The sequence below is a fragment of the Malus domestica genome, chromosome 09 (assembly GCF_042453785.1).
Source record: "Malus domestica chromosome 09, GDT2T_hap1".
Classification (NCBI taxonomy): Eukaryota; Viridiplantae; Streptophyta; class Magnoliopsida; order Rosales; family Rosaceae; genus Malus; species Malus domestica.
The window spans coordinates 34,927,110-34,985,428 of record NC_091669.1 but is presented as its reverse complement, the minus strand read 5'-3'; the positions used below and the strand labels follow the sequence as shown (position 1 = coordinate 34,985,428).

Sequence of the window (58,319 nt, the reverse complement as noted above, 5' to 3'; positions counted from 1 at the left end):
ACAGAAAACTTCCACGTCAGATTCCTAAGCGCAGCAGTAGGAGCGTGCTAATAACTTGTTGTGGCCTATATTTAACTGACAAAGAGAGGAGGGTCGGCAACACTGAGAAAATAGAGAGAGAGATGTGTTTGTAGGGTTGTGTAGAGGATGTGTTATTCCCCCTACAGTGTGCCTTTATTTATTGTAATAAGGGAGAGAAGAAATCCTTCTCCTCCAAGGAATACAAGTCCTAATAGGGTAGAATAACTAGAATTAAATATAATCTAGGATTTACACAATCACACTTAAATAAGAAGTTTATAACAAGTTTGAGTCTTTATTGATATTATTACATCTCTTTTATTATTATGTTATTTATGTGGAGATAGACTTCAATCTAAAACAGTTAGAGGCCAGGAACCGAAACTAAACTATCCCTATTATAATTCGTTGTTTTTTTCATATGAAGAGAATACAGCGTATTTCATTCATAAAATGGGCAAATAGAAGATCTAAACAAATGAAGAACATGATTGGGGAGGATACTCGCAGTTGAAAAACATACTTGAAGAAAAAAAAATAAACTAACAAACAAACCAAAGAACAAACTGACGACAAATTGCGAATACTATTTCATTAATCGAATAGAAAGAACTACAAAATATTGCTTTGAAGCCTACATACTAGAGGACTGTATCTTATCTTGTTTTCATATATATATTTAGTTACACGCCTTATATGCGTATAGCCAAACCCTAGAAAACCTAAAATATGAAATTCCAAAAATACCATAATATGAAATCAAATCAAATCTAAAATTAACTTACTAATTAAATAAACTAATAAGAAAATTGAAACTATAACATAATAATCTTAGATGTCGCAAGAAACTGAAAGAGACGAGTGATCCATAAAAGTGATGTTTCTAGTATTATAACATAATAATTCGTAGTTTTATACTTGAAATCTATGAATTAGATCGATTACGAGGCTAATTGATCCCACATTCGTTTCCTGATTTTTCGGATTCATAATTTCCCTTATTCCAAGTAAACTTGTCATTATCTACCAAATGAGTTCATCGCTCAAGTTGAATAATTTCCCTCACACCATTCTTAAGTTTAACACATCAAATCCATAAAACTATAATTGACACATCTCGACCGGAGTCGAGGCATGTTGGCTGTCACCCGAAGGTGATGTAACCAAAAAGGAAAGTAAAGCATACAAATATGGATAGATTTAAACTAAATTAACATTTATTATTAGGCTAAGTAGAGAGTGTGCAGAAGTGGGAAGAACCCATCAAACACAAATGTTCAGAGTATAGATGACATAAGTAGTTCAATCGAAACTAATTAAAGTGCTTAATACACAACCGGGAAAAGCTCCCAACATTTATTTAGGTATGTCAGAATCCACCGGAGTTTCCTTGTATGGCACTGAGACTCCAGCTATCTAAGACTTGGAGGGGCGAAACACAGAAGGGTGAGTGGGCAAAAACAAAGGTTTATAAATCACATTTATTTTCCGAACATACTAACCCCTCGCTGTAAAACATTTATAGTTTCCAGAAAATCATATTACATATAAATATGAAAATCAATGCAAATCAACAATAAATGCCAATCACAATATCTCAACAGTAGCATAATAAAATCAGATGCTCATTGATCTATGTTATCACACATGTCGGAGTCGCCTAATGCAACCTGTACGACTGGACTAATGCTCATCAATCTATGCTAGCACACAAGTCAGAGTTGCCTAATGCAACTTATACGACAGAACTAGGTGTAATCATAATATACGCTATAGTGCTACAATCACATGAAGACTAGTGCTATTCGTAGTCACATACGAGTTGGAGTTACCTATTGCAACTGTATGACAAGATGTCGGAGTTTCCTATTGCAACTTGTACGACATGACTGGCACCTACTTGGATCTAAGGCGAGCGTGCGGTGTGGATGTGAACATACATGTGAAACACTGGCCCTGGCCCTAGGCGAGCACTAACACCAGGGTGTAGCAATGATGAACAGACTACATAAATTTAAGCATGCCATAACGATTCAATAATTCTAGTCAACATAATAAACTTACCTGCGCATCCCGTAGGATTATTTTAGCATTTCACAATAGTACAACATTTCTTATAACGTTATTTAATCATGGCATGATATGCATAAATCAATTCAAAAGCATTTGTGGAAACTATAAAAAAAAAAAGTATATATATCTGAAAACAAATGCCCACTCACTTATACATGGTCGGATTGTAGCCTCCTTGCCTTACTTAACCTCGTACTTCCTCGGGATAATTTTCTCCTATATGTGAAATAACTAAAATAATTAATTAATTAATTAACACATACACAAAGAGGCTCGGAAAAACCCCCATAGTTTACTCAAACGGAAGGTTTAAACATACGAAAACATTCTACTGGACGACGCGGACTCGTACATGTCAACCACTCGCCGGCCGGTGGCCTCACACACCGTCATGCGCCGCCAACACATGGCCACACTTGTGGGCCACGTGCTGACAAAAGCTAACAAATTCCAGGGAACAGTGTTCTAAAAATCGGCCTAGGCAGCCGCCTAGGCGCTGGACGACGAAGCCCCGACTCGATTTAGGCCAAAGCGGTTACTTAAAGCGGGGAGGATGTAGGTGGTCGCTAGGCGGTCTAGGCGTCGCTAGGGGGCAGTCTAGGCGGCTGCAAATCATAAACTTGTTGCAACTCTCACAACAAATCTGAAACTTTCAATGTCATACGTAGCAGCAAAGCCTCGACGATCTTCTGCAGCTTGTCGTCTGTGAATAATTGAGAGATATAAGGTATTTGACATTTAATCTGAAGTGGCGTGAGCTACAAATCCATTGATTCAGTTTGAACCTCTGGAAAGGCTCTGGAAGAGCTCTGAAAGGGCTCAGGAAGAAGAAGAAACGAAAAGGTGTAATAGAAAGGGGTTTTCAATTTTCAAAGGGTCAAAAGGTGTGATGATCTGGGACTCCAAATTTGGGAATGTGAAAGAGGTGAAGTGGCACACGGCTTTGCATTATGAAACCACCCGCTACTTTTTGTCTTTTCAAAAGCTATCAAAAGTTTGAGATTTATACATATAATATATATATATATATATATGTAAATTTTATATGAATGATTTGGATAATGTTTTTTTTCTTAGACCATCAAATTATGTAGATAAAATAAATAATATATGTACATAAAACATTCACATATGTATGTTCTTCTATAAGAAATAACATATTATTCAATAATTATTTACATATGATATAGTAAGTTTAATTAATTCATACAATATATAAAAAAATTTACCTAAATCCGCCTAGACCCCGCCTAGCCGCCTAGGCCCTAGGCGCTATCCTACCACCTGACTAAAGCCTAGCATTTTTTAGAACCTTCCCAGGGAATATTCCGTTAAGTTTAACGACGTTACCTAACAACGTTAGAATATTTCGTTAACTTTAACGAAATATTCCCCTTCTTTTCCGGCCTCCTCCGCCGTCCGTCGCCATTTGTTCGTTGAAAACTGAGGAAATCTTGTCGGTTTCTGGAAAATTTTCAAAACACCATAACCTCTTCATTTGTCAACCATTTTTAACGAACTTTATATGGATTTGAAGCCCAGGAAGAGGAGAATAAGATTTTACCTTTTAAAAGTCCAAAATGTAACATCCCACATTGCCCAGGGGAGTGGATCCTGTAAGCCTTATATGTATATTCCCATCTCTACCTAGCACAAGGCCTTTTGGGAACTCACTGGCTTCGGGTTCCATCGAAACTTCAAAGTTAAGCGAGTTCGGGCGAGAACGGTCCTAGGATGGGTGACCCACTACGAAGTTCTCGTGTGAAGTCCCATAAACAAAACCGTGAGGGTGTGACCTGGGCTCAAAACGAACAATATCGTGCTACGGTGGAGTCGAGCCTGGGATGTGGTGAGGCCTAGGTCGGGATGTGACAATTTGGTATCAAAGCCAATCCCTAGCTGGTAGTATGCCGACGAGGATGTCGGGCCCCTAAGGGGGGTGGATTGTAACATCCCACATCGTCCAGGAGAGTGGATCATGTAAGCCTTATATGTATATTCCTATCTCTACCTAGCACGAGGCCTTTTGGGAGCTCACTGGCTTCGGGTTTCGTAGGAACTTCAAAGTTAAGCGAGTTCATGTGAGAGCAATCCCAGGATGGGTCACCCACTGGGAAGTTCTCGTGTGTGTTCCCAGAAACAAAACCGTGAGGGCGTGGTCGGGGCCCAAAACGGACTCCCAAAACCGTGTGAGCTCTGAGTTGGAGCTCTGAGTTGCTCCAAGTTGAAGGTTCAAATCTCGATCATTTCATGATCAGTTGGTACGAATGAGTTCGTGAGTTCGAGATGAGTGTGACAGTGGGGTTTTTGGGTTCGATCTACAAGTTTTGATGATGGTGTGTGTGTGTGTGCGCACGCTGCAGATATGAGAGAGTCAAGGAGAGAGAGAATGAGAAGGTGAGAGAGAGAGAGAAAAACAACTTTCTGATTGGGTAGAGATGAGAGAAAGAGTGATCTGATTAGTGGAAAAGAAAGAAAATCTGATTGGGTGAGGGAATTGAAGAAATGAACTGATTGGTGAAAGGAATGGATACATGGGTCAATATTAAAGAAGAAAAACAATAAGGTTTTCAGATTTTGTACAATAAATTGTACACAAAAATTTGTCTCCTTATCAAAAACAGTGTTTCCAACACTGATAAATTAACACACGTGTGTACAAATCTACTCGTTGTTAACGTACTTTAACTGTGTGTAACTTTGTCGTTACAAATCCGATTCGGGTCTAATTTATGCTCACATGATTGTAACAACGAGTGCTAATTAATTACGATAACGAGAAAAATAAATTAAAGTCGAATAACCACATCCACGTCACTTTGCCCACAAGGGCATAAATGTCAATTTACACACTTGGGGAGAAAATTACATAGAAATTTGGGGGCGGGTCGTCACAATCTACCCCCTTAAGAAAATTTCATCCCCGAAATTTCAACACTACTAAAGATCATAATTAAAGAACGGACGTAGATATAGATCTCACATACCCTCATTTGTCTCCCAGGTAACTTCCTCAACAGAGTGGTTCCTCCATAAGACTTTCACCATACGAACAGTCTTGTTCCTAAGAACTTTGTCTTTCCAGTCCAGAATCGTCACTAGAACCTCGTCATAGGCCAAATCTGGGTTAATCTCTAACGGCTGAGGAAGAATCACATGTGACAGATCAGATATGTATCTCCGTAACATAGACAAGTGGAACACATTATGCATTCTTGACAACTCTGGAGGTAGATTAAGTTGGTATGCAACTTCACCAACTCACTTGATAATCTGATAAGGTCCGATGTAACGAGGACTTAGCTTTCCTTTCTTCCCAAAATGTACAACGCCTATCCAAGGTGACAACTTTAAGAATACCCAATCTCCAACCTTATATACTTTGTCTGTCGAATGTCTGTCGGATAATCTTTTATTGATCATGTGCTATTTTTAGGTAAGCCTTTATCACTTGGATATTATGTGTCGTCTCATCCATAATTTCAGGGCCTACCAGAACTTTTTCGCCTACCTCGAACCAACACAACAGTGTACGACATGGTTTCCCATAAAACGCCTCAAATGGTGAGATACCAATGCTGGAGTGAAAGCTATTGTTGTAGGCGAATTCTATCAAAGGTAAGCGTTTGTGTCATGCACCTCCGAACTGCAGGACTGAATACCTTAACATGTCTTCCAACGTCTGGATAGCTCTCTCTGATTGCCTTTCGGTTTGAGGATGATAGGTGGTGCTGTAGAGTAATTTTGATCCTAGAACTTCTTGAAAAGCTACCCAGAATTTTGTAGTAAATCTGGGGTCCCATTCAGAAATAATATTACAGGAACACCATGATACTTGACAGTTTCAGAGACAAAAAGTTCGACTAACCAACTCAAATAGTAGTTTTCACAAATAGGTAGAAAATAAGCTAACTTTGTAAGCCGATCTACAATCACCCAAATACCGTCATAGCCATTACACGTACGAGGCAGTACACGAAATCCATTTTGATATCTTTCCATTTCCACTGAGGTATAGGAAGTGGTTGTAGCAACCCAAATGGTTTCTTTCTCTCTGCTTTGACTTGCTAATAGACCGAACAACGACTCACGTACTCTGCAATTTCTCTTTTCATTCCTAGCCAATAGTAGAAAGGTTGGATAATATGATACATTTTAGTACTCCTGGGATGCATCGCATAAGCTGAGATATACGCTTCATCGAGTATTTCTTTCTTTAGTTCTTCAACCTTTGGTACATATATTCGATCGCCTTGCATAAGCTTACCATCAGGTATTCGAATCCTGAGATCTCCCCTATTGCCGTTCAACACCACTTGTTTTAACTCCTGGGATTTTAAGTCATTCATCTGAGCCTCGAGAACATGAACCAATAAAACTGGTCTAATTTGAAAGTTGGCAAGTAGAGCTCCCTGGTAATTCACTCCCAAAGTGGTTCTAGTAGATTTTAGGTTGGTGAGAAGAGGAACACGACATGCATAAAGAGCATTGAGTCGACTGTGAAATTTCCTACTGAGAGCATCTGCTACAGGATTCGCACGACTAGGTGATATTCAATAATGCAATCATAATCGTTGATCAATTCCATCTATCTACGCTATTGGAGATTAAGTTATTTCTGAGTAAAGATATACTTAAGGCTTTTATGGTCAGTGAAGATTCGACATGTTTTCCCATAAAGATAGTGCAGCCAAATCTTCAAAGCGAAAACAATAGTTTCTAATTCAAGATCATGAGTAGGGTAATTCATCACATGGGGCTTTAATTGTCGTGAAGCATACGCAAGCACCTTTCTATGCTACATCAGCACACAGCCCGGACCATTCAGAGAGGCGTCACTATAGATTTCGAAATTCCTAATGTCATCGGGAAGTGCCAAAATAGATGCATGAGTGAGACGGTACTTCAATTGTTGAAAAATATGTTCGCAGTCATCACTTCATTCAAAATTAACTCATTTCTTGGTCAACCTTATCAGAGGCAAGGCTATGGTTGAGAAGTTTTTCACAAAGCGTCGATAATAGCCCGTAAGACCAAGAAAACTCTTAACTTCAATGACCGTCTGAGGTTGCTCCCAATTCTCCATTACTGCTACTTTTTTAGGATCCACGAGAACACCTTGAGTTGATATCACGTGTCCCAAGAAGGACACCTGATCAAGCCAGAATTGGCACTTACTGAATTTGGTGTACATTTGATTCTCCCTTAGCTTCTTCAAAACCTAACGTAAATGTCTAACATGGTCAGCCTTGTTCTTAGAATACACTAGAATGTCGTCGATGAAGACAATTACGGACCTGTCAAAGTATGGATGAAATACCCTATTCATCAGGTCTATAAAAGCTGCTAGAGCATTAGTTAACCTCGAATGGCATCACAACAAAGTCATAATGACCATATTGAGTTCGGAAGGCTGTTTTCAAAACATCATCACTTCTGATCTTCAACTGATAATAACCGGACCTTAGATTGATTTTCGAGAAAATGCAATCACCACAGAGCTGATAAAAAAAATCATTGATATGAGGCAACGGATAAAGGTTTTTAATCGTCACCCGATTCAACTGTCTATAATCGATACATAGCCTCAAAGTTCCGTCTTTCTTCCTCACAAACAAGATTGGAGCTCCCCAATGAGAAGTGCTCGGCTGAATAAATGCCTTATCAACAAGTTCTTGCAGCTGGGTTTTTAATTCCCTTAACTTCGCAAAAGCCATACGATAAGGAGTTAAAGAAATAGGGTCAGTACAGAGGGTGTCCAATCCTTATCGAGGCATCGAGAACTCGAGAACTCCAAATAAGGAGCCTAACTAACATAACAAGTTTCACCCTTAGGAATCGAGAACTCCAAATCATAACCGAGATGAGTGGGGTAAGGTTGAGACTTTTGAGCAAACATATGGGAAATGACCGAATGAGTAGCACCCAAATCAATTAAAATTCTAGCTAGATGGCCAAAAACATTCAACTTACCCATAATCAAGTCGGGGTTACCTTGAGCATCCTGCAATGTGATGTTGTTGAGGCGGCCCTGTGTTTGTTGTCTGCCTCTTCAACCCCTATTTACCTAGTTTCTACGTCCCTGATTACTTTGACCTTGGTTGGTTTGATTAGTTTTCCTGGTCGAGCCGCCACTGCTGGAAGCTACATCAACATTCTGGTATTGTCCTTTAGCATACCATTGTGCTAACCCCTTGGTACTGTGGATAGCTGCCCTGGTAATAGGGAACATTAGGCGGGTACTGATATGCTCATCCCTGGTGTTGGGGTATGTCACCCTGATAATGAAAAGCACCCTCATAACTTGTCTGTTGATAGGTACCAGGTCCTTGAATCTACTAGAGTGGAACTATAGGTGGTAAAGTAGGAGGTTGAGGTTTCTGATTCATAGGACATTTAGTAACTCTGTGTCCCATCTGACCGCAAGTATAACACCCACTATTTCCTCTTTTACATTCACCATAATGACGATTATTGCATTTGTGACAGAGCGGAGCACCAGAATTGCTAGGGTTCCTTTGTATCTAAAAATGTGAACGACCGGTGGAATTGCCGCCCCTTCGCAGCATATTGGAACTTGAACCACTGCTTGACGATCCATAACTATTACCACTTCTCTTAAAATTCTGAGTCTTTCGAGGGCCAAAAGATGACTACCCTTTATTATTATTCCTCTGAGTATCATCATCATCATCATCATCATCAGGAGCATTTTTGGAATCTTCAACACGAAGCAGAACCTCAAAGAATTCTTGGTGGGTAGAGCATGGAGTAGAAGTCGCCAAAGAACTCAGTCGCTTACGAGTCCCCTTTTTAAAATAATAGAACATCTCTTTGGGATTCCCAACGATCTTGGGACAATAACGGGATAAGTCAGTGAACTTTCGGTGGTACTCTGTGATTAACATTTTACCTTACTTCAGCTCTGTGAATTCTTCTATTTTTCGATCCTTGTACTCTAGAGGTGTAAAGCTAACCTCAAATAGACGCTTGAAAACATCTCAATTCATGGCATCTTGAGTAGACAACGGGCATGACTCTTGAGCCCACCATGATCCAACTCCAAGATGGAAGAACCAAGTCGCTGTCTTGACCCATCTCTCCTCTGGAAGATTCTTCTGTCCCTGCATAACTCGGAAAGTCTTCTCAACATGGTTGATCCAAACCTCGGATTTCTCGAGTCCCTCATTGCCAAAGAAATTATTTATCTGAAGATGGGTCATAGTATCTAGGGTAGTCATATGTGGAGAATGAAGTGTGGACTGAATGACGCTGGCGATTGCCTCATCGAGTTGCCCAAAATCAGGAAATTAGTCTCAGAAGGGATAGGTGGCACTCTACGAGATGGCATAATTGTGACATAAGAGATCATAAATTATTAGAACCTATAGCATATACGAAGGATGCAGAACTGCCAAACCTATGCTCTGATACCAAACTGACACACCCCGACCGGAGTCGAGGCATGCTGGCCGTCACCCGAAGGTGACGTAACCAAAAAAGAAAGTAAAGCATAAAAATATGGATAAATTTAAACTAAATGAACATTTATTTAGGCTAAGTAAAGAGTGCGCAAAAGTGGAAAGAACCTATAAAGCATAAAAGTTCAGAGCATAGATGACATAAGTAGTGCAGTCAAAACTAATTAAAGTGCTTAATACACAACCGGGAAAAGCTCCCTACATTTATTTAGGTATGTCAGAATCCACCGGAGTTTCCTCGTATGCCACAGAGAATTCAGTTATCTAAGACTTGGAGGGGCGAAAAATAGAAGGGTGAGTGGGCAAAAACAAAGGTTTATAATTCATACTAGATATAAGTACAAAAATCAATTCAAATCAACAATAAATCCATAAATATGCCAATCACAATATCTCGACAGTAGCATAATAAAATCATATACTCATCGATCTATGCTAGCATACAAGTCGGAGTCGCCTAATGCAACCTGTATGACTAACTGATGCTCATTAATCTATGCTAGCACACAAGTCGGAGTTGCCTAATGCAACATGTACGACAGGACTAGGTGTAATCATAATATACGTTATAGTGCTATAATCATGTGAAGACTGGCGCTATTCGCGGTCACATATAAGTCGGAGTTGCCTATTGCAATCTGTACGACAAAATGTATAAATATATATCTGAAAACAAATGCCCACTCACTAATAAGTGGTCGGATCGTAGCCTCCTTGCCTTGCTTGACCTCGTACTTCCTCAGGATAATTTTCTCCTATATGTAAAATAACTAAAATAATTAATTAATTAACAGATACACAAAGAGGCTAGGAAAACCCCCATAGTTTGCTCATACATAGGGTTTAAATATACGAAAACATTCTACTCGACAACGCAGACCCGTACATGTCAACCACTCGTCAACTGGTGGCCGGACTCGTTGCCAAGACATGGCCACACGTGTGGGCCACGCATTGATAGAAGCTAACAGACTCCAAGGAATATTCCGTCAGAATCTGATTGAATATTCCTTTAAGTTTAACGGAGTTAGAATATTATGTTAACTTTAACAAAATATTCCCCTTCTTCTTCGGTCTTCTTCTGCCATCCACCGCTGTCTAGTTCGTCGAAAACTAGGGAAAGCTTGCCAGTTTCTGGAACATTTTCAAAACGCCATAACTTCTTCATTTTTAACCATTTTTAACGAACTTTGTTTGGATTTGAAGCCCAGGAAGAGGATAATAAGATTTTACCTCTTAAAAGTCCAAAACGTGGACGGAAGTGGATCAAAATCCACTCGACACTCTCGACCTTACTTTCATTGTCTCAAACCTGAGGGTCTCCTCGTTGGCTCCATTTCAAAACTAGGCTAATGGCCTCGGGGAGTCACCTAGAAGCTTCCAAGACTCCCAAAATCGTGTGAATCGAACGGAATCTCGTCGGGGAAAAATCCACCTAAGTCGGAGCTCCGGGTTGCTCCAAGTTGGAGGTTCAAATCTCGATCATTTCATGATCGGTTGGTACGGATGAGTTCGTGTTCGAGATGAGTGTGATGGTGGTGTTTTTGGGTTTAATCTGCAAGTTTTGATGATGGTGTGTGTGTGTGTGTTGCAGAGGGGAGAGAGTCACGGGCGAGGGAGAGAGAAAAGGAGAAGATGACAGAGAGAGAGAGAGAGAGAGAGAGAGAGAGAGAGCTTTCTGATTGGGCAAAGAGGAAAGAGAGTGATCTGATTGGTGGAAAAGAAAGAAAATCTGATTGGGTGAAGGAATTAAGGAAATGAACTGATTGGTAAGAGGAATGGGTACACGGGTCAATTTCAAAGAAGAAAAATGATAAGGTTTTCAAATTTTGTACAGTAAGTCGTACACAAAAATCCATCTCCTTATCAAAAACAGTGTTTCCAACACTGATAAATTAACACACATGTGTACAACTCTACCCGTTGTTAACATACTTTAACTGTGCATATCTTTTTCGTTACAGATCCGATTCGGGTCTAATTCATGCTCACACAATCGTAACAATGAGTACTAATTAATTACAATAACGAGAAAAATAAATTAAAGCCGAATAACCACATCTACGTCCACGTCACTTTGCACACAAGGACATAAATGTCAATTTACATACTCAGGGAAAAAATTACATAGAAATTTAGAGACGGGTCGTCACAATAATCGAAAGCAAGAAAGTATGCTTAAACTTTGCACACACAAATTGCTAAGTATATACAAAGAAAATCCGGCAACTAACTAATTTATCCAAAAGGATAAGAAGATGTGACCCATATATCATTGCATATTGTTAACCAATGGGTGAGGATTAACACTAATTATAAGGTCGAGTTATTCAGCTATCTTGGCCTTTTTGGGTGATGGATGTGACTTAACTAAGTTGCGTATGTAATGACTATTGGTTTTTACCGGTGCAACTTCCTCGAGTTGCATTACTCAATGGTAAATAAGTAATAAAAGCTCTCTATCTGGGTAGGTTTTGCAGACCATATGCACTTTGAAGTTTGAAGTAGTACTGTGACTCAGTGAGTCATCGGTTGAGACTTGAGAGGAATGGTTCATTCGGATCTGTTAGTAGGATATATATTGACCATAACAAACAAAATTACCTGGCCTTGAGTGACGGATTTCCAAGTTCTAAGGAACTGAGCTCGAGTTAGTAAGTAATGAATCAAGAAATGTTATTTAGGAGAGATTAAATTGCACCATAAATGTGATTACAAATCCTTATGTTATTTAGAAGGAGTTATTCATAATTGTCTCTTTCATGCCATTTTAATACTCATATATTGTGCACTTCTAATCCTATTGTCTAATATTATGTGATCGTCTTTATTAGTTTGGCATCAGTTCCTTGAACTTGAAATTTTTTCATCCAAACATGGTCAAAGGGCTTGAAGCTAATTGACCATAAATAGATCTATTATTCATTTAATTGATAACATTACTTGACATTGGCCTATTAATAAAATTATTCATGTCATTGATTAACGTAAGACTTAACAGTTACACAAAAGTCGCAAAAAAATGATTTCTTTCGTGTTTAGGGCACATAGCCTGTTTCACTTTGAATGTTGTTTAATTTAGTACACCAAAGAAATGTTGTGATCAAAATAATAATATTGAAGGGGAAAAACAAAACATGGAAAATTTCCTTCGTGCTATCCACATTTATAGCACACCCCTAAATTTATTCACCTGCATCCTTCCCACCTATTATTTCAACTAACTAATTATTAACGACCCCCATTGCCTTCTCCTTTTCTCATAAATACTCATAAATATATTTTGAAGCTACACCGCTCGTGACGTTGTCTCTCACTTCCATACTCGTCCCTCTCCCAGTTATCTCTGTAAGTAATTCATCTCTCTCTCTCTCTCTCTCTCTCTCTCTCTCTCTCTCTCACACACACACACACACACACACACACAAAAGCATGCAAGTTTAGCCAGTCTTGTGCATGGCTAGCTATGTTTAGGCGTGCATTTCGCTTCATAACGATATATACATACATATATATATACGTGCATTTATAAATGGTTATGTTAAGTAATCTGTATTTAAAATGATGGGTTTGGGTGGTCAAATGCCAAGGGTTTTGTTTGTCTGCCAAATTTTGTTTTGTTTGTAGCGTCATGTTTGGTTGGATCGGATGCATATTAAATTCCGGTTGTCAGGATTATTAATTTGTCTCTCAACTCTCAATGTCAAGGGCTCTCATCATCGACTTCGTCGTGTTGCTTTACTATACCTAGGGCTGGAAAAAAATCCCAAAAATCCCAAACCAAACCGAAAAATTCCCGAAACCAAACCGAAAAAATCCCAAACCGAAATTCCCAAAAATTTCGGTACCCAATACCGAACCGATCCCGAAATTTCGGTACGGGAATCGGTCTCAAGTTTTTGGGATTTCGGTATTCCCAAACCGAACCGAAAAAAAAATATATATATTATTTAATTTTTAAATATATATTTAGATCGACAAAGTCCATAGAAAATGAAGGCTTCAATAGTTGCACATATTTCTGTATGAATGATTTAAATCGACAGAGTCTTGCAATTGTAGCATCTACATTTGAATCCAGATTGGCAGTCTTGCAATTGTAGCATCTACATTTAAATTGACATAGTCTTGCAATTGGCACATATTGCAACGGGCTTCTTAGCAGATTGCAGCCCAAAATTGTTAAAAGGTTCAATTTTAGCCCAAAAACATAATATTTTAGTCCAAAAGCCCAAAAGCCTAAAAGCCCAAAATCATTTTGGGATTCCCGATTTGTCCCGAAATCCCGAAACTATTTTGGGATTCCTGAAAATTGGGATTCCCGAAAATTTGGTTTGGGATCGGTATTGAAATTGAGATTCCCGAAATTTTTGGTTTGGGAATCGGGACAAGCGTTTCGGTATGGGATCCCATACCGAACCACCCCTAACTATACCCCTCTCCCTCTCCCTCTCCATTTGCATGTGATTTTTAATTTTAATTTTAATGAATTCATTTGTATTTAAAAAAAAAAAAAGATCTCTCTTTTTTTTTTTTTTTTATTTTTAACAATAGCATTAATGGTTAAATTGTTAATTGTTAATTGTTAAAAAGAAAGGGGATCGGTGAAGTTAGCTCAAAACCTGGGTTAAGTAGCTCAAAAGGCTTTCCTCAAATTCTTTCATTGCATTTATTTACTTTTACTTTTGTTTTAATTTTTTTTTGGTTGGTGAAGCTATAGCTAGTCATAATCTTTTGCTTCCCTATACATTCGCCTCACTCTGCTAAAAAAAACCTTAATCAAAGTCGCTCCTTAATTAGTTGTACCTTCTTTTTTTTTAAGAAAAATTAGTTGTACTTTTCGTCTCGTACTTTTCTGCCTTAACTAGTTAGTTGAAAGTAGTCATGCATATTATGTGCCTGAATCTCGGAGGGCTTGTCAAAAGGTGGCTGATTTTCCGTGGCTTTACGTTACGGCCGGATCATTTTCCCGGCCATCCGGGGATCTCGTGATCATGACCGTTAATCATATATCATGTGATTAATTTTCGTTAGGTACTATTTATATTTAATTTTAAATTTTAAATTTCAAATGATTTCTGATAAATTAACACACACGTGTACAACTCTACCCGTTGTTAACAAACTTTAACTGTGCATAACTTTTTCATTACAAATCCGATTCGGGTCTAATTCATGCTCACACGATCGTAACAATGAGTACTAATTAATTACAATAACAAGAAAAATTAATTAAAGCTGAATAACCACGTCCACATCCACATCACTTTGGCCACAATGACATAAATGTCAATTTACATACTCGGGGAAAAAATTACATATAAATTTAGAGACGGGTCGTCACAATAATCGAAAGCAAGAAAGTATGCTTAAACTTTGCAGACACATATTGCTAAGTATATACAAAGAAATCCGGCAACTAACTAATTTATCCAAAAGGATAAGAAGATGTGACCCATATATCATTGCATATTGTTAACCAATGGGTGAGGATTAACACTAATTATAAGGTCGAGTTATTCAGCTATCTTGGTCTTTTTGGGTGATGGATGTGACTTAACTAAGGTGCGTATGTAATGACTATTGGTTTTTACCGGTGCAACTTCCCCGAGTTGCATTACGTCAATGGTAAATAAGTAATAAAAGCTCTCTATCTGGGTAGGTTTTGCAGACCATCTGCACTTTGAGGTTTGAAGTAGTGCTGTGACTCAGTGAGTCATCGGTTGAGAGAAATGGTTCATTCGGATCTATTAGTAGGATATATATTGACCATAACAAACAAAATTACCAGGCCTTGAGTGACGGATTTCCAAGTTCTAAGGAACTGAGCTCGAGTTAGTAAGTAATGAATCAAGAAATGTTATTTAGGAGAGATTAAATTGCGCCATAAATGTGATTACAAATCCTTATGTTATTTAGAAGGAGTTATTCATAATTGTCTCTTTCATGCCATTTTAATACTCATATATTGTGCACTTCTAATCCTACTGTCTAATATTATGTGATCGTCTTTATTAGTTTGGCATCAGTTCCTTGAACTTGAAATTTTTTTCACCCGAACATGGTCAAAGGGCTTGAAGCTAATTGACCATAAATAGATCTATTATTCATTTAATTGATAACATTACTTGACATTGGCCTATTAAAAAAATTATGTTATGTCATTGATTAACGTAAGACTTAACAGATACACAAAAGTCCCAAAAAAATGATTTCTTTCGTGTTTAGGGCACATATCATGTTTCACTTTGAATGTTGTTTAATTTAGTACACCAAAGAAATGTTGTGATAAAAATAATAATATTGAAGGGGAAAAAAACAAAACATGGAAAATTTCCTTCGTGCTATCCACATTTATAGCACACCCCTAAATTTATTCACCTACATCCTTCCCACCTATTATTTCAACTAACTAATTATTAACGACCCCCATTGCCTTCTCCTTTTCTCATAAATACTCATAAATATATTTTGAAGCTACACCGCTCGTGAAGGTGTCTCTCACTTCCATACTCGTCCCTCTCCCAGTTCTCTCTGTAAGTAATTCATCTCTCTCTCTCTCTCTCTCTCTCTCACACACACAAAAGCATGCAAGTTTAGCCAGTCTTGTGCATGGCTAGCTATGTTTAGGCGTGCATTTCGCTTCATAACGATATATACATACATACATATATATATGTATTTATAAATGGTTATGTTAAGTAATCTGTATTTAAAATGATGGGTTTGGGTGGTCAAATGCCAAGGGTTTTGTTTGTCTGCCAAATTTTGTTTTGTTTGTAGCGTCATGTTTGGTTGGATCGGATGCATATTAAATTCCGGTTGTCAGGATTATTACTTTGTCTCTCAACTCTCAATGCTCTCATCATCTACTTTGTCGTGTTGCTTTACTAAACCCCTCTCCTGTCCATCTGCATGTGATTTTTAATTTTAATTTTAATGAATTCATTTGTATTTAAAAAAAAAGATCTCTCTTTTTTCATTTTATTTTTTTTTAATGATAGCATTAATGGTTAAATTGTTAATTGTTAATTGTTAATTATTAAAAAGAAAGGAGATCGGTGAAGTTAGCTCAAAACCTAGGTTAAGTAGCTCAAAAGGCTTTCCTCAAATTCTTTCATTGCATTTATTTACTTTTACTCATGGAACAAAATGCCGATAATATCGGCGAAATATCGTCGATATTATCGGTTTTTCAAGGGAACGATATTTTTTTTGGTATCCAACGGTTTTCGTCAAACTATCGCGATATTATCGATAATATCGCCGGAGGCTTCGTCGTCGCAACTGCAGCCGAGGTCCCGTCGTCGCAGCTGCCAAGGAGAGGAATGAGGGAGAAGGTTCGAGGGATTGGGGAAGGGGGAAACACACAAAACCTTTCCCGAGGGTTTCGATCTCAGCTCCGGAGCGGCGAGCGGCGTTGGGTGCCTTCTTCGTTCTTCCTGATGACGACGGGCTCCCAGTCCTGCGTGATGGGTCATCTTGACATGGCGATCGGCTGTGGGAGGGGTGTGCGGGGTGTCGGAGATTTCTGGGCTCTCGAGGCGGTCTAAAAGGGCTTTTGGAAGAGAGGCGAGGGGGTGCGTTGGGGGGGGGAGGATACGGGTGGAAGTGTCTGAAAAGATCTGGAAGAAGAAAAAGAAGGGCGAGGGGGAGGACACAGTGGAAGTGTCTGGAAGAAGAAAAAGAAGGGCGAGGGGGAGGACATAGTGGAAGTGTCTGAAAAGAATAAGAAAAGCAAGGGTTTTGGATTGGTGCGTTGGCACCATCTGAAAAGAAGAAGAAAAAGTGGTGGTGCGTTGGCACCATCTGAAAACAAGAAGGAAAAATGTTTGCCAAAAAAAAACAAAAGAAGAAGAAGCAATAATAATTAAAAAAAAAAGGGTTTTGGAATGATGTGCTGCACCATGTGAAAAGAAAAAATAAAAATAATTTTTTAATAGAAAATTGTACAACAAGATTGATTAAAAATTATATATAAATGATTATGGTGTGTTTAGATTTCTTTCATTAATTACTACATATTTTCTACACTCACAATGTTTGTCAGCTCGCTATATAATCAACTTGATAATGTTAAATCCATCATGCAATGCATTTCCTTCCAATTTTTTGTGATAAACTAATAGATAATTGACTAAATAAACATCCTGCAAAGTTTCAATAAAAATTTCCAAGTTTTTCTTACAATTTCCGTGGTTTCTATGTAATTTTTATCGATATCGATATTATCCCGATATTTCCATCGATATTTCCGTGTTTTTGGACTACCGATATTTCCGATATTACCGATATTTAATACCTTGCTTTTACTTTTGTTTTAATTTTTTTGGTTGGTGAAGTTATAGCTAGTCGTAATCTTTTGCTTCCCTATACATTCGCCTCACTCTGCTAAAAAAAACCTTAATCAAAGTCGCTACTTAATTAGTTGTACCTTTTTTTTTTGAAGAAAAATTAGTTGTACTTTTCGTCTCGTACTTTTATGTGCCTGAATCTCGGAGGGCTTTGTCAAAAGGTGGCTGATTTTCCGTGGCTTTACGTTACGGCCGGATCCTTTTATCGGCCATCCAGAGGATCTTGTGATCATGGTCGTTAATTATATATCATAGAGTTATTTTTTGTTAGGTACTATTTATATTTAATTTTAAATTTTAAATTTCAAATGATTTCTGACCGCACGATGTAAGATGAACGGTCATGATCACGGATCCTCCGGATCCCTAGGAAAAGAATCTGGCGAGGATCCTTTTCCTTACGTTACCACCTCATTTTCTAAAATGATGACTCTTGGTTTGGTTTAATTGACCGTTGATTTTGGATGCTTTAGACTCTTGACAAGTATATAGTGCTTCTTCAATCTTCTTAAATTCTGTTTGGACTTCTTGAAGTTTTTTGTTCTTTGATTAGAATGGATATTACTACTCTAAGCTACGATTATGGGGAAGATAAATGTTTGAACTCGAGAGCTTGGCTTATTTTCACACATAAGTTCACATCACATATGGTACTTTGTGTCTGGACTTTTCGGCTGACTGTTAACTCATACGTTCAGGGTTCTTGAAAACCGAAAAAGAATGAAGATTTTCTCCGTTGCAGTGGAGGAAGGAAGAGAAGGCAAGGATGGCAAGCCTTCACTCGGTCCAGTGTACCGTAATTTACTCGCCCAAAATGATTTTCCTCCGCTTGATCGCCAAATTAATTCATCTTGGGACCTCTTTAGGTACTTTCAATTCTCTACCTATAGTATGTCAGATTTACTTGAACGTGTGTAATTTGATTAGACGCTTACTACATTAGTTACCTTCTAATAGTTCATTTCTTTGACAATCTTGATGCGCAGTCTATCTGTCCAGAAGTATCCTGGAAATCGAATGCTTGGATGGCGTAAAATGGTTGATGGGAAGGTGAAGTACATTTTAAAGTTTTTAAGTAATGCACTGATAATTTACCACCATCACATCCAGTAAAAAATGGAAACTGAGTTTTGACTTTATTACTGTGTATGCTCTTTAGCCAGGGCCTTACACTTGGAAAACATACAAGGAGGTTTATGACGAAGTTCTGGATGTTGGTTCTGCATTGCGATTATCCGGTGTTGAACCTGTAAGTTCACATAATATAATTCAAGGGGATTTCAATTTGAGTAGTCAGTGGTTGTTGATTTTGAAAACTGAAACTAGTCTCGTTTTTGGATTTGACGACGGAATAGGGTTCCCGGGTTGGGATTTATGGTGCAAATTGTCCTCAGTGGATTATGGCAATGGAGGTTGGTGTTTGGTTTCGTCTTCAATCTCTTTTTTCATTTGTTAATTTCTTATATATGTGTGTATATATATTTATGTTTTATTCATTATGTTTGATTTGTATGATCAACCATGTGATGATCAACTTGTTTAAATTTTCTGTAGGCTTGTAATGCTCACAGTTTGATTTGCGTGCCTCTCTACGATACCCTTGGTAATTAATATTCGTAAATAATCACAGTGATTCTTTTTACTTGCTGTTTGGAGGGGTTCATTGATGTCAAGAGATTCAGTTGAACTTCTCTCAAGTGATCAGGAATGTGTTGATGCAGGTCCAGGAGCTGTAAACTTTATTATAGATCACGCAGAGCTTGACGTTGTTTTTGTCCAAGATAAGAAAGTGAAAGAAGTGAGAAACAAATATCTCGATCTGCATTTTTATCAAATCTTAAATTCCACATAATCATTTTCACAAGCACTAGATGGTTCTGATTTGATACAACTTCTTTACTTTGCAGCTACTGAAACTTGATTCTACATCTTCTAAACGAATAAAAGGTAAGAATGACTGGATTAGTTCATGTTCCCTACATCTGCTCAAAGACCTTGTGCTGAGTTTGTTTGTGTTTACAGCTATGGTCTGCTTCAGTTCAATGACGGATGAAGAGAAGAACAAATCAGTGCAGATTGGGATAAAACCGTACTCATGGAATGAGTTCACGGAGATGGTTGGTTTCTCTATGTTAACCAGCATAACTATTTTTATTTTTTCTTTTGTGTTTCTGTTTAGGCCCAAAATATTGGTTTGGGCCGAGTGTAGAATCATTCTCGGCTCGGAAGGATTTATTTAAAAACTGCTAGGGGTCGTCTTGTTCATGGGCCGCATGGTTAGGGTCGTTTGAATCCTAGTAGGAAAAGGAATGGCCTGGATAAGGAAGAGGCGGGGGAAGTTCTGCCGTTAACAGAAATCCTGGTGTGATAAGGAGTCCCGGTGAGATGAGGAGGTCGAGACACATTTTGAATACGGCCTGATAGAAAGGTTAGGTCCAAAATCCTGATGGGAGTAGGAGTACTCGAGATGGTGTTTGATTAGAAGAAGAAGTCCTAATCCGAGTAGGGTTTAACTACTCGGATTAACTCTACTTAGGAAGTATCTGATGCTATAAATAGAAGCGGCTGTGCATTGTTCAACCCCTTCCAATTCAACACACAATTGCCCAGCGCAAACTCTCTCAACAACTTTGAGCACAGTGCTCTGTGCTCTCTCTCTCAGCCCGCGGTTTCTGCTGGTCTCTTTCTCCCCCCTGACTTTTGTCAGTCTCCCCTCTCTCCTATTCTCACGCTGCCTTATCCCGTCTGACCTCTCTCCACGTTCCCCCGCGCCTGCTCTCCCTTTGACTTCTTTTATTCTTTTCCGCCCTCTGTGCTTGTCTTTCACGCTGCCAAAGGCAGCCCTCCTCTTTCCTCTCTTGGCAAGTCCCTGACTTGCCCCCCCCCCCCGTACTGACCTCTCTTCCCTCGCCCTCTTTCACTCTGCCCAAAGGCAGCTCTTTCCTTTCCCTCACTCCGACTTCTGTCCGTGTGGACTCCCCCCTTCTTTCCGCTGTCCCCCTCTTCCTGCACGCTTTCTCCCCCTTATTATTCTTCTTCTATCTCACCTAACTCTGTCCACTTCATCTTATTTTCTGCCATTCTTTTTGTTCCACTACCTTCCCACTGTCTTCTTTCCTCGTCTATGCTATTATTCCCCCTTTTGTTTGTCCCTTGCTGACCTGCTTTCCTCCAGCTGCAAAGGCAGCTCCTTTTAATTTTTTATTCCTTCTTTCTGTTTATTATTTAAAACTCATTTGTGCTATTTTTATTTTCTTTGCATAACAGATCCTATAAACACAAAAATAACGTAAATAGCTCAAAAATATAAGGAACTAACTAAGAAAAGACGAGTGAATTTGAAGTAAAAATATATATAAATATGATCCGATCAAATACCCCCATACTTAGCTTTTGCTAGTCCTCGAGCAAAACAAAGAAAACATGAAAAAGTAATAACATGAAAAACATTAGTTTCCCCCTATGTGACCCTCATAGAATTTCATTCAAGAAAACAAATCATCAAGAACCATAGCTAGCATCAAGGAACTAATCCAAGTTCATCTTCCTTATTCAAATATTAGCAATAATCTTTAAATCATCCTTGAAGTGTAGTGTGTGAGATAGCCATGCTAATGCAATTTCAAGTTTTTATTTTTAAAATCATCATATGCAAACTAGCGACCTTCTCACGGGATATGCACTCAATCACACATGTGTTTAGTTTTAATGTGTTTCGCTCAAAGAATCAAATGTGAAATTTCTACCATAAGCTTGCATAAAGATCTCATCTCCACAATCATAATTGCAAAACTTAAATCAAGAGGACTTTTATTGGATGTAATGAGGCTTAGGGATAGGGTTATTGAAACGAAAGAATAGGAAAACACAAGTTCCAAGCTACATTGCAAGCAATTCTTTTGTTTAGATTTATAAGAACTCAATCTTTCCAGCGATTCTTCTAGCACCTCCAACCACACCCTTAACTGAAACTTGAAAAACTTTTTATTTTCTTTGTATACAATCTTTCTTTTTCTTTTTCTTTTTTTTTTTTTTTTTTTTTTTTTTTTTTTTTTTAATACAAACATGAAATACCCCCACACTTATTCTTTTGCCAAACACCTTCAAAGTACTTCACAAACATTTCTCATAAGACAATCTCGCATTGCTCGCTTGGAAAGGGTAAGGAAAAATGTTTCAGGTATAAGGGTAGACATATCTGGTGATAAGAAATAAAAGGCTCAACATACACGGCTCAAATTGGCAATCTAATGATATCATTTTTCTTTGGGAAACATGGTTATTTGGGCCATGGTGGTAAACCTAATGCCTCTATCATTTCCAAGTTCATGCAATCAATGACAAACATTTCGAAAGATCGTTACGCAAGTTCTAGAGATGTATCTCACATAAGTTCATCACACATGAAAGAATAGGAGTGTATGAAAAATGCACACACTTTCAATAGGCTCAAAAACTCACATAGGATGTATATGGTCACTAAATTCACATATGAAGCTTTAAGTCATACTTTAGTTTCACATTAACAAGGCTATGTGCATTTGGTTTTTCAAAGATGATCAAACATGTACAAAACTAACAAGAGAATTAGGAATTTCACAAAACACATGTTAACCAAGTTCTTGATGATCATGGTTCAAATTTGATCCAATTATATCATTGGGTCGGGAAACTAACAAAAATCTAATTCAAAACAATAAGGAAAACAAGACAAATTTTTTTTTTTTTTTTTTAATGAAAACAAAACTAATTAAGAAAACAAAAAGCAACAACACAGAAACAAATGAAACCAGTTCGTAGTTTGAAGGTACAAAAAATTTCAATTTGGTCATTTTTTATACTCTTTACCCCCAAACTTAAACTGGACATTGTCCCCAATGTCAGAAAACACTATAATGCAAATAAAAATAAAATAAATAAATAATAAGAAACAAAATAAAACAATTGGACTGAAAACTTCCCTAATTTGCAGTAAAATCAAGCGATGACCCCCAAGCTAAAATTCTGCAATCAACTTCAAGGGTGGAAATAACCAAAAGTTCCTGCAAAGAAAAGAAATAATTCAGTTAAATAACACAAGAAAATATTGCAAACGAAAAATTGAAAATCACGATAAAAGACGATGAATAGAACTAATAAGTGATCATTGGTCGTGCTTGTTGACTTTCCACAGCTTTCCTCTTGAACGGGGTGACACTTAGCTTTTTACTTGCAAGTGATGATTTGATGATATTGTACGGCGAAGCTTTGCTCTTTGGTGATGTTGCAGTTCCTTATTTGTTCTCCAAGCAGATGTGGCAGCTTCTCTAGTTCTTCAGCTCGGACTCCTTGTGCTGGGTTGATTGTACGAGCTGCATTCTTCTCTGCTTGTTTCTTCTGTACGTTGTCTCCACATGCTGCTGGTATCATTTTCGCTTGCCTTATCTGTTCTTCAGGTAGATGTGGCAGCTTCTTTGGAAATACATCAGCAGTGGAAGACGAGTACTCGAGAGCAATTTCTCCATGTCCTGCAGGTTAGAACAAAGACAAGGAAAAGGACATGGAGAATGCATGATATGAGATACTCTTGCTTTCAACCTTTATGATATGAAATACTTTTGCTCTGGATGGGTTGGTTGCAGGGGTATCCCAGGGAATGAGGAATACAGTGTGACACGAGAGGGTTCTTTGGGAATGCATTCTCGGAGATGAAGAAGTGCTGAGAGGGTGTGCCTTTGCTGTGGAAGGCGAAGGCAAATACTTATAGGACTTTTCTTCACAACCGGAACTATTCCCTCACTCATTGTCGGTAGCCGGTGGATGGATGAATAGTACAAATTACGCGCTTTCTGACAAAGCTGCCCGTAATTTCCGTAAAGCTGCAAGTTGCATGTGACGAGTGACGACACGTCTAGACAAATTGATCTTTTGAAATCCGGGTTTCGGCTCGTGGTTTCTGAGCAAGCCCATTTTTTTAGAAATGAAACGCCTCTTTTGAGAAAAGAATCCGGCTTTTGAGAAAGGAAACTCCTCTTTTGAGAAAAGAATCAGGCGTTTGAGAAAGGAGCCCCGACTCTTTGATTTGCGAGAGGACGCTTCTCTGAGGAGCGCCTCTTTGATTTCTTCTTTTTATAGAGGCGTTAATTTTGTTCCACAACACACTTGAGCTCCATCCTGTAAACACTCCCTCCTGTAAACTTCCAAAATCTTAATCAGTCCGACTCTCTTCTTTCTTCACCACCTTCAGAAAATGTCTGGCCCTTCCGATTGTCGTTTTGACTTGAACATTGGTGAAGAGGCAGCTCCGCCCTCACCAGACAACATATGGCGCCCATCTTTCATATCCCCTACTGGTCCTCTCACCGTTGGGGATTCGGTGATGAAAAATGACATGACCGCTGCAGTGGTGGCCCGGAACCTTGTCACCCCCAGAGATAACAGACTGCTCGCTAGACGATCTGATGAATTGGCGGTTAAGGAGTCTCTGGCTCTTAGCGTGCAGTGTGCCGGTTCCGTGTCCAACATGGCCCAACGCCTATTTGCCCGAACCCGTCACGTTGAATCGTTGGTGGCTGAAATACAGAGTCTCAAAGAGGAGATTAGAGGACTCAAGCATGAAAATAAACAATTGCATAAGCTTGCACACAGTTATGCCACAAACATGAAGAGGAAAATTGACCAGCTGCAGGAAAATGATGGTCAGATTTTACTTGATCACCGAAGGTTTGTGGGTTTGTTCCAACCGCATCTGCCTTCGTCTTCTGGAGCGGCATCGCGTAATGAAGCTCCAACTGATCAACCTCTGTTGCCTCCTCCTTCTGTGGCCCCGCCGACTGTTGAAGCACCGCCGACTACTGAAGCACCACCTGACCAATGAATGCTATTAGTTTACACATCATTGTAAAATATTTTTACTTTTATGTTTTTTTTTTTTTTTTTTTTAAATTATATGTAAATTAATGTAGAAAGACTTTGGTTAACCTTCCCCCACACTTAAACTAAATAACACAAACTTACAGAAATTAACCAAATAACACAACTAACTAAACAAAACAAAATGAAAGCAGTAAAGATAAGGGTGTAAGAATTCAAATCTGATTTGGTTAGCGATTCCAAAGTCTCCCTTCGTTGAATGCTTGGGTTGCCTCCCAAGAAGCGCTTGATTTAACGTCTTTAGCTGGACGAATCTTTCCTTTAAACTCCCTTCGGCTCCAAAGCATGGAATTTATCTTTTAATGGGAGGTGATACTTGAAATGATTCGGCAATGGTTTAAATTCAAGAGTGGGTGCCTGAATCATCAAAATCAGAAAAATGTTAGTATAAATAAAAATTAAAATTGGAGAAGATGGCTTACTTTCTTTTTCCGACACAAACTCAATGACAAACACCACATCTTTGAACATTTCTGGGATTTTGAACTTGGCCAAGTTTACTATGATGGTTGTGGCTTGTCCCGGGTCATCAAACTCAACTGCTTTGGGCTTGATTGTCTCATGCACAGCCCCTTGGATGAATTCTTGATCTGCTTCAACCACTTCATTCTCTTGAATCGTTCTTCTTGGGAAACAAAGGCCTTTGAAATATTCAACACGATCTAGAACTTGCTTTGTTGCACCAAGAATTGGAATATCCTTTTGTACCTTTGGAAGAGCTTCCACAATGTCTTTTTCACTCTCTTCTTGCTTGGGAATCAAAAACCTGCTAGGAAAAAGGACATTGGGAGGAATATCATTAGAATGAAGTGAATTTAGAACTCCCTCACCTGAGTTGGATGACATAGGGATTTGAGGAGCTTGCAGTAAGAATTCTTCTAAACTGCCCAGGTCGTCCTCCTCCTCTTCTGCTTGCAGCAGCAATTCATCTATGTTCGGGCTGTGTTTGGATGGTTCTGGGACGGCTTCATCCTTCATGTCACCTTCCAAAGTGATGGCATCGTGGATTTCAAAATCTTCCTTCGAATTTTCAACAGTTGAGCTGGAGAGTTCACTTTGCTCTTGAATTTGTACCATGAATTCCATAATCTCTCCCATTTGACTCATCAATTTATCCAACTTCTTGTCTTGATTTTGTTGGTCCTGCGTCAAAGAGGTTAGTACTTGAAGAATTTGATCACTATCCATGGACATACTTGAATTTGATTGGAATTGTTGTGGGGTATGCGGTGGTGGCTGCATAGGCGTTAAATAAAACTCCTCAGATTGCTGCCAATATCCATCTTGTTGAGCCTCCTTGGCTTGATTTTGTGAGCCCTGCACCAAAGAATTTAATTCATCAAAAATTTGATTATAATTTATTGACGAACCTGAGTTTGATTGAGCATATTGCATAGGTTTTGAATAGAAATCCTCCTCTTGCTGCCAATATCCCTCTTGTTGGAATTGTTGAGGTTCCCCCCACATATAATTTGAATGATCTCTCCAAGCCGAATTGTAAGCGTTGGAAAACTAGTTGTTGCTTGGTTGATCATAGCCTTGATAACCCCAAGCATCTTCATTGGCAGAAAATTGAGGACTTTGATATCCTTGCCCATAGGGCACATCAAGTGTAGGGACACTTGGCATTGTGGTCCGTTCGGCATTATGAGTCAATTGAGCAGTGAGCTGTGCCAATTGAGCTTGAATGGTCGCAAGTGCCATGTCTCGCTCCATTTGTACCTAAAATCAAATATCAAAAGTAAAATTCACTTTATTTCTGTTTTAATAATGTGTAATTAAATTTATTTTGGCTAGAGGTTAATTCAAAGCCATGAATATATTTGTAATATGAATTGATTACCTTCAGTTGTGATTTCTGAGTTGTGATTTAATTTGCTTAACTGCTTGATTTATAACTTATTTTTGTATGTCGATTAAGGATGCATACTTAATTTACATGCATGAATTTGATGCTAGAATATAAGTGAATTTCACCTAATCGTTATGAACTTATATTCACAAGTAGTGAAGGTTGCTAGTCACAATCACGTTAAGTAAATTCTTGGCATAAGTTTCATGCAAATCATAGTAACGAGTGCCTCGTCAATGCTTATGTTTTTCATAGAACTTAATGATTCTTGCTTGTATCTCTATTATGCAATTCATGTAGGGAACTTGTAGGGAATGTTCTGGGTTGTCGTATGCAATCATCCAACCCAATAACATTGTGGAAAAACTGAGGGTTAATTAGTGCAATTCACGGTTAATTTGGGGCGTTGAGATTTACAATTTATTGAAAGAACAACTGAAAATCAATTTAGGTTGCATATGTGTCATGTGTGGAGAAGAACCCTCTAGCTAATCCGTCACTTATCATTTCACCTTAATTTCATGCTTTTGTTAATTCTGTAATTTATTTAAGTTTAATTTACTTCTCGTCAAAACCAAACTACCCCCATTATTAAATTATATTATTTAGTTAGTTTTCATTGTTGTTAGTCTTTTAATTCAATTTCCGTCCATTTCAGTTCCTAGTGCAAAATTTGATTGTTTTCATTATTTTGAGTCATTCTAAGTGTGTTTCGAGTTATTAGAGTTTTTAGCCTAGTTTTGTGTCCTTGAGTCTTGTTTAATATTTTTAAATTAATTTAGGATAGATTAGCAATCCCTCCTAATCCCCGGCCTAGAACGATACCCTACTTACATCTATACTACAATTGTCAAAAAGAGGGTTTAATTTGTGTGTCAAGTAATTCTCACATCAAATTTTGGCAGGATTTAACCGAGAGAGAAGGCAGCTTGCTGCTTCTCTTTTTCTCCTCCCCGAGGCTCACGCTGCTCGCCAGTCCGAGTCCTCTCTGTTCCGTGTGTTTTCTGCGCGCCTTCCCTCTATATTTTATTTCTGTTTTCTTGAGCACAGTGCTCTGTGCTCTCTCTCTCAGCCCGCGGTTTCTGCTGGTCTCTTTCTCCCCCTGACTTCTGTCAGTCTCCCCTCTCTCCTATTCTCACGCTGCCTTATCCCGTCTGACCTCTCTCCACGTTCCCCCGCGCCTGCTCTCCCTTTGACTTCTTTTATTCTTTTCCGCCCTCTGTGCTTGTCTTTCACGCTGCCAAAGGCAGCCCTCCTCTTTCCTCTCTTGGCAAGTCCCTGACTTGCCCCCCCCCCCCCCCCCGTACTGACCTCTCTTCCCTCGCCCTCTTTCACTCTGCCCAAAGGCAGCTCTTTCCTTTCCCTCACTCCGACTTCTGTCTGTGTGGACTCCCCCCTTCTTTCCGCTGTCCCCCTCTTCCTGCACGCTTTCTCCCCCTTATTATTCTTCTTCTATCTCACCTAACTCTGTCCACTTCATCTTATTTTCTGCCATTCTTTTTGTTCCACTACCTTCCCACTGTCTTCTTTCCTCGTCTATGCTATTATTCCCCCTTTTGTTTGTCCCTTGCTGACCTGCTTTCCTCCAGCTGCAAAGGCAGCTCCTTTTAATATTTTATTCCTTCTTTCTGTTTATTATTTAAAACTCATTTGTGCTATTTTTATTTTCTTTGCATAACAGATCCTATAAACACAAAAATAACGTAAATAGCTCAAAAATATAAGGAACTAACTAAGAAAAGACGAGTGAATTTGAAGTAAAAATATATATAAATATGATCCGATCAATAAGGAGTCCCGGTGAGATGAGGAGGTCGAGACACATTTTGAATACGGCCTGATAGAAAGGTTAGGTCCAAAATCCTGATGGGAGTAGGAGTACTCGAGATGGTGTTTGATTAGAAGAAGAAGTCCTAATCCGAGTAGGGTTTAACTACTCGGATTAACTTTACTTAGGAAGTATCTGATGCTATAAATAGAAGCGGCTGTGCATTGTTCAACCCCTTCCAATTCAACACACAATTGCCCAGCGCAAACTCTCTCAACAACTTTGAGATTTTTTATTTTCCCTTTTCGCTGACACATCTTCCGTTGGCATCAACAACACTGTGAAAGCAACCGGTGATATCTTTAGTCGGCATAGATAGCTCTGTCGTCATAGAATCAGCCGATCTCGCAGCATCTTCCGTTGGCATCAACAATACTGCGGCGAGGACGGTTGGTTACCTATCCAAGTCTCGGTCGAGAAGGATTTCCGAATCATTATTGATCGAGGTCACCTCATTAGCCTTCTTGGCGAAGTGAGGTGTTACAGCTTACTGAGCTCGGCGCATTGCACGCTGGGTTATTTTATGATTGGATACTCTCAAGTGGGATTTAGAGTTCGGCATTCAAACGGCCGAACCACGTTCACTATTAAGACTTATATCCGCTTTGAGTATTTGTGCTCTTACACTTTGGTGTCGATTCGGTGTGAGTTTACTCTGACGAATACCATCACTGTGACCGAATCCGACGACGACGATTTGTGAACTTCATAAGAATAGTAGCCTTGTCTTCAGGTTCGAGAACCCAAGAGGTCGAGACTTGTTCCTTCCTCGGCCGCAATCGCAAGACGCAGAAGTCAATTGCGCACCCAACGCAACATCAACAAATTTTACTCCTCGGCCGACGAGTTGGCACACCCCGCATTCACCGAAGGACGTAGTTAGCTCGTAGATTACTCGGCCTGTGCGCCACGTAGGCTTGGTAGTTTTTAGAGTCAACAGTTTCATAGCAACAAGGAAAGGAACCCTTGCACTATTTTGAAATAGACCAATACTAGCAATGTTTTCTTTTAATTGCTACTCCTTTCGCTTTTTCACCCAGTTATGAATAGAGTTTTTTGTTTTCAGGGTAAACAAAATCCGTCGGAGATTGTTCCACCAACGACAGATAATATTGCTGGCATTATGTACACAAGCGGCACCAGCGGAGATCCTAAAGGAGTTGTGATAACACATGAAAATGTTGCATATGGAGTGAGAGGGATTGATCTCTTTATGGAACAATTTGAAGACAAGGTAAGTATGTGTTACCATTTCCTGTCTTTTTCAAGCGGTACCTAATTACCTTGTTAGCTCATAATAATTTCTGTTATAATGACTTGTGCATTAATTTATGATGTTGAGTAGATGACAGGGGATGATGTCTATCTATCTTTCCTTCCCTTGGCTCATATCCTCGACCGCGTGATTGAGGAGTATTTTTTCCGCAATGGTGCTGCTGTTGGCTATTATCATGGGGTATGCTACCTGAGTTTTTTGTATCTTGTTGGGAGATTATAAAACAAATCCTTCATATATCATCTTAACGAAAAATCCTACCATAAACTTCCCAACTCTGTTAATTATGTTTGCATTGATTCTCTAATTGAAGGATCTTAATGCACTGAGGGATGACATGGTGGAGTTAAAGCCAACGCTTCTTGCTGGGGTACCTCGAGTTTTTGAAAAAATACATGAAGGCAGGAAGAAGTTTTGCTTTTCTGTCTGCCTGCAGAATTAAACTATACATTTTTGCGGATTTCAGATATGTGTAATAATTCAAACTCACCTGTATTTCAGGTATAAAGAAAGCAGTGCTAGAGCTTAATCCAAGAAGAAGGAAGATTTTTGACATTCTCTACAAATAGTAAGTAGGCCTCCAACTTTATTAATTGTACATCACTTACGTTCGAAGCTAACATCTTTCTTTTGTTATACAGCAAACTTGCTTGGATGAATAGGGGGTATAAAAACAAATACGCATCGCCCATAGCGGATCTGCTGGCCTTCAGAAAGGTTGTATTTTTATTTTTCATCTGATTAATAACTTTTATTTCAAAGGGAAATATCCGCACACAACAATAGTCTTACCTTATGTTGTTAACGTTTTTAGGTCAAAGCTAGGTTGGGTGGTCAACTTCGACTTATAATATCTGGAGGTGCACCCTTGAGCTCTGAGATCGAAGAATTCTTGCGAGTTACCTGCTGCGCATTCGTAGTCACAGGCTATGGTAAAGAACTCTGTTTTTAGCAGTAAACAGTATTTATGAAAATTAAGCATACATAAATCTACTACGCTTTAGATTAAGTTGTAAATCCCTTTCTAAGAAGAAATTTAGCTAAGTTAATCTCCTTGGTAATATTAGCTAGAATAAGTCCCAGTTAATGTATAGGATAATGTCGTGAATATATCTTGTTTGGACATATATAGCTAAATAGGAATACGGGGACTTTAGCTCAAGTAATTAAGAGCGTTGTGGATAATTCTTTCAGGGTTGACAGAAACTATCGGACCGACAACTCTCGGCTTTCCTGACGAAATGTGCATGGTTGGTGCTGTTGGCACCGTATCTGTATACAATGAGATGCGCCTGGAGGAGGTTCCGGAAATGGGCTACAATCCACTTGGGGATCATCCGTGTGGTGAGATATGTGTGAGAGGGAAGACTGTTTTTGCTGGCTACTACAAAAATCCTGAATTAACAAGAGAGGCCATCAAAGATGGCTGGTTCCACACAGGTTAATTAATTTAATGATCATAATTAATCCTTTTCCAGTAATATAATTTGATTGAAAAAATATATGTATTGATGGGGCATACAACATTTCTCAGGTGACATAGGGGAAATACTTCCGAACGGAGTCATCAAGGTTATCGATAGGAAGAAGAATCTTATCAAACTCTCACAAGGAGAGTATGTTGCACTTGAGTACTTGGAAAATGTTTATGGCGTTGCTTCTATTATTGAAGATGTAAGCATCTAATTCTTTACATGTATGTTTCACGAGCTTATGCTAACGTGCTGTTCAATGAGGCTGCTTTCTTCTTCCTTTTTTTGAAGATTTGGGTCTACGGAAACAGCTTCAAGTCGATGATTGTTGCAGTGGTGGTACCGGAAGAAGAGACCGCCAAGAAGTGGGCTTATTTGAACGGTCACATGGGTTCCTTTTCGGATCTTTGTTCTCTTGATCAGCTAAAAGATCACATTATGGCTGAGCTTAAGTTAATAGCTGAGAGGAACAAGGTAATTATAAGAATCTTAATTAATTAAAAACTAAACCAATATTTTCAAGATGAGGTGTTTGATTAGTGTCATTTGATTTGTTCTCGAACAGCTGAGTGGCTTTCAATACATCAAGGGAATCATCATAGAACCTCGGCCCTTCGACATGGAAAGAGACTTGGTGACTGCAACATTGAAGAAGAAACGAAATCACTTGCTCAAGTATTACCAGGTATACATACTGCATATATGTTCCCTCTTTCGCACTTGCGAAATTACAGTTAATTGCTAATTACCAAGTGCAAAGCAACTGACAACGAAGCATTTTACATGCAGGTTCAAATTGATCAACTCTACAATACCCTGGATGGACGAAAATTTAGTAATTAACGTCGTAGAATTGTTGAAATCAGTAGGGAGGCATATGTGTGGCGGTTCTCCGAGTGTCATCATCACCAGTATAACATAGGAGCTCCATATATATATATATATAGATGTGTGTGTGTATGTGTGTATGTGTGTTTATGTATTATGTATGCATACCGAACTGCTGATGGCATTTTAATGAGTTTTAATCCTGTTGTGTTAGAGTGATAATTAATTTTTTTTTTAATAAAGGAAAACTAATGAAAAGAGCTTAAAAACTTTGAGTTTTAAAGGAATTGACAAAAAGGTGTTGTAAGTGAATAGTAATAGGATTGATTTTTTAGAGTAAAAATATGATTTTTCATTAAAGTGAACAGTAGCGGGAGCTTTTTATTAAAACTCCCTTTTAACAATGCGTTGATCATGAACTTGGATGCTACTTGTTACGTAATTTTGTATTCTTCGAGCTTTTGTTGTTACGCTATAATATAGTCAGAATGTTACTGCAATTATGCTAAAACTCATCTCAACTTTACAACTATACAACTGCTTCCTCTACCTGACTCCAGTTTCAGTACTACTTAGTACATTGTTTTGTGTTTTTGAGCACCTCCAATGGGAGTTAGGCCTTCCACCACAACTAAAAGTTATAAGGGACACCTTTAGACTTCAAGGGGATTTTTGGATCTCTAAATGATACAGCCTAGTTGTTTGTTTTAACTTTATCTAACTTCATTTTATCGTAAATTATGTTTCTAAACATTTCCACAAATCAATTAATTTCGACACCAAATTATTTTTATTTTTTATTTTTATGAAAATGAGTAAACCAATGACTTTATATATTGGCGGGTATACCGTATATGTCATAACTTATGTACGTGGAGAAGTTCTTCTGAGCATATTAGCTGATAAACTACCGCCAGCTTTATACGCTTCCGACAGCCAGTTTCCCTGCATCCCATAACTTCTGTCATGTAAGAGAATGATTGCAGAGTACGTGAGGAATGACCAAGCGCCAATTGCACAGGACCTGTTCGATCAACAGCTAGTGAGAGACGTCGTTTCGTGGAACACCATGTTGTTGGGGTTGCAGAAAGCCAAAAACCCACACGGAGTTAATCGATGTTTCTTGCAAATGAGAAAAGGATTAACAAAGCTCGGTCTGTTTTCGACAAGATGAGCGAAAAGAATGCGGTTTCATGGACTCAAGGACTCGGCCAAATCATTTTACATTTTCAACCTCGCTTGTTGATATGTACGCGAAATGCGGAGATATTGGCACGGCACTTTGCACTTTCAGATCAATGCCAGGGAAAAACCTGACGAAGTAACGTTTGTGAACGCGTTATCGGCATGTGGCTTGCATTCAAGTTTCGAACATGGCGAGTCAGTTGCTAAAGAAATTGACAAACTGGGCCATGCCCATCCTGCAAGTTATTCGACGCTGTCAAACATTCACAGCGAAAGAGGTGTATGGAACAGCGTCCAAGACTTTAGGAAGACGTTGGAAGAGAAAGGCATACGAAAGCAGAACGCTGGTAGCTGGGTCGAATTTCTACATGGAATGAGATGAACAAACACAAGAAATTGACCAAAAACATAATGGATTACGAGGTCCAATTTACACTAACACAACATTTATGCTTGTAAAATAGATTTTCATTGGTCATAAATCAAATAACCACCCCGTGTTACACTTTAATCAAATGTTAAAACTGCCTCTAAATCTTGAATACCATTAAGGCCATCACATCCAATATCATTCAAGAAATGGCACAGAAACAATGCAAGGCCTTTCCCCAATTACAGTGACAATTGAGATGCTCGGAGACGAAAAATGCTGAAATATGCTAACTTCGACCAGCTCTCAATAATTGCTCCTTACAATAATCTGCACATTCCGAAGAATCGGGGTTAAGAACTTCATCTTCTGTTTTTGTTCTCATCCTTGTCCTCCCGCTTCCTGTATAGCTTCTCAAGAACACGCTTGGCCTCACACTGAGGAAAATTCGCCAAATCATAGTAGTGGGGTGCTATATCGATTAGCCTGTAAACATGTAATATTTGGGAGATTAGAAACAGATACACTCACGAGGATGACACAATTTAGATTCACCTTAATAAATGGGTATTTGGAAGGGTGAGAGAGAGAGAGAGAGAGAGAGAGAGAGAGAGAGAGAGAGACTGACCACTCCCCACGAATATCCATCACTGTACGGATAAAATTCCTGCTTGTCAAAACATACTCATTGTAAATCACCCATTCTGGCTTGTGATCCAAGCAATTCGACGGATGCAAATGCACCACCTGCAAATTAAGATCATAATACATATCAGGAGCAAGTACAAACACTGTGACAAGGCAAAAAAGGGGAATAATAGACGGCCTAAATGGAAAGTAAAGAATAATTCTACGTACTTGGTTATCTTTCACTGTCAGATAGTGGCCAGTGTGTTCCAGGTGAGCCACCTGCATGAAATATCCAGCTAGCATGGCCTTTCTTATGTTGATGTAGTAGTCACGACTATTGAATTCAGTACTGCACAGCTTGAGGTTAAATCGGCCCATAATGCGCACTAGCTGCTGCCTGACATTGTCTGCGGACTTCAATGCCCTCTGATTGACAAAGTTCTCATAGCACCACGACGGATCCTCATCTACACCATTAAAATTAAGACTTAAATATGACAACCCACCGGATGATCAACTTCAAATCAGTAATGAAATAATGAGATAAATGTAGTTACTATTTTGCTTGTATGCATGATACACGTTCAGAAGCGTGAGATGATCTCCATCAATGTGCCCGAACCTAGCTTTTGCTTCATCAGCAGCTTTTTGAGCCTCCCTAGGCCGGACAAAGCAATTGGGTACTAAGAAATAAATTGGTTATCACAGACGAGGCCCATGGAACGTTAGCAGATGCATAGAGGCGAGACGACACCATTTGCTTCATGAGATAATACTGAGAAACTGCAACTATATGCATCAGCACTTACTTAAAAATCCATAGGGACAAGCCAACCGGGGGCATGGAACCTAGACAAGACAGTTGCTGATGACAACCTAATTTGACACATTACCACTTCAACCACATGCATAAGCATTTGCATGCAGATGTAGCAGTTAGGACAGTGTTTGCACAAAAGAAAATCTGTACACATAAGAGACTCAAAGGCATGCAATCAAGAATCATGCAGCCCGACTTATCTACTTGATGTAGATAAGAACCAAGTCAGACACAACTGAGAAAGCAATGACAAAATAGAAAATAGAGTACCTGAAAGCATGGCAGATATTGACAAAATTTCATTTGAGCAGCTGAACTCAGGGCTGACTACAAGCATCTTTGACATCTGAGGATCCAATGGGAACTCACTCATAATCTCCCCCAGCTTGGTCAAGTTACCATCATCATCCAATGCTCCCAAATAATTCAAGACCTCTAGTGCTCTCATCAGTGTCTCGGGAGCAGGGGGATCCATAAAATCAAAATGAACCAGATCATCTATTCCTAATTTCTTCAAAGTAAGAACTGTATTTGCAAGGTTGGATCTCAATATTTCAGGATAAGTTTGTGGTTGAAGATCATTCTGGAAACTTTTCTCAGTATAAAGTCTGAAACATTTTCCTGGTTGAGTTCTTCCAGCACGACCTGACCTCTGATGTGCACTTGCCTTGGAAATTGGAGATACCAACAATGATTCAACACGCACTCTTGGGTTATAGACTATTTGTTTAGCAAATCCAGGATCAATAACATAAACAATTCCATCAATAGTCAGAGAAGTTTCTGCAATGTTTGTGGACACCACAATCTTCCTTCCAGGAATTCCACCTTCTTTTACAGGAGGAGGAGCAGGATCAAATATTTTCTGCTGCATAGCTGGAGGTAGAGTTGAATACAGAGGCACCACTTTCACAGGACCAACCTGGTCACCCAGATTTCCATTTTCCTTGTTAATTTTGCGGCATGCATCTTCTATCTCCTCCTCTCCCGTTAGAAAAACAAGTATATCTCCTGGGGTCTCATACATATGAATCTGCACAACCGTTCGAATCGCTGCTTCCAGATAATCCCTTTCAGGTTCCTCAGTGTAAAAAATTTCCACTGGATGAAGCCTTCCAGGAACTTTCATGAGTGGTGCACCGCTGAAATAGCCCTGAAACTTTTCAGCTTCAAGTGTAGCACTCATCACCACCACCTTCAAGTCAGGTCTGTTTCTCAACACTTCCTTCAACAGCCCAAATAGAACATCTGTTGCTAAAGTTCTTTCGTGAGCTTCATCAAGAATTATCACGCTGTATCTTTCTAATAGTGGATCAGTCATTGCTTCTCTTAAAAGCATTCCATCAGTTAGATACCTGCCACACAAAAAATGCATATTATGTAAGTAACTTATCTTTCCCTTGAATCTCGGCTAAATGACTCCCTAAAAGAGTACAAATGATAAAGCAATAAAAAAGAACAGAAAAGATGTTGAGCTTACTTCAACACAGTTCTGGAACTGCTGCAGTCTTCAAAACGGATGCTATAACCGACCTCTTCTCCAATGGTTACATCCATCTCTTCAGCAACACGACGGGATACTGACATTGCAGCCACTCTACGGGGTTGGGTACATGCAACCATCATCTTTTTGCGTTTATCTGAAGATTCTGAATCGACAGCTTCCAAAACAAATTGGGGAATCTGTAAAAGTGGATAGAGAAGTGCCATGGTTAGATGATTTCAACAATTCTCGTTCTTTACATGATCTTCAGCAAGAAAAAAATAGGGGAGAAGATAAAAATCATCTCACAATCAACTTTCTAATAGGTTCATAGAGCATAATATATGATTTATAAAGCCTAATCTCAGAATCACCCAGATTCTGTGTTGTGGTATCTCGTGGAAGATGGGGAAAGCATGGCTAGGCCATATCTAGTTCTAGCCTAAATCTAGTTCTAGCATAGTTTTAGGCTTCGGCCCTAAACTGACCAGAATAATAAATAAAATGTCCCATTTCGCTAAATTTCCTGTAGGCAAGTCCTAGTTGCATTGTGAAAGTAGCATGCATTATGAAGTTCAACCAGATCCTTTTTATTTATAACCGGCCTACAAAGATTCCAACCTTCATGTTCAAATAAGTTAACAGGATTGCCGTAATGATATTAGGGTAAAAGAGCACCCTCGGGCCAAGGGTGACAAATGTGGTTCAGAAAAAAGGTATATCAGGTAGTATCGACCGTCAATAGAGAATTAATTCCCATATGCATCTTTACGGTGTAAAACATAAGACTGCTATTTAAGCTCAACCACTGTTGCATAGCATGACATCTGACATTTAAGAAGCAACCCTCAAATCATTCGGACTACAAGGGTTTTAAATATATCACTGTATTCTTCTCTCTCAACACCACAAAAGCTACTATTATTTCAAATTAACAATACGTGTATTATTCTTTCTAAATATACAAAGTTTGGAACTTTGGAATGTCAATAAAATTCCCTAATTAAAAATCAAATACCTATCGCAATTTGCGGATAATCAAAATATGCATTACCCAAGTTCGAAATTTTCATTCAGCTTCCATTATCTATTCCATGCAACAAAATACACGAAAAGTACAGTAAAAGTTTGAAGAAACGAACCTGCGTGGTTTTACCACTACCAGTCTCACCGACCAAAATGAGAGACTGGCTGGCTTTGAGAGCCTGCAAGAACTCCTCTTTCTGGTACCAAACCGGCAACGTCTTCCTCTTCTCAAGAATCTCATAGTACCTCTGCGAGTACGGCTTTCCCGTCCACCGATTGATCATACTGCTCACAGCGTTTTGGTTGGCAGCAGCTCCACCGCCGCCGTTCGATTTGCTCATCTTCGCCAATGAGATGGAGGTCTCGTCCACCACGTCGAACAAGCTCACCTTCCTCTTCCTCTCCGTACCCATCAATCAAAAACCTAACGGAAAACCCCCAAAATCCTAACTTGGATCCTAACGAAGTCGGATAGGATCCGAATAGAGAGGTTTTCCTTTCGATTTTACTAAATAGCCCTAAATTTCGTAAACACTAGAAGATAGAACAAGATTGAGAATTTCGGGAGAGAAGCTTTTGCGCAATTAATATTATAAGAGGACTGTTAAAAAAAAAATAAAAAATTATAGGAGGGGAAGTTTTCAGAATTACGATTGTGCCCCTCCCACCCTTTTTGTTGTAGACCAGTAAAAGGAGACCTTATCATTTTAATTGAAATGTGTTATTGACATTCCAAAAATCTTATTTTATACGCCTTACAAGTATATTTTTCTTTTCAAATATCAAAAATTTGAAGTATAAAATGAAATTTTTGAAGTACTAATAATAATTCTTTTTCAATTTAGTCCGGCATTAAGTGGGACTGTGGGAGGCCCAATAACTGCATTCATAATACTGAGGAAGGCCCAATCAACGTTTGATGTTAGAGAAATCCTGTTTACACTTCGGAATTGGAATGTGAATAATTTTTTAGTCTTGCGTTTTAAGCGTTTATTAAATTTGGTGTGGAATTAATATACGGATGAACTGTATTCTGCATTATTTACATTACATGTCAGAAATCGGAAAATTGTAAAAAAAAAATTAAAATTAAAATCCGTAATCAAATACCTAAAATTCAAGAATCGGATTAACTAGTAATAAGATCAACGATGAGGACTAGTTGATCCAAGTCCCTTTCCTTACTTCTCATATTTCTAAATTATCTGATTTCTTCAATTTTCCCATTCGGGTTAAGTAAACATGACCTTAAAACCAATATTTCAACACTTAAATTTTCTTGGTCAACCCTGAATTTAGATTTCTTTGGACACCTAAATACATTTAAGAATATACTGAAACTATCCTTTCAATTTGCTTTGGTATAGTTCATTTTGTTAATTTGAAACTTTAGGGGAAAATTGTCACAGCCCGTCCCAAGATTTTCTTATTAAGGACGTGAAAGGACGAAAGTACCCTTGACGTTACTAAGGTATGTGTGTGATATGTTTTGAATATTTCATATTTTCCTAAACTATTGCAAATATTATTTAAGTTGGATATAAAATTGGTATGTTGGATTGTTTGTGTCGTTAAGGAGCTAGGATGAAAATTGATGGTGAGGATTGTGTTGGACCACACAATCACACACGCACACTCCCTGCTCTCTCCCCCTTTCCCTGTGCCTCTCTCTCTCACCCTCGAACGTACGGCCAACGCCAAAAACCTTCAAAACTTCGTGGATCAAAGCAAATAAGGTATGATTCTTCATCCTTTTGATGTTCTGAGTCGATTGGTACTAGTTTTAGGAAGTGAAACCCTCGGAATCGTCGTGAAACCCTGACCCCGAAAATGTGCATTGTTCATGCACACGTGAAATCTTGCATTTCAGGGAATTTCAAGCTCACAGTGAGCTTAAGGACATCCTCACGAGCCTCGGGGTACTTCGTTGGTGACATTTGGACATCGGAGGACCGAGAACAGAGTTTCTCAAAATTTCCGAATTATCGTGCTTCCCCAGGTAAAATCTAGTGAATTTTAGACCTTGAAACTAGTCCATCGTGATTCTACATGTTGAGGGCTTCAAATTGATATAAAATTCGAAGAAAACGGTTGAGAAACGAAGGAGAACAAGCAATTACAAAATTCGCCGGAATCCGGCCACCGGAAAAACCAGTCCGGCGACTGGTTGAGGAAGAAGACGCGCGTGGGGGCGCGTGACAAGCCCAAAATTTTTTCTAAAAATTTCTCGACGTCCGTGACGTCGAGTAGGTTGATGTAGTATATTCATATACCCAAATTGAGCACCATATGAGAAGTTATTTCGAATTATTGGTTATGCGTTTTAATTAACGTTTTTATAGTTGTTTCGCATATAGGTGACACCTATCCCGAGGACGAGCGCATCTAGGGACGTCACGGGGGTTACGACCCATCGACTTACCAGTGAGTGGGCAGTTTTGTTTTCGTATTACCTATATACTACTGTTTTTCCCAGAAAATGCATTTATATGAAAATATGTTTTAAAATGCCATGCATGCACATGATGAGATATTTGAATTGATGATTGATGCATATATATATGAAATGGCGTTATGGACGCACAGGTGAGTTTTTATGTTATTCATACGATTTATTTTATGTGAATTGCATTGAAAGCTCATAACCTACACCCTAGGTGTTAGTGCTTATATTATTCACCACACTGCACGCTCGCCTTGGATCCAAGTAGGTGGATGTCGTACAGACCATGTAAGGGTTCCGACATGCTAGTCGTATAGATCACTAGATGTGATTCCGACTAGTGGGTGACCTTAGTTATGCGCGCCGATGATTGATGAGAGAAGCACTAGAGCGTATTCTGACACCTTTCATCGTACAGACTACCTTACGTAGTTCCGAGTGACGTGCAGAGTTGGGCCGTATAGGTCACTGTGGTGACTCCGGCTGAGTGGGATATTGAGCTATAGAATCAGCCGTATAGGACCACTGTAGGGTCTCCGGTTGATTTATTATTTCACCTGATTTATATCGATGCATTCATATTATATTTTGGCATGGCATGACATATTCTTTCTGAAATGTTATGTTGATAGATGGTGAGCTGAGTTTTGATGATTTATATATTTATGTTTTTATAATAAATTTCTGGGAAAGTATACAGGTTTTACGGTGAGGGGTTAGAAATGTTTTAAATGAAATGTTTTGGAAAATCTTTGGTTTTACTGACCCACTCATCTTTGTTTTGCGCCCCTCCAGGTTCTAGTTAGCAGTTGGTGGCTCACGAGGTCTTTTTCGGCGTTCTGACAGACGTTCTGCATGTAGGACTCACCTGCGGGTGTTGTACTTTTAATTATAGTCCTACTTGACTGCACTTGATACCTACGCTCTGAATTCGTGTGTTTTACTTTATAACTCACTCTTTTATGCTAGTAGGTTATTACTGCTAGTAGTTGGTTCAAATTCCTTCATATTTCTGTTGTATCTTGCTTCCGTGTCGCACTTTTGTCTACGTCACGCTCACGTGACGGCCAGCACGCCTTGATTCTAGGATCGGGATGTGTCAAAAATTGAAAAATTAAAAGGGAAAATGATAGTGACGGTTGAGCTACCTCAGCCCTCCGATCGGCAGTGCCGCCACTCCCTCAACAATTGAGCCCATACCTCACCCTACTATTTATCTCTTCCCCATTTACAACTTCACACCGAGTACTAGTCTTATTGGAAGATGGACTAGCCGGTGGTGTTATGCAGGGGAGGAGGTGTACACGTGTTGAGAGTATGAATCTTACATCGAAGAAAGAAAATATTTTGCATTTGCTTATAAATAGTGGGGCTACTTACATATATTGTCAATTAGTGTTACGATGGAACCTCAATTTCCTTTTTAGTCAGTTTCAAGATAGGGGTGTGCTATCCACGCACCCCTTTTTACTTCTCACACACCCCTTATTAATTTCTGTCCGTTGATCTTATTCAATTCATCCGATCCGACGGCCGAAAACCAAAAAGGTGTGGGAGAAGTAAAAAGGGGTGTGTGGATATCACACCCCTCAAGATATAGGAGGATTGGGAGGACTGAAGCCCTATTCAACATGACAGAATATGAAATATGGAATGAGGGAGTCTTGGACTACAATTAGGGTTTCCATCCCGTCTTTGGACATAAGTTTTACACAACAGTCTTAGTCAACATGAAACTTCTGTTTCATATCCTAATGTTTAAATTCAAATGTAAATGTTGTTCATTAGTTTTGATGTTGGGATAAAATGTATTCAGCTTTACATAGGACTCTTGTACTGATGTAGATTTATACGACAAGTTGAATGAAGATGACAATAACTTCTGCAACCACTTTACCATAAAAATGTACATAGGACTGGTGTACTGACGTATTTTATACAACAAGTTGATTGAAGACGACATTTACTTCTTCAACCATTGGGCTAAAATAAGTCTTGGGGAGAAAATATATCTTTGGTCTAGTTCTCCTAGGATTTAACCCTGGCTTAAATTATTCTGGACCCACAAAACTGTTATATTTCAAACATTTTTTTTTTGTTTTTTTGTTTTTTACTTATAAACTAACAGCTATAATCAAATGAGACAAATCTAATGGTAAAATAAAGATTTGATGGCCTAAAATTAAATTTGTCTAAAGTAATTTAAGAAAATTATTTAAATCAAATTTAACTTAAAACTTTATAAATACCTATGTATTTGTATAATTTTTAATTACTTATCAGAATTTAAATATGTTTAGATTTAAATGTTCATAAAAAAAATAAATTATGATAATCTTCATAAATTTTATTTTAAAAAAAGTTACCAAAAAAAAAGTAGGCTAAAATCATTATATTATTAATCTTAGGCTAAAATTTTAAGTCGGGTTGGAAGAGAAAAGCAGTTGCTGAGTTATGACTTAATTTTTTTTTTTTTTTTTTAGTATATCGATATTTTTACACTAGGGGAGGGGAAATTCGGCTAAGCCACACAATAGGCAGCATAATTTGGTATCGAATTCGTTATTCACGATATTCAAATCTAAAATCTCTCACTTCTAAACGAAGACGATGGTTTGGACAACACATGATGAAAAGACAAACCTGAACTATTGATCCCCTATAGAAATGTATAAATGGATAGTTCTGTTGATTCGGTTTAACCCTTGTACTATACAATACAAGCCAAGTTACACGATAAACCTTCTTCTTTAGGGGAGAAGGAAATGTAATTACATAACCAGCAAGGAAACCTAATCACCCTCCCTACTACTTCTACAGGAGACGCTCTTACATTTAATTGTACTTATTTCATGTGGCCTTCGTCGTCCCAAGCATATGGAGTATTGGACTCAGACAAATACCATTCAACCACCACTTCGTTTCCATGATTCCATCTCTCTGTTCTCTATATTTTTTATTTTTAATCAACTGTGATTTTTCATATCTGTGTTTGAATGATAATTTAAAATGTATAAAGTCTTAAATAATGGCTGGTCTACACGGGGAACACGGGTTCTTGGGATGAGAAGGTGCATTCAAAATAACAATCATTGCCCTATCAGAAGAAATATATCAATTAATTTGATGTTATCAGGTATGAGTTGGACTTTTTTTTTACAAGAAACAATAGTAATTTGGGTTTTTATCGCAAATGATTTTTGAAATTGACAATCACCATCAAGATGGTTCTTGAAATTGAAAATCAATCAATGTAGTCCTTGAAAATAAGTATCGCAAATCAATTTGGTCTTTTCGTCACAATTCTATTAAAAATTCTGTTAAGTGCTATTGTGGCACGTAAATGGGCCCCATAAGTCATTTTTTCTTACAAATGGTCATTGAAATTGACTCGGAACGTCAAAATGGTCTGAAATTGACCCACAACATCAAAATGGTCCCTAAAATTGAAAATTGATCAATGTTGTCATTCTGTCACAATTTTGTCAAAAATTATGTATGTGCTAATGTGATACATAAATGGGTCATACAAGACTAATTAAATTAAAAAAACTTACAAATACACTTAATAATTTAATAGTTGATAAAAAAGTTGTCAACCCAAAAACCCAATCCTGCAATCACCTCTGATCCCAATCCACATTTCTCTACCTCATTCACTTTCTATTCTTTAAAAAAAAACTCAATATACTCATCTTTACACATTTCGACACCCTTCACCGAATTGAACTTGGATCGAGATCACCTTTGGTGATAGCTTGATCAATTGGCAACGACTTCTTGGACATCACAGTTAACATTTAGACGATCAACATCCTCACAATCTTAATCTTGGAGAGCTTGTTTGGCGCTTCCCTGATGGTCTGGTGATGCAAAGAACAACGAGGTCTGCCTTGAGATAATGAGGTTATACCCAAGGTGCGTCTATTGTTGGTTGAAAACTATTTCCACACCTCCTCTTACCTTCGAGAATTTATGGAAGAGATCCCTCTTCAGAGTAGGCCTACTATAAAAAGAAAAAAAATCATTGTGCAAAAAAGTATTTAGACAACTATTTTAATTAATTATTAAACTCACATCGGCACATAACAATTTTTTTTACAGAATTGTGGCGGAATGATCATATTGATTTGCGACATCTACTTTCAAAGACTACATTGTTCAATTTTCAATTTCAGGGACCATCTTAATGGTGTGGGTCAATTTCAAAAATCATTTATGATAAAAATCCGTAAATATTGTGGGCCTCATTTATGTGCCACATCAGCACTTAACTGAATTTTTAACAGAATTGTGACGGAATGACCACATTGATTTGCGACACCTATTTTCAAGGACTACATTGATTGATTTTCAATTTTAAGGACCATCTTGATGGTGATGGTCAATTTCAGGAACTATTTATGATAAAATCTTAGTAATTTTGCATGAATTACATAGAACAGTTACAAATTAAGGTTGTGACATTTGCATATTTTTAAATGACTAATTCATTGATATGGAGATTATACGCATCAACGATATCAACACAAACACCATTGATACCAGCACAAGCACCATCGCCATAGATCCTCCACAAAGATAGCAAACACAATATACTTGTATCCAGGCATACGTAATGTCATTGTTGTTGGAAATTTTAGCGATTTGATGTTGCTTCTCCTAACAAATCTCATAAGGTACATATAGTAAATATTCTTTCACATTGAAATATTAAATTGGATAAAACTAATAACAATGTGTTGGTCGCAGGAATCTCCTGGCGGACGAGCACACAGCTCTCCTGGGAGAATGACGTCGGTTGAGGGTATCTGTCGTACTTCTGCTTTCTTCTCGGGCTTGCTCGGGCAAGCCTTTGTCGGGCAGATCTTGGTCGGGCAAGACACACTTCGGGCAAGGCTCGTCGGGCAGTTCTGAAAAAGAAGGACAGAGTTAATTTGAAAGGGTGCATTTGTGGGGCCTTAGGTGTAGGCCTTAAGGCTCACAATCAAGATTAACTTTGTCGTGCTCAGGCGTGCCACTGCCATCTTCAGTATGGCAGATGTTGAATGGGTGTTAAGCTTTGATTGAATATGTATACGCCCGAGAAACCAAGTTAGATATAACAGGTGCCTTTGTGGGGCCTTAGGTATAGGCCTTGAGGCTTCCTGTCAAACTAAACCAGCGCTTGGATGTATCATATTTGGTCTTTTATGGTTGCCAGAGTCTTATCACTATTATACCTTTGATTATCTGAATCCAAGAGGTAGGACGAACCCAAATGAGTGCCTTTGTAGGGCCTTAGGTATAGGCCTTGAGGCTTCCCATCAGAGTTAATCCTTATACTCGGACCAACTAGACCGCAACATGAAATGAAGCTAAATAGATGCCTTCGTGGGGCCTTAGGTGTAGGCCTTGAGGCTTTCTATCAGAATTCACTCCATGCTTAAGCCTTTTCTACGAATCAAGATATAATAGCAATAAAACGGAGAAATAGATTGATTACTTGCGCCCCAAGTAACTTCGGACTTCTCGCTTATCAAGGATTGTCGTGGATGGGTTGAGTCCACATAGAGTTCTTTTTTATGCCTTGAGGCCAAGGACTTTACTGATCTTTAAATTACATGCCCGCGGGCTTAAGACTTAGATCTGATTTGAACTCTGACGCGATTCAGATCGGATTCAAGTGCTGAAGACTCATTTTCATTATGACTTTGCTAGAAATAACTTGTATATAACTGGGAATATATAACATGTTATTGTGCTTTTAAAAGAAAGAAAAGGCAAAGACAGAGCAAAGACAGTCGGGTAAGTTTGAACCTTATCGGCCAAGGCTGAACTTCTTACAAAATCTATCTTTGTGGCTCTGTCAGAGGTCTGAAAGCTTTTAGAGGGGTTGACGGGGAAGAAGAGGATACAAAATGAATCGATACCACCATGAACAAGGTAGCAGAGCTATTACAGGGGTTTGGGAAGGTTTATCCCGAATGGGATGAAGGCTTGTGCTGACTACAGCTTCGTTGAAGGCAAATCTGGCTTGAGCAGAGTTTTGGCTTTTGTTTGTTTGTTTGAGTGTCCTTAATTCTGTCTTCTCTTCCTCCTTTTATAGACGACTTCAGCTTGGGTTCCTGTAGCAATAGCGGTGCCCGAATGCGGTTTGGTGATGACTCACTAGCTTTTTTACATGAATGCCACCAATAAAGTACTTTATTGGGCTATGTAGTGACTGAATAGCCTACCCCCTGTGGTCTTTGAGTAGGTAAGCAGGTGGCCTTTGTAACTTGTGCCCAGCCGAAAGCCTCTTTCCTGCCTCCTAAGTTTTCCTCTGGGCCTTGGGTTTGGGTCGACTTTCTCTCTAGCCCAAAGTTCAGATTTTATCCCAAACAGTGCCCCCTTCAATTGATGTTAAGGTTGGGATCCCAAGCGCCAACATTAAATGAATAACAACATGCGTGCCCTTTGAGCTTCTTGCGACCTTTAAACTGCCTTCTGGTTCTCTATAAATTCTGGCTTTGGAAACCCTTTTCAAATCATCACCTCTTCTTCATTTTGGTCTTCACCCTTCATCCACCTTGAATCCTTCCGTCTCCCCACTGAGAAATGGGTTCCTCAGGTTTTGAGTGGAGTTTCCTGAAACTCCCCTTTCGTGAGAAAAAAGAAAGTTTTCACCTGATGATTGCTACCTCCAACACCTTTGGTCGATCACCCCTCTATCTCCAACACCCTTGGTCAGGCGGTCTCCTCTTGATGACTGATCTTCCCACAACTTGTGGTGATAAGTCGGGCTTCATCATCATACATGGTGAAGATCTTGTGGGAGGGTCCTCTACCAAGCTCATGTTGGCCGCCCAACCCGATCACCTGATTGGGTTTCAACCAAGAAGATAGCGGGAAACCAGTTGAAGACACCAACACTTTCAGAGAGGATCAAATGTAATACATAAGATTTGGTATCTTGTAATCTCATCAATTTGTCGACATGAAATAAGTATTTTTATCTATTTCTGCATCTCTGCCTTCTTTAAATGTTTGGATGAACAAAATACCGTATGTGAATTTCTAAGGTCCGTCTCACTCTGCTCCCTCTTCGATATAGCAATCCCTAACATCCCATAATGTAGGACAATATTTCTTCAAGAATTTTGCATTAATAGGGTGTTTCTGCTCATTGCCTTCGAGGTCTGCTAGATAATATCCTCCTTTGTTCAAAACCCGACTAATAATAAAAGGACCTTCCCATGTCGGGCTCCATTTCCCGAAGCCACGCAGCTGAGCGCCCAGCGGGAGGACCGCTTTCCACGCTAAATCTCCTTCCTTGAAAGACTTTAACTTCACCCTTTTGTTATAAGCTCGGGCAACAGCAATCTTTCCTTCTTGAATCTGGTTCAAGGCTTCAATTCGGGCTGCATCCAGATCTTCAATACCTTGACACATGGCTTCGATATATTCTGCACTATGCAACCCAAATTGGTTTTGAATTCTTACGGAACTGACGTTGATTTCCATAGGAAGCACTGTATCTTGCCCGAAAGTCAAGGCATAAGGAGTCGTGCCTGTCCCCGCTCTTTTAGAAGTCCGGTATGCCCACAACATGTTCCCTAGCATCTCATGCCACCTTTCTGGACTATCAATCACCATTCTTTTAATAATGTTGACCAAGATCTTGTTGCTAGCCTCTGCTTGCCCATTTGACTGAGGGTAGTATGGACTGGATTGGATCATCTTTATTTTGTACTTGCTTGCAAACTCTTCAACCTCCTTTGAAATAAACGATGGCCCACGATCCGTTACTATAGTTTCAGGCACCCCATACCTGTGCAGGATCTTGGTCTCAATAAAATTCTTGACCACGGCTGAAGTTATGGATTTTACTGCCGATGCTTCTACCCATTTGGTGAAGTAATCCGTTGCCACAATTATGAAAGTATGTCCCTTACTAGAGGCCGGATAAATCTGCCCGATGAAGTCCATTGCCCATCCTCGGAACGGCTAAGGCTTAACCACTGGATTGAGAGGTACTGATGGTACGTGCTGGAGAGGTCCATGTCTCTGACATTCTTCACATCCGCGGGCATAGGACTTACAATCTTTTTCCATGTCGGGCCAGAAATAACCATACCTTCTGAGTAGCCATCTCATCTTTGTTCCCGCTTGATGTGCTCCACATATTCCCTCATGTACTTCGGCCATTACTCTCATGGATTCCTCTAGGCCTAAGCATTTTAATAGCAACCCATCTGGGGTCTTTCTCAACAGATTTTTTGTCCACAAGACATACTTGGTTGCTTGCTGCCTGTTCTTCTTACTTGTGGGTGAAGAAGGATCTTTCAGATACTGAGTAATAGGTGTCCTCCAATCTTCCACCTCGGTCTCTAGAACCATTACATCCAGACTGAACCTCCGATCTAAGATAGAGGGAAGGTTTCTTGTTTGGATCTCAACATCAACACCATACTTCCTTTCTTGCATTGGCACTCCTGAAGCTAGTTGCGCCATTTCATTGGCTGCCAAGTTAGATCCCCTAGGAATGTGATTGACTGATATCTCAGACTCCCACAAACTCAGCAGCTGTGTTGCTGCCATATAGTACCCTGCTATAGTGATATGTCTGCATTTGAACTCGCCATTTAGTTGATTTATCACTAACTCTGAATCACCAAAGATCTCTACTTCAGTTGCCCCCAAGTCCATCAGGATTTCCAGGCCGATAATCAATGCCTCATACTCCGCCCGATTATTGGTATTTTCTTGATAATCAAGTAGGAAGGAATAGTAATGATAAACCCCTTGAGGGTTTATAATCACAATTCCAGCTCCTGCTGCCTTCTGAGTGTAGGATCTATCGAAATATAGCTTCCAAGGTGTAATCCAAAGACTTGCTACTCTCCTTATCTCTTGCTGGATCCAATCTTCTTTGCCCGAAACATCACTTCTTGGTGGGATCCATACATTAGCAACTTCTAAACTTTCCGGGATATTGATTTCCTCGCTTTGAGACTCCTGATGTTCGGTCAGGAAGTCAGCAATTGCCTGGCCTTTGACTGCCCTCTGGGGTATGTACTGAAAACTGAATTCTGATAATGCTAGAATCCACTTCCCAATCCTCCCTGCTAGCATAGGTCTTGACAACATATACTTTATCATATCTGTTTTGGCGATAATGTGCACATGACAAGGTAGCATGTAATGCCTTAGCTTGCTGGCAGTAAAATATAGAGCCAAACACAGTTTTTCCACCGGAGAATATTTTGTTTCTACCTCGGTCAGAATTCTGCTGAGGTAATACACAGCCTGCTCTTTTCCTCCTTCATTATTCTGGGCTAGTAGACTCCCAATTGATCTTTCCGATGCAGAAATATATAGTTTCAATGGCTTTCCCCTTTGAGGTGGCACCAGCACTGGTGGGGAAGTTAAGTAAGCCTTGATGCTATCAAATGCCTGCTGGTGGGTTGGCCCCCACTCAAAATTCTCCCTATCCTTCAATCTCAGTAGCGGAGTTAGTGGCTGGATTTTGCCCGCCAAATTGGCAATGAATCTCCTTAAGAAGTTGATTTTACCTAGCAATCTCTGAAGCTGTACTTTGTTGGTAGGTGGAAGTGACTCTAATATTGCCCGAGACTTATTTTTGTCCACCTCCACACCTCTCTGATGCACCAAGAATCCCAAAAAATTGCCCGCTCTTACTCCAAAAGCGCATTTCTTTGGATTCATCTTCAACTTGTGGATCCGCATCCTCATCAATGCTTGCTTGAGGTCCACGAGATGCTGCTCTTCTGTCTTAGATTTCACCACAATGTCATCGATATACACCTCCATGCTTTGGCCAATTAAATCATGAAAAATGGCATTCATTGCCCTTTGATACGTGGCACCTGCATTTTTGAGCCCGAATGGCATGACCAGATATTCATATGCCCCCACATGACCAGGACATCTAAAAGCTGTCTTATGAATATCCTCTGGCGCCATCTTTATTTGATTGTAACCGGCATTTCCATCCATAAACGATAAAACTTTATGCTTTGCTACAGCATCTATGGATAAGTCAGCCATGGGCATGGGATATTCATCCTTTGGTGTGGCGCTATTAATATTCCTATAATCAACACAACACCGTACTGCTTTTGTTATAGCTTTTAAAACGGGTACAATGTTGGCTAGCCACTCTACATATTTGGCTGGTCTAATAAAGCCAGCTTTCACCAGCTTTTCAATTTCTTCTTTGACTTTTTCTTCTATCTCCTTTGACATCCTTCGTGGTGCCTGCTTGACAGGTTTATATCCTTCCTTGATGGGCATTCTATGTTCCACCAAGGCTGGGTCTAATCCTGGCATCTCGATGTAATGCCAAGCAAAACAATCTTTGAATTCTTGCAAAAGAGAGATAATCTTGGCCCGATCCTCAATCCTTAATAAACCGCTGATTTGAATTGGTCTCGGATCCTCTTCTGTGCCTAGATCAATAACTTCCAATGGATCCTGGACTTCTGGAGGTGGCTTATCAGGCTCTGCACATAAAAATTCAACTAACTCCGGGTTCTCGGGCAGACCGTCTGGCTCGTCTATATCGTAGACGCATTCGGCCATTTGAATGGCCTTATCTAACTCCTCTGTGCAAGATTCTTCCTCATTTTCCTGCTGGCTGGTAGAAACTTTCCCCTGCCACTCCTGCTCTTCTTTATCCAAGAGCTTTTCTTCCTGTCTTCTTCCCTTTCCATACACCAACAATCTTTTAATCAGGGATCTGACTGCCATGACCTGATCTTTCTTCTTTTGTTCGATCATTGATGGTATAGAGAGTTTGGTATAAGACAGGGTCTCTCCCACTCCTCCTTGGTAAGGAGCATCCCTTGTTCTAGAAGCTTTCAGGCCGTCACCTTGGTAGGGCGGCCGTTCTCATCAACTCCTAAACATTTCAAAATTCCCACGTTGGGATTGTAGAAATTTGCTTCTGCAACATTAGCTGAGGGGAGGAACGGCCGTGATTCGGCCTCTACCAACTCCCAAAAGCTTGATCATTCAGTACTTGCCTCGTGGTATACAGCCACTTGTTGATGAAGAGTAGAAGGTATAGCTAAACTTTGATGAATCCAATCTCTTCCAAGTAGGGCCCCGTAAGTGGAAGTGCAGTCTACTACAAAGAACGCCAACATTATTTTCTTGGACCCCAGATCTACCTCCAAAGGTAATATCCCATGAGTCCTGGTGATGGCACCTGAAAAGCTCGAGACTGTAAGGTTTGTGGGAATAAGATCTTCAGTGCTTCTCCCCATCCTCTTCATCTGCTTGGCTGGCAATATGTTAACAGCCGCTCCTCCATCAATCAAAATTCTTTTGAAAGGTACACCTTCCAGATGAGCTGAAATGTATATAGGCTTCAGGTGGTTGGCCAACGAAATACTTGGGCGGCTGAACACCATTTTATCTGTGTAAATCCGTAGGGGACCACCTTTAGGTACTTTTGAGGATTCAACCTTGCCTGAGTCTTCCTCTGTAACTACCTCCACATTGACGTGAGCCATCATCGGCTCAGTTGTTACATAATCACCTTCCATGGTAGCGGGCTGGTCAGGCCTGGTGCCAAACATGGCGGATAATACATACGTCATGTTGATGTGGAAGTTGCTGGGTTCGAGCAAGTCCTCATTCTTGCTCCCAACGTGATCCATGAACTCGTCTAACCAGGCCATTGCATCGGCTGGTAGTAAGGGCTCTGGTATCCCTTCCTGTTGTGGTTGATTCATGTCTCCGTACAGCGCTTGCTTTGGAACTTCACCAAACGGATCCAAAGGCAGAAAGGTTGGTCTCCTCTCAGATGCAACAGTTTCCTCATGGGTGGGCCCTGGCCTCCAACCAGGTGTTGGCATCATAGTCAGATCTTCCTGAGCCCTTCTTAAGATCCTATACTTGCCAGGATGTTGGCTTTGTGGCACATGATTCCCCATACCCTCCGTCTTGCCGTTGGCCCTTTCTACTTCCTTCTTACTTCGCCAACGAAGCTGACTACTACTTCCAGATGTTGCCCTCTCTGGCTTTTGATTTTTTGAGGCTTCAGAGGTGATGGGGGTCATCAGGGAATTCATGTAGGCTTTGTGCTGCCTTTGAACCCTTCTGACCATGGATGCTCCCATTGGTCTGGTGGGCTGCCCATCTTTTCCAACTACATACCATTTCCGCCCACGATATGCAGGAGTTGCTTTCTTAACAGGATTAGCTATCCCATCAGTTCTTCTGACTTCCTTCCCCTTTTGGCCATTTTGAAGCTGCTCTGTACTTCTTTGGAGTTTGGCTTCCATGTCCTCTGCCTCGTCAGAAACTTCATAGTTTCGAAATACTTCTGACAACGCCTTGGGTTGGGAATCACCTTCTAAACGTTGAAAAACGCTTCGGGAAGTATTTTTTCTTGTTGCCTGCTTAAGCCTTTCGCGGGCTTCTCTTTTAATTAACTCGTGATCAATAAGGACTCCAGCTGGGGGAATCTCGAGTTCACATTCACACTGGCATTTACTACACATAACCAGCCCTTTGATTATGGCAGCCTTTGGGTACTCGGATGGTTTGCCTATCCCTTCCGTAGGTCGTTTGGCTAGTTTCCCTTCTTCTTCTTCCCTTATAATTTTCCCTTTTCCTTTCTCTGCCCAGGTCATGTTGAGCATGTTTACCGGGGCTTCAGAAAAGGGCAACACAGGGTTGACTATGACTACCTCATCTGGTTGGGTAGTCCTGTGTCTTTCTCCTTTGGGAGGAGCCAAACCTGTCTCATTTCTAGAGCCTAGGGAGGCTTCATTCAGTCTCTGTAGCATTTGAAACAATGTATTCTGTAAATCTTCTGGCATGTTTATCTTTATCTTCAGATCAGAGGGTCCCACTGGGCGTGCCAAAACTATGTTCGTCGCAGGAATCTCCTGGCGGACGAGCACACAGCTCCCCTGGGATAATGACGTCGGTTGAGGGTATCTGTCGTACTTCTGCTTTCTTCTCGGGCTTGCTCGGGCAAGCCTTTGTCGGGCAGATCTTGGTCGGGCAAGACACACTTCGGGCAAGGCTCGTCGGGCAGTTCTGAAAGAGAAGGACAGAGTTAATTTGAAAGGGTGCATTTGTGGGGCCTTAGGTGTAAGCCTTAAGGCTCACAATCAAGATTAACTTTGTCGTGCTCAGGCGTGCCACTGCCATCTTCAGTATGGCAGATGTTGAATGGGTGTTAAGCTTTGATTGAATATGTATACGCCCGAGAAACCAAGTTAGATATAACAGGTGCCTTTGTGGGGCCTTAGGTATAGGCCTTGAGGCTTCCTGTCAAACTAAACCAGCGCTTGGATGTATCATATTTGGTCTTTTATGGTTGCCAGAGTCTTATCACTATTATACCTTTGATTATCTGAATCCAAGAGGTAGGACGAACCCAAATGAGTGCCTTTGTAGGGCCTTAGGTATAGGCCTTGAGGCTTCCCATCAGAGTTAATCCTTATACTCGGACCAACTAGACCGCAACATGAAATGAAGCTAAATAGATGCCTTCGTGGGGCCTTAGGTGTAGGCCTTGAGGCTTTCTATCAGAATTCACTCCATGCTTAAGCCTTTTCTACGAATCAAGATATAATAGCAATAAAACGGAGAAATAGATTGATTACTTGCGCCCCAAGTAACTTCGGACTTCTCGCTTATCAAGGATTGTCGTGGATGGGTTGAGTCCACATAGAGTTCTTTTTTATGCCTTGAGGCCAAGGACTTTACTGATCTTTAAATTACATGCCCGCGGGCTTAAGACTTAGATCTGATTTGAACTCTGACGCGATTCAGATCGGATTCAAGTGCTGAAGACTCATTTTCATTATGACTTTGCTAGAAATAACTTGTATATAACTGGGAATATATAACATGTTATTGTGCTTTTAAAAGAAAGAAAAGGCAAAGACAGAGCAAAGACAGTCGGGTAAGTTTGAACCTTATCGGCCAAGGCTGAACTTCTTACAAAATCTATCTTTGTGGCTCTGTCAGAGGTCTGAAAGCTTTTAGAGGGGTTGACGGGGAAGAAGAGGATACAAAATGAATCGATACCACCATGAACAAGGTAGCAGAGCTATTACAGGGGTTTGGGAAGGTTTATCCCGAATGGGATGAAGGCTTGTGCTGACTACAGCTTCGTTGAAGGCAAATCTGGCTTGAGCAGAGTTTTGGCTTTTGTTTGTTTGTTTGAGTGTCCTTAATTCTGTCTTCTCTTCCTCCTTTTATAGACGACTTCAGCTTGGGTTCCTGTAGCAATAGCGGTGCCCGAATGCGGTTTGGTGATGACTCACTAGCTTTTTTACATGAATGCCACCAATAAAGTACTTTATTGGGCTATGTAGTGACTGAATAGCCTACCCCCTGTGGTCTTTGAGTAGGTAAGCAGGTGGCCTTTGTAACTTGTGCCCAGCCGAAAGCCTCTTTCCTGCCTCCTAAGTTTTCCTCTGGGCCTTGGGTTTGGGTCGACTTTCTCTCTGGCCCAAAGTTCAGATTTTATCCCAAACACAATGAAATACTTATCTTTTATTTCAATGATGCTTTAAATAAAACAAGATTTTAGGTTGCAAAATGTAAGTTTATTGTTGTAGAAATGGTACACTAAAAGTGATGAATACTAATTAAGTGATAATATTAACAACAATAACTTTTAAAAAGTCAATCGACTTTGTATTTTGAAATACGCTAAACATTTTTAACAATTGTCAACAAACGAGACCACGTGAAGACAAGCCATGTCACATCAGATGTACGAGTGGGACTTGGAAATGGTTTTACTTCTGCTTGAAAATGCTTCACTTCGAGTTGGATCCTCTTCACCAAGCCCCCGAAAAGGAAAAACAGCACATGGTGATGGAGTTTGATCAAATTTGACTGCACACCTAATTTTCGTTCGGAAGAAGCAAATGAATCAAAGCAGATCGGAGACGGATATCCAAAAATCCTTTGCAACACGCTGAATGAAGTATTTTGTTGACCCACCAAAATTAATTTTGTTTGGTTTAGTTGGTTGCTGGGATATAAATGATTATCCAGATGCACGATTCCAGGTCTCTCAAGTCAAATCTATTCAATATTTGTTTATTAGGGCCTGTATCTACTTACGAATAGAGATCACAGCTAAATTCACATGGCGATGACGCTCGAATTTGAATAATATTAAAAACAAAAAATCCAACCCAGCTTTATGGATCACTGTTTTCTCTTTCTTCTGTACTAGCCCTCATGCATGTACTTACGCGCGTGCTTAAGATATTTTTTGAACCACGACGTGTTACGTTTGATTTATACATTTTAAATGTATTCATATACGTTAATTGCTTCAATAATTTTTTTAATGACAAAAAGAAAGTCAAATATTTGAAGTAAATGAATAATAATCGAACATGCTAAAGAAAACCCCTCATAAACCAATCAAAGCAGCTGAATCCATATAATAAAATCGGTCTTTCAATTTACATCTACATTATATTGAATTTACATTAAGAATAGAGAAAATAATATTTAATAAACAACAGATTGAATTACATTATTACTAGTCCATTGTGAGGCTAAGCCTACCCCTTCCCACTTAGTGTAAAAAATATCGTTTGTTCAAAAAAAAAAAAAAGATCATTGAATCACATTATTATGCGTGTGTGTTGACCCTAAAAACTACTAAACCTACGTGGCCCGCAGGCCGAATAATTAGTAAGCTAACTACGTCATTCGGTTGTATGCGGGGCATGCCAATTCGTCGGCTGAGCTCGGCTGAGGAGTAAAATTTGTTGATGTTGCGTTAAGCGCACGGCTAACTTCTCGATCTTGCGACTGCGGCCGAGGAAGGAACACTCTCGGCCTTCGGGTTCTAGAGCCTAAAGACAAGGTTGCTAGTTCTGCAAACTTCACAAATCGTCGGCGCCGGATTCGGTCAAGGTGATTATGTTTGTGAGAGTATAAGCACGCTAAATCGACACCAGAGTATAGGGACATAAATACTCAAAACAAATATACGTCTTGATTGTGAAAGTGGTTCGGCCGTCAGAATGCCGAACTTTAAAACCTACTTACGAATACCCAATCATAAACAACTCGGTGTTCGATGTGCCGAGCCCTAGTAACACCTCACTTCGCCGAGAAGGCTGATGAGATGACCTCTGCCAATAAGGATCCGAAAATCTTTCTCGACTGAGACTTGGATAGATAACCAATTGACTCTATTGCAGTGCTGTTTATCCAAACTGAAAGTGTTTCACGGTCGGCTGATTCTACGGCAACAGTACTGTTTATCTAAACTGAAGATGTTCGCCGGTTGCCTCCACAGTGTTGTTTATCCAAACTGAAGGTATGTCAGCGGAAAAAGAAAGTAAAAATCTCAAAGTTTTTGAGAGGTTTCGCATAGAGCGAGAGTTTGCACAGGGCAGTTTGTGTGTTGAATTGGAGGGGGTTTGTTCGATGTCCTCCCTCCCTATTTATAGTATCCAACCTTCATTGAATCCCAATCATTTTCGGATTAGAACTCCTTTCCCCGATCCAACCTTTTCTCGGCCAGTCCTACTTCTACTAGGACTTTGAACTTAACTCGTTATCAGGTTGCATTAAATCTCAAACTTTAGCATCCTTATCTTGTCGAAACTCCTTCTTGTAACAGGACTCACCTACATCCCACAGGTTCCCGACAGGATATGGCCAGCTTCGATTGCGCAACCCATGAGCTGGATAACCCCCAATGACACCTAAACACGGCCTCTGAGCCGATAACAATTATAAACTCAACCCGAACAATTCTAAACTCAGCCCAAACCAATATTTTTGGGCCCAAACATTGCCCCCTTGCTTCTGAGGTCGTCGACCAATACTCTTTGGTTCGAGCCTCGACCTTGAAGAAGTGAAACTGACCTAAGGACAATCTCTTGGGAAATACCACCATGCGCATTTATGAGACGTAACCCCACGATCTCGATTTCCCAACTGTCCTGCCACATGTCAGCCCCCTGGTTACCCTAGCAGCCTTCAATCATGATCCTCGAAAACATGCGACCGCCGAAATGTCTCTCTTGCACTAAACCCGTCGTAACACGCCATCGTGCGTCCTCAAACCGCGAACCTCGGTCTTTTCGCTTTGATCTTTTGAGCATGTGTAATGATTAGAAAATCTCCCGCTCGATTCTATCCTTGATTTTGAAAATCAAACGTTTAGCCTTCCGTCCCAAATGCCTATAAATACCCGGATCCCTTCCATTCGTACTTTACGCTTTCCAAATCCCTTGAAATTTTCTCGCCACTTTGTTTTCAAAACCTTCAAAAACCCATAACACCTTAAGCTTTCATCTCAGAAATTTTTAGCCTTCATCAATGACCTCCTTCATCTTAGAGCTCTCCCCCGAATGCAACAAGTGCAAAGACTACATAGATTGGAACACCATCAAGACTCTGCGTTTCGAGGGTGAACTAAACTCTACCCATCAAATTCTGGGCCCACTCTTCAAAGACACGGTGCCATCATTCATCATCAACATGTTCAAAAAACACTGCTTGGCAGGTTTGCTGCAAGGATTCGATTGGTCAAAGTGTTTCCAGACAAAACCCCAAGGATCTTGGCTTTCGACCAATACGAATTGGGTGGCTTGGGTGGTACGAATGAAAAAATTCTTCGGTAAGGAGTGGGAGGCTCTTGGTATCCATGACGCTATTAAGCTTTCGGCCACCAACACCATGGTCATTTCGTTCGACCCTATAACTCCTACCATCCTCGACATCTCGGCTATCATCGGGACTCCTCCTTCTGGCATTCCAGTCGATGCTGCCCTTATTGGATGTCCATCAAACCTTGACCTCAATGCACTGTTCGACGAACGGGCCGTCGAGGCGTTGAGCCAAAAAGGTCAAGAGCCTTCAAAAGAGGATTTTTAGAAATTGCATAAGAATTTTCTGAACTACAACACCCTTATCCTCCATTTTGCTGGTCGAGGGTAAGCGAGTCTACGGAAGGGAGAACGCGAGGCCTTCCTATTCTACTGGTACAACAAATTCATCTATTGTACCAAATCAAATAAATGCTTGGTCGAAAATATGCCGGTGGCGGAAGCCGTGGCTAGTGGTCACTCTCTGGCGCTCAATCTTGCCATCCTCGCCAACCTTCTACGTTGCCTAGCGGAAACAACCATCGACAAGATCGACCCACACTATAATGGACCTCTCTGGGTGTTCCAACTCTGGCTGCAGGTTTATTTCTCCACACTTCGGCCAGAAATCTCTTGCCTCCAGTCAACTGTAGCATTCGGCCTTCAGTTGGCCCTTCGAC

The 58,319-nt window shown here is 39.8% G+C and overlaps 3 protein-coding genes and 1 long non-coding RNA gene across 10 annotated transcripts; 1 reads left to right on the top strand and 3 right to left on the bottom strand.

The window, feature by feature from the left end:
* The first annotated feature begins 12,845 nt into the window (after window positions 1–12,845).
* On the top strand, window positions 12,846–32,319 carry LOC103429387 (long chain acyl-CoA synthetase 1). 3 transcript variants are annotated; one of them, XM_029108685.2, is made up of 21 exons: window positions 12,846–12,923; window positions 16,053–16,111; window positions 18,628–18,795; window positions 18,916–18,979; window positions 19,089–19,178; window positions 19,285–19,341; window positions 19,484–19,532; window positions 19,651–19,727; window positions 19,837–19,876; window positions 19,952–20,046; window positions 29,588–29,755; window positions 29,867–29,977; window positions 30,111–30,198; window positions 30,299–30,365; window positions 30,439–30,514; window positions 30,612–30,729; window positions 30,992–31,237; window positions 31,332–31,471; window positions 31,561–31,743; window positions 31,835–31,954; window positions 32,059–32,319. In XM_029108685.2, exons 3-21 carry the CDS (start codon window positions 18,650–18,652, stop codon window positions 32,110–32,112), a joined length of 1,989 nt encoding a protein of 662 aa, XP_028964518.2. In that variant the 5' UTR covers window positions 12,846–12,923; window positions 16,053–16,111; window positions 18,628–18,649; the 3' UTR covers window positions 32,113–32,319. The 3 variants fall into 3 exon arrangements, with proteins under 3 accessions (XP_028964518.2, XP_070660844.1, XP_028964517.2); XM_070804743.1 differs by lacking the exons at window positions 12,846–12,923; window positions 16,053–16,111 and adding an exon at window positions 18,371–18,413; XM_029108684.2 differs by lacking the exons at window positions 12,846–12,923; window positions 16,053–16,111 and adding an exon at window positions 18,386–18,526.
* LOC139187992 (uncharacterized) lies at window positions 12,867–15,509 on the bottom strand. The gene is made up of 2 exons (XR_011571052.1): window positions 14,011–15,509; window positions 12,867–13,322 (listed from the first exon to the last, which is right to left on the bottom strand). It is a non-coding gene; the product is annotated as an uncharacterized lncRNA (long non-coding RNA).
* A 1,409-nt stretch (window positions 32,320–33,728) lies between the features above and the next one.
* Window positions 33,729–38,376, bottom strand: LOC103444285 (probable pre-mRNA-splicing factor ATP-dependent RNA helicase DEAH2). 5 transcript variants are annotated; one of them, XR_011571049.1, is made up of 7 exons: window positions 37,728–38,323; window positions 36,583–36,785; window positions 35,373–36,457; window positions 34,840–35,065; window positions 34,511–34,749; window positions 34,281–34,399; window positions 33,729–34,138 (listed from the first exon to the last, which is right to left on the bottom strand). XR_011571049.1 is itself a non-coding variant. In XM_008383217.4 (7 exons), exons 1-7 carry the CDS (start codon window positions 38,022–38,024, stop codon window positions 34,015–34,017), a joined length of 2,193 nt encoding a protein of 730 aa, XP_008381439.3. In that variant the 5' UTR covers window positions 38,025–38,376; the 3' UTR covers window positions 33,729–34,014. The 5 variants fall into 5 exon arrangements, 2 of the variants coding, with proteins under 2 accessions (XP_008381439.3, XP_017190110.3); XR_011571051.1 differs by having other exon boundaries at window positions 34,840–35,057; XR_011571050.1 differs by having other exon boundaries at window positions 34,840–34,940.
* A 9,646-nt stretch (window positions 38,377–48,022) lies between these two features.
* Window positions 48,023–50,788, bottom strand: LOC139187925 (uncharacterized). The gene is made up of 2 exons (XM_070804549.1): window positions 50,283–50,788; window positions 48,023–50,129 (listed from the first exon to the last, which is right to left on the bottom strand). Exons 1-2 carry the CDS (start codon window positions 50,786–50,788, stop codon window positions 48,023–48,025), a joined length of 2,613 nt encoding a protein of 870 aa, XP_070660650.1.
* Window positions 50,789–58,319: the final 7,531 nt, after the last annotated feature.

What these genes read in the sequence shown, in the direction of transcription:
- LOC103429387 (XM_029108684.2), top strand. An exon ending in GATTATCCGGTGTTGAACCT is followed by an intron (nt 19,179 to 19,284) that starts GTAAGTTCACAT and finishes ACGACGGAATAG; the next exon opens with GGTTCCCGGGTTGGGATTTA. An exon ending in ACTTGCTCAAGTATTACCAG is followed by an intron (nt 31,955 to 32,058) that starts GTATACATACTG and finishes TTTTACATGCAG; the next exon opens with GTTCAAATTGATCAACTCTA.
- LOC103444285 (XM_008383217.4), bottom strand. Translation starts at nt 38,024, where the DNA reads ATGGGTACGGAGAGGAAGAGGAAGGTGAGCTTGTTCGACGTGGTGGAC. An exon ending in TGACAGTGAAAGATAACCAA is followed by an intron (nt 34,400 to 34,510) that starts GTACGTAGAATT and finishes CTTAATTTGCAG; the next exon opens with GTGGTGCATTTGCATCCGTC. An exon ending in ATGGATATTCGTGGGGAGTG is followed by an intron (nt 34,139 to 34,280) that starts GTCAGTCTCTCT and finishes ACATGTTTACAG; the next exon opens with GCTAATCGATATAGCACCCC.
- LOC139187925 (XM_070804549.1), bottom strand. Translation starts at nt 50,788, where the DNA reads ATGGCAGTCAGATCCCTGATTAAAAGATTGTTGGTGTATGGAAAGGGA. An exon ending in AAGCAGGCACCACGAAGGAT is followed by an intron (nt 50,130 to 50,282) that starts GTCAAAGGAGAT and finishes TGTTGATTATAG; the next exon opens with GAATATTAATAGCGCCACAC.